The 60,948-nt window shown below is 51.0% G+C and overlaps 2 protein-coding genes across 5 annotated transcripts; both read right to left on the bottom strand.

The window, feature by feature from the left end:
- Nucleotides 1–428: 428 nt before the first annotated feature.
- AXL (AXL receptor tyrosine kinase) lies at nucleotides 429–30,901 on the bottom strand. Of its 3 annotated transcripts, XM_081215665.1 has the most exons (20): nucleotides 30,607–30,901; nucleotides 29,266–29,488; nucleotides 28,835–28,935; nucleotides 28,089–28,265; nucleotides 22,806–22,886; nucleotides 22,560–22,675; nucleotides 18,129–18,339; nucleotides 17,676–17,815; nucleotides 16,830–16,980; nucleotides 16,589–16,615; nucleotides 14,351–14,483; nucleotides 13,963–14,054; nucleotides 11,365–11,460; nucleotides 10,953–11,030; nucleotides 9,009–9,101; nucleotides 8,503–8,624; nucleotides 7,784–7,893; nucleotides 4,113–4,272; nucleotides 3,469–3,605; nucleotides 429–1,733 (listed from the first exon to the last, which is right to left on the bottom strand). In XM_081215665.1, the coding sequence occupies exons 1-20, from the start codon at nucleotides 30,668–30,670 to the stop codon at nucleotides 1,382–1,384; spliced, it is 2,664 nt and encodes an 887-aa protein (XP_081071791.1). In that variant the 5' UTR covers nucleotides 30,671–30,901; the 3' UTR covers nucleotides 429–1,381. The 3 variants fall into 3 exon arrangements, with proteins under 3 accessions (XP_081071791.1, XP_081071792.1, XP_081071793.1); XM_081215666.1 differs by lacking the exons at nucleotides 16,830–16,980; nucleotides 17,676–17,815; XM_081215667.1 differs by lacking the exons at nucleotides 28,835–28,935; nucleotides 29,266–29,488.
- A 7,306-nt stretch (nucleotides 30,902–38,207) lies between these two features.
- Nucleotides 38,208–51,476, bottom strand: CYP2S1 (cytochrome P450 family 2 subfamily S member 1). 2 transcript variants are annotated; one of them, XM_081216719.1, is made up of 9 exons: nucleotides 51,144–51,476; nucleotides 49,816–49,981; nucleotides 47,804–47,953; nucleotides 47,148–47,308; nucleotides 46,830–47,009; nucleotides 43,951–44,092; nucleotides 42,421–42,608; nucleotides 39,559–39,700; nucleotides 38,208–39,465 (listed from the first exon to the last, which is right to left on the bottom strand). In XM_081216719.1, the coding sequence occupies exons 1-9, from the start codon at nucleotides 51,315–51,317 to the stop codon at nucleotides 39,284–39,286; spliced, it is 1,485 nt and encodes a 494-aa protein (XP_081072845.1). In that variant the 5' UTR covers nucleotides 51,318–51,476; the 3' UTR covers nucleotides 38,208–39,283. The 2 variants fall into 2 exon arrangements, with proteins under 2 accessions (XP_081072845.1, XP_081072844.1); XM_081216718.1 differs by having other exon boundaries at nucleotides 38,208–39,394.
- Nucleotides 51,477–60,948: the final 9,472 nt, after the last annotated feature.

The raw sequence follows: 60,948 nt of genomic DNA, 5'->3' as shown, positions 1-60,948 counted from the left end.
AGGCATCCTTAATGCATTGCACAGGCTTGAGGGGGCACACCCCACATGAGGCGAAGAGGAAGCAGAGGTGGCTAAGAAGGGAAGGATAAAACTATCCCACAAAGGATAAAACTATAAGTTTAAAACCTTGGAATTGTATCCTAGGATGCTAGACCTGTAGACTCTTAGAATCTTACAACATTTGAATCTTAGAACTATAGTGCCTAGAATCTTAAGACTTAGAACTGTGAATTCTTGGCTCCTTAACTAAAATCCTAGAAAGACAGAATGCAGCATAGAACTTAAAGGTGTCCAACATTAAAAATGATTAAAACTTTGGCATTTGGTTAGTCACCACCAACTGTAGAGTCTTATACCATAGATGCTGAGGATCCAGAATCTTGGACCAATAGGATCTAGAGTGCCTTGGAACACAGAACAGAACAACATTAGAATCTTAGAGTTTAATAATCTAGAATCTTGAAGCATATGATCCAGAATCTTAGACACAGAGAATCTAGGTTCTTAGACTAGGTCTTGGAACATTGCATCTTAGAACATTAGACCTTAGAACCTCCATCTTTAGACTCTTAGAACTTTCTAATTGCAGATTCTAGCATTTTAGATCTTTAGGATCCAGAATCTCATAACAAAAGTTTCGAGGATCATAAAGCCTTAGAACCTATAACTGACCAGCATTAGAATCTTAGAACTTGAGAAGATCAAATCTTGAAGCTTTATGATCTAGAGTTTTACAGCCAGAGAAATTATACTCTATGAGGCTCAGAACATCAAATTTTAGAACATCAGACCTTAGAACCTCCATGTCTAGAATTGTAGAATTTTTACAATTGTAGAATCTTACACCCTAGGGATTCAGAACCCTAGAAAAATAAAATCTAGAATCATAGAGCCTTAGATCCTAGAATTAGAATCTTAGGGCTTAGAACCTAAAATCTTGTGGGTTTTATCAAGAATCTTAGAACCAGAAAAGTCTAGAGCCATAGAATCTCACAGCCTTAGAATATAGGCCTTAGAACTTCCATGTCTAGAACCTTAGCACTTTAGAATTAGAGACTTTGGAATTTCAGGTCCTTAGAATCAGACTCATCTTTGAAACTTAGGACCTCTGAATCTAGACTCTTTAAACTTTAGAATCTAGAATCTTGGAATGTTAGACCTGGGAGGATCCTTAGGGATTGCAGTGCAATCCCTTCCGTTTACACATGGGGACACTAAGGTGTGGAAAAGGGAAAGGATCTGTCTGGAATGGAAGTGGAATGGGTAGGAGGAGAGGGCTAAGGTTGGGGGTAAAGCCTGGAGTGGGAAAGTGAGGGGGGGGGTCCCCCAGTGGCAGTGCCTAGCTTGGGTCCTGAGAGGGAGTCCCAGGTGGAGGGTTGTCTCAGGCGCCATCCTCCTGCCCTGGGGGTGCTGGGGAGCTTCTGTCAGCAGGCAGGGTGGGGCCAGGAGCTGTAGAAGGGCAGAGGACATAGCGTCCAGCAGGATGGACCTCAGCGGCGGTGAGGCAGCTGCAGGAATCCTTAGGGTCAGGCTGAGTTGGGGGCTCAGCTCCTCCAGCAGCTCCAAGTGGTTCAGGATGACCCCCACCCTCATCCATGTTGACATAGAGGATTTCGTCTGGCTCCTGGGCAGGGGGCAGGGCCTTCAGCGTATTGTCCAGATCTTCCCGAAGCTCTGCAAAACTCGGCCGGTCTCGGGGGTTTAGCTCCCAGCACCGGGACATCAGGGCATACCTAGGGTAACAAAATGAGGAGTGGGACACTGAACAGGGGAGCATTCTGGGAGTTTGGGGGCATTTTAGGACACTCAGAGGACTGAGGGTATTACAAGGGAGTGGAGGGAACTGTAGCAGTTCGGAGGGCATCTATGGGGACTTGGGAATTCTCAAGAGTTTCTGAGGTGGGTCCTGGGACAGACACTCAGGAAATGGAAAAGGTCTTGGGAAATCTCTCTGGGTAGGGGGTGATGTTCTAGTGAGGGTTTGCTAGAGTAAAGCTTCCCAATGTGGTTCCCCAGAAGAGACTCTAGCATCAAAGCTTTGCAAGCTGTATTGGTTTAAAATATGTACTCAGGGACTTCCCTGGCGGTCCAGTGGTTAAGACTCTGTGCTCTCACTGCAGGGGGCACGGGTTCGGCCCCTGGTCTGGGAACTAAGATCCCACATGCCACATGTCATGGCCAAAAACAAACAAACAAACAAATAAATAAAATTAAATATGTGCTCAAATTCTTTGACATTCCTCCCTTCAAAAGATGGAGGCTACCTTCCCTCCCCTTGAGTGTGGACTGGATTTAGTCACTGCATTCTGACTCGGCAGCAATGATACTGTGTGATTCTGAGACTAGGTTGAAAAGGTACTGTGGATTCCTCCTTGTTCTTTCTCTTGGAATGCTCATCTGGGGAAGGCCAGCCACCATGTCATGAGGAAACTCAAGCAGCGCTATGGAGGGGTCCACGTGGCAAGGAACTGAGGCCTTCTGCCACAGCCATGTGAGTGAGCCACCTTGCAAGAGATCTTCCAGTCTCAAATTTCAGCTGGCTTCAGCCCCAGCTGACATCTTGACTGTAACCTCATGAGAAACCCTGATCCAGAATTACCCTGCTAAGCAGTTCCCAGACTCCTGACCTTCAGAAACCATGCGAGGTAATAAATGCTTGTTGTTTTAAGCTACTGGATTTTGGGGACATAGATAACAAATACACCAGCTATGCAGCCTTTGGCAAATGATTTTCCCTTGACGTGGGCCTCAGTTGCGCGTCATCTGGGAATAATAAGGGGGCCAACCCACTTCGTATGGCTGTAGTAGACCAAATGACTTAATACACGCAAAGCACTTAGAACCATACCTTCTAGTAAATTCTATAGAAATGTTAGCTATTCTTACTGCCCTCAGCTCTTGGAGCACCCAAGGAGGACCTGGAGAGTCTGAAGCCCAGGCTCTCCCCTCCTGACCCCAGCAACATCTTCTCTTTACCCCCAAAGTGCTCTTCTGTGTGTTCCATGGGATGGCAAAATTTGATAAGCACCACCCTAAAGGATTCTGAGAACATCTCAGAGGAGCCTGGAGAGTTTGGAGAAGCTCATTATAAGGGTTTAGCAGAGGGCTCTGGGTGCTGAAGAGCACGTGGGGGGAGTTGGGTGCTCAGGAGTCTGGGAGGAATTAGAATTCTTTGCGAGTGGGGACGTGTCATTATTCATTGCCCGCGGATACCTGGCCAGGGTAGGAGTGCTGCTCCAGCCTGTATTCCACACACAAAGCAAAGGAGGAAAGGGCACCTTTTGCTAATTCATACCTCATGGGCTAATAGTGGTTCTGTGGAGCATGGGTGAGGGGGCAGGTGGGTTCCTCAACAGTCTGAGGGATTCTGTGGTTTTAGAGGGTCCTAGATATGTCAGGGCCATGTGGGGTGCTCAGGGTTTTGGGGTAAAATCTGAGATGGGGGGAGGGGATCCTACGGGTCCTCACAATCCATCCAGACAGTCCACAGGCTGCTTCAGGCGGTTTCCCTGGCGCAGGTAGTCATAAATCTCGCTGTTCTCCACTCCTGGATATGGGGTTTGGCCTCGAGTGGCAATCTCCCACATTGTCACCCCAAAGGACCACTGTCGTGGGGCAGAAGGGAGAGAATTTAGGGGGTCTCTCCTGCACAGACGCCCTCACCCAACATCCCCACACTTACGTGTACACAGCTATCTTTGTGGGTGCATCACAGCTATTCACAGAAACACTTTGGTACAGGTACACACTTATGGAGGCAACTTGTGTGCACACATAGACCTGCCCACCCGTGCAAACAATTATACGCTCCACGGAAACGTGGTCTCGGGTCCCCCTCCACACCCTGGCTATACACATGTATACACTTACCACTGCCTCTCCCAACCTAAACTGTCTACATATCCCATGTAGCAACCTGTCACCATACACCCATGGGACTATGCAAACCCCCAGCGTGTCCACACCACCGTTCACAGATGCCCGCCACACATGGTCCATGCGGTGGACCCCTGTGCAGGGAAGCCCTCACGTCCCTGTGAGCCCAGGTCTGGTGTGAATTGACCAGGCCACGCCCTCCCCCTGCTCCCCACTCCTGCCAGGGGTGCACGTACCACATCGCTCTTGCTGGTGTAGACGCGGTCAGCCAGGCTCTCGATGGCGATCCACTTGACTGGCATCTTGGCGATGCGTCCCTGGCGGTAGTAGTCCCCGTTGTAGATCTTCTTGGAGAGCCCAAAGTCCGCCACACACACCGACATGTTCTCGTTCAGCCTACCAGATTGGGGAGAGGAATGGGGTCACGGCATCAGCCCCCTCCACCAGGAAGCCTGCCCTTACTCTCAGACACGTCTCCATCTCTTGCCCTGGCTGTCCTGCTTGGGGCTGGGGATCAGTCTCCCCGCCTTGTCCCAGACTGGGAGGGAACCGTGTTACTTCTTATACCCTCTGTAAAAGGTGGGTGGGAAAAGGGCTGCTATGGGCCTTCCCAGCTCTGGCTTTCTGCCAGATTCTAAGGTCCTTCCTAGGCTCCTTGGGTTGGAGTCTCTGATTTTTTTTTAAACTGCGTTTTTGAAGTATACTATATACACAGAAACATGCACAAATCTTAAATGAAGAGCTCACTGAATATTTTTTAATAAATTTATTTATTTATTTTTGGCTGAGTTGGACCTTCGTTGCTGCACGCAGCCTTTCTCTAGCTGCAGTGAGCGGGGGCTACTCTTTGTTGTGGTACACGGGCTTCGCACTGCAGTGGCTTCTCTTGTTGCGGAGCGCGGGCTTCAGCAGTTTGGCTTGTGGGCTCCAGAGTGCAGGCTCAGTAGTTGTGGCACACGGCCTCAGTAGTTGCGGCACACAGGCTCAGTAGTTGTGGCGCGCGGGCTGTAGAGCACAGGCTCAGTAGTTGTGGCGCACGGGCTTAGTTGCTCCGCGGCATGTGGGATCTTCCCGGACCAGGGCTTGAACCCGTGTCCCCTGCATTGGCAGGCGGATCCATAACCACTGCGTCACCAGGGAAGCCCAAGCTCACTGAATTTTCACAAACACACCCAGGTAACCAGAAACTAGATTAAGAAGCAGAACATCGTGGGGTATCTGTGCAATGGAATACCACACAGCAAAGAAAAAGAACTACTGATACGTACAATGACATGGACTAATCTCAAAACTTCGCGCTGAGCAAAATAAGCCAGACGCAAAGGAGTCAAAATTGCGATTCCACTTACATGACATTCAAGAAGAGGTGACAGAAGTTGATGGGGACAAAAGTACAGAATAGTGGTTACCCCTTGGGGGCAGCGACTGGGAAGGGCAGGAGAGAGCCTGCCAAGGGCCTAGAAATGCTCTTTATCTTGATCTAGTGACGGTTGTTTCCATGGGTCTATAGACACGTAAACATTCGTTGAACTGCATGCATAAAATGTGCATATTTTAGTGTATGTTGAATAGACATTGATTTTTTTAAATGAGAAAGAAAGATTACCGGTCCCTCCTTCCTAGTATATAATTACCCCTCCTAGGGTGATCAAGATCTTCACTTCTAGCAGCATGGATTACTTGTGCTTGTTTTTGTGCTTTATATAAATAGAAGATTCCCTGATTCTTGCATCTGAGTTCTGGGATTCTGTTTTTTTAAGAATTGATGATTTCGGGGACTTCCCTCGTGGCTCAGTGGTTAAGAATCCACCTGCCAATGCAGGAGACACGGGTTCGAGCCCTAGTCTGGGAAGATCCCACATGCCGCGGAGCAACTAAGCCCACGAGCCACAACTACGGAGCCTGTGCTCTAGAGCCCGCAAGCCACAACTACCGAGCCCAAGTGCCACAATTACTGAAGCCCGCGTGCCTAGAGCCCATGCTCCACAACGAGAGAGGCCACCGCAATGAGAGGCTCACGTGCAGCAACGAAGACCCAACGCAGCCAAAAATAAATATTAATTAATTAATTAATTAAAAAAAAAGAATTGATGATTTCTACCCAGGGTGATGGACTTGGGTAATGACCAACCAGAACAGACCCTGGAGACCCCTAATATGCTAGGAGCTAACCTTTAACTGCTGTGTCTGGGGGGAGGGGGGTGGAGATGGGTGATACTCAGGCATCCAAGCTGGTGGCTGTGGAGCACATGGGAAGCTTGGGGAAGTGGCCAGTTGCCAACTGGTAAGGAAGTATTTTAATATTTTAACAACTTAACAGAAAATGTGACAGGTGCATAACAATTGATTGTCCGCCCTGATTTTTGATGTCACTGTTACATTGTGGGCTTGACTAGGATCAGCCCACGTTACAGAAATAAAAGAACTTCCATTTTGACTGAGTCTATTCATGCCTTTAGACCTCCTTTCCAGTCTATAGGAAATAAAGGGGACACAGGAACAAGGCAAATGCCACCACAAGGAAACAGACACATCTTATACATGGGACATCCTACAAGAAAACTGGCCTGATCTCTTCCAAAAGAATATGCCACAAAACTATACACAGGTAGTGGTGGTGGAGGGTAATTCTAGATTAAAAGGGACCAAAGGGGTACAACAACCAAACGCAATCTGGGAAGTTTGTGTAGATCCTGGTTTTGGGGGAAAAAATATCCCGAAAAGACATTTTGGAGGACAATCGGAGGAAATGGAACATGGATTGGATAGTAGGTTGTGTTACAGAATTATTGTTAATCTTCTTAGGTGTGATAACAGAATTGTGATTGTTTAGGCATAAGTACTGATTTTAGGAGATACCTACTGAAGATTTAGGGGTGGAATGTCACCATCTTGGCAACTTACTTTCAAATGGTTGAGGGGAGAGAGAGAAAGAGAAGAGAGGACAAATGTGGCAACATCTCAACAAGGAGGAGATATGGGTGTTCATTGCACGATTCTTTCAACTTTTCTGCAGATTTGGAAGTTTTCAAAGTAAAAAGTTGGGGGGGGATGGAAATCCCTGGCGGTCCAGTGGTTAGGACTCCGCACTTCCACTGCGGGGGGCACGGGTTCGATCCCTGGTCCGGGAACTAAGATCCCGCATGCCCTCGCAGTACGGCCAAAAAAAATAAAAATAAAAACTGTGTGTGTGTGGGAATAAAGACATTTGTGAACATTTGCACGTTTTACAGAAGATTCTCTGATTCTCTTTTTTTTTTTTGGCCATGCTGCGTGGTTTGTGGGATCTTAGCTCCCCGACCAGGGATCGAACCTGGGTCCTCAGCAGTGATAGTGCAGAGTCCTAACTACTGGACCACCAGGGAATTCCCCAAGATTCTTTGATTCTCCAGCTCCTATTTCTGAGTCCAAGAGTGTAATGAGACTAATATTCTAAGCCTGTGTGTACACACACATATACACACACACACCTCGCCCTCACTTTAGCCCTGGTTCTGGCCTATTTTTCTGCTTGTCCCTTGGCAGGGGGTGTAGTCTCTTTATCCAGTGTGGCCCCTCCCCAAGGGTAGCCCCAGGTAAGACACTCAGCACGGAGGGGGACAAAGATGAAGCTTAAATGTCACCACCCTCATCGGTCACCTCTGCCCTTTTGCTCACCACATGCTACCCACCGAGCCCTCCCTCTTGTCACTTTTCACATCCCAGTACTCCTTCAGGATCTTGGTTCAGGGCCCACCTCCTCCAGAAAGCCGGCCCCAGCCTCCTTGCTCACCTCTCTATTCCACTCCTGAGAGCTCTGACCTGCCTGAAGGCTGTGTGTTTCTAGCGCCCTCTTCCATCCTGGGAAGGAGGGCGGGGCAAGGGTGTCCCGGAAGGAGGGGGGATTCCTGGAAGGGTGGAAACTCACATGCAGTTCCTGGCGGCCAAGTCCCGGTGTATGAATCTCTTGGTACTCAGATACTCCATGCCACTGGCAATGTCTGCCATGAACTTCACCAGCATCTGAGTGGGCAGGAACTGGGGGGGCCGGGGCAGGAGGGAGTAGAGGTCAGCAGAGTCCCCGAGATCTATCCCTCCTCCCTTCCTCCCTCCTAGCTCTGGCCTGCGATGCTTTCCCAGGGCTCCAAGAATTAAATCCCACCCCTTTCTAACACGGCCCTATGTCATCCCCTCCTGCCTTCCTCTCTGTCTTGATCTCCTATTGTTCTTGCCCTTGACATATGCTCCAGCAGGGAGCCCCCTTTCTGGTCTTTAAACAAGCCATGCTTGCTCCCACCTCTGAGCCTTTGCACAAGCTGTGCCCTCTGCTGGGGCTGCTTTCTCCCAGATCTCCCCACCTCCCACCAGCTGGCTCCTGCTTCAAGTTCCCCTCCTCAGTGAGACCTTCCCTGTTCACCCAAATTAACTGCCTGGCCTCCCTGTCACTCATCCTGCTCTATTTCCTTCCTAGCACTTAAATTATCTTGCTTATTTGTTGAACTTATTTATTGTCTGGTCCCCCCACTGGCAGACAGCTCCATGCAAGCAGGCTCCTGGTCACCTTGGCCTTCCCAGTGTATGAGCGGCGCTGGGTACCTGGTAGGTGCTCAGTTAACACTTGTGGGCCAGACAATAAAATGCTCTCACCACTGGCTGGTCCCCAAGCCGGGAATAGAGAAGGAAACTGTGTAGGTCTCCATGTTTCATGAAAGGTAAGATGACCACGGGTGCCGGGAAGCCCTCTCGTTCAGAACCCTGGAAACAGACGCCTGAGTGCCCCCAGGCAGCCCTGTCACTGGAGTTGGGTAGAAGGGGAAGCCACCCCCTCTCTCAGCTCTGTCCCTCCCTCCGCCTCAAGTCTGGCCTCCAAATTGTTGAGGAGGGGGGTGATGGACCAAGCTTCAGAGAAGCCATTTCCAGCACTGTTCCCAGGGTTGTTTCTCCAGCCCTCCTGGGGACCTCAGCTATTTCTGGGAAAGGTCAGATGTCACATTCCAAGCTGAGGGAGAGAGGAAGGGGGGAACTTTCTGACTCTCAGGGAGCGGGGAGGAGGAAGCCTGGAGGTTTGATTTTCTCAGTGCCCAAGGGAGGGGTCTTCCCTCTGCTGCGGCCTCCACGGGGCCTGTCGACCCCCTAAATCTTCCCTCCCTCACCGATGAGCCTCATGACGTTGGGGTGGTCGAATTCTTTCATGCAGACGGCTTCACTCAGGAAATCCTCCAGCTCTGACCTTGTGCAGATGGCAACTTGGGGGAGAGAGGAAGGTGTATGAGGAGGAGGGGTGGGGAGGGAGGACTCTTTCCCTCCTCCTTCTCGGCCTCATCACCATCATCATCCTCTTCTTCTTTATCAAACGTGATTTGTAAGTACCAGGTTCTGTATTCAGCACTTTTCATCTATTAACTCATTTAATCCTCTGAGGACGTTCTATTACTTTCCCCATTTTAAAGATGGGGAGGGGCTTCCCTGGTGGCGCAGCGGATCTGCCTGCCAGTGCAGGCGACATGGGTTCAAGCCCTGGTCCGGGAAGATCTCACTTGCTGTGGAGCAACTAGGGCCGTGCACCACAACTACTGAGCCTGCGCTCTAGAGCCCAAGAGCCACAACTACTGAGTCAGCGTGCCGCAACTACTGAAGCCCGCGTGCCTAGAGCCTGTGCTCCACCACAAGAGAAGCCACCACAATGAGAAGCCCGCGCACCGCTACGAAGAGTAGCCCCCTCTCGCCACAACTAGAGAAAGCCCGCGCACAGCAACGAAGACCCAATGCAGCCAAAAATAAATAAAATAAAAATAAATAAATTAAAAAAAAAAAAAGATGGGGGAGACCAAGGCACGGAATGGTTAAGAAACCTGCCTAAGGGCACACACAGCTAGCAAGAGGACTAGACAGAGCTCAAACGCAGGCAGTCTGGCTCCGGGGTCCATGTGCAGCTCTGTGCTAGGCTGCTTCCCAGCACAGTCGCAGCAGCCCTGGGACCCCTACCATCGTCCCTGTTTTGCAACTCAGGACACTGGCTCATAGAGGCAAAGTGACTTGTTCAGCGTCACACAGCTGGGATTCAAACCCAGGTCAGGAACATAACCTGGTATGCAAGAGGCACTCAGTAATGAATGAGGGAATGAGTTATAACTCCATGACCCAAGCTTTTAGCCACTGTGGCTTTGAAAGGATCATTTCTCCCTTACCTCCAGCCTGACCCTCTAAGCTTCATCCCTATGTGGAAAGGACTTGGCCCTGGACTTCCTGTGCTGTGTGAACCTGGACTGGCTCCCACCCTCTCTGATGATGTAAATAATATGGTTTTAGTCCACATTAATTGTGAGTTCAATGTGCCAACCCCAGCATTAAGTGCTTTGCCACACAACACCCTAGGAGGTAGGGACGTTATGATCCTTTTCTCCAGATGAGGAATGGGAGGCTCGGAGAGGGATAGTCACTGACCTGAGATCACACGGCGAGTAAATGATGAAGCCAGGTGTGCCTCATTCTCGACTTTCCCCTGCTCTGCTATGCATCACAGGGGGCTGGGCCCTTTGAAAACTACATTTCCCAGGCTCCCTTTCCTGCTTTTTCCTGTTGGAGTCTGCCAATGGGAAGCACTGATGGGAGATTGACAGGTGGGTGAGCGGAGGGGAGAAGTCAGGGCATTTCATCCTCTTTCTTTCTGCTTCCAGTATTGCCTTGGTGGTGGCTGTGTCTCCTTTGTGTTTCGAGCTCCCACAAGGTAGCCCCTAACTCTGTGATTCCTAAATCCCGTCAGGGAGCTCTGGCTGTGGGCTCTGGTAACACCACTTCCTGCCTCTGCCCTTCGGGCCTGGGGGTGGAAGTGACATAGTGCTGCTGCTAATTGTCTCACTGCTCCCAGCTGTTCCTTCAGTTTTCCCTACACCTTTGTAGTAATCTCCCTGTATTAAGTTCCCTCTGTTGAAGGACCTGGCAGGGACTCCATTTCCTGTCCGGAAACACTGAGGTTCTGTGGTTGGGCTAAATTGCTGTTACCTTTCCTCTTCTTCTGCTTCCTTGGGGGCCAGGGAAGGGACCTGCGATTAAGGGATGGGGATCCGACATGTGTGCACATGCATGTACAGACTCACTCTTCATCGTCTTCACAGCCACCTTGAGGATGGAGTCATCCTGGTTGAGCTGGCCTTCCATCACAGCTCCAAACTCTCCTGTGGGGGACCAGAGAGAGATGCTGACCTCAGGGGGGCGCCATAGGGACTGCATTTCTGGTGGTTGGGCGGGGAGGACTTCATGGTTCAGGGTGTGTGTGTGTGTGTGTGTGTGTGTGTGTGTGTGTGTGTGTGTGTGTGTGTGTGTGTGTGTGTGTGTGTGTGTGTGTGTGTGTGTGTGTGTGTGTGTGTGTGTGTGTGTGTGTGTGTGTGTGTGTGTGTGTGTGTGTGTGAGAGATGGGGGGGACTCACCTTCTCCCAGGGTCTTCCCCAGTGTGTGTGTGTGTGTGTGTGTGTGTGTGTGTGTGTGTGTGTGTGTGATGGGGGGACTCACCTTCTCCCAGGGTCTTCCCCAGGGCCACCTTATGCCGGTCCACCATCACATCCCGCAGCTTCTCCTTCAGCTCTTCACTGATGCCCAGGCTGTTCACTGCATGGGAGGTAGGGGTAGACAGAGCCATGGAGCAGGGCTGACATCCAGACGACACTTGCCAATAGGGATACAGGCGTGCTCATTTTATTGCGCTTTGCTTTATTGCACTTTGCAGATATTGTGTTTTTTACACACTGAAGACCCATGGCAACCTTGTGTCGAGCAAGTCTATCGGCGCCATTTTCCCAATAGCATTTGCTTGCTTCGTGTCTCCGTGTCACATTTTGGTAAGTCTCGCAATATTTCAAAGCTTTTCATTATTTTTATATTTATTATGATGACCTGTGATCAGTGATCTTTGATGTTACTACTACAATTCACTGAAGGCATTTTTCAGGAATAAAGCAACTGAAAATTAAGGTATGTACATTGTTTTTAAAGATATAATGCAATTGCACACTTAGTAGACTGCAGTATAGTGTAAACATAATTTTTATATGCACTGGGAAACCCCAAAATGCGTGTGACTCGCGTTATTGCGTTATTTGCTTTATCGTGGTGGTCTGGAATCAAACCCACCATATCTCTGAGGTATGCCTATATACCCATTGTTAAAATGCTGAAATACTTTTGCATTCATTCAAAATTAACTAATGCCCAGAGCACCCCCAGCCCCACCCTAGCTTCTCCTCTAAACCCCCTGAATCTTCCCCCAGAGCAGCAACTAAAGGGTTAGAGCCTGGCACATAATCTTGCACTAGTGGGCACCCTGATTGGTTAGCGTCCTGCCGTACCAGTTGTTAAAAATATTTCTTAACTGTTTATTGAAGTATAAACTGCAAAAATCATAAGTGAGCAGCTCAGGGGATTTTCACAAACCAAACACAACAGTGTAACTAGCACCCAGGTCAAGACCATGACCTGTCCTCTCAGGGGAGTCCACTTCCCTGACTTTTCCTACCCCAGATTAGTCTTTTCTGTTTTGGGATGTTGTAAACATGGAATCACATATGTTCTCTTCTTTCACTCAACACAATGTCTATGAGATCATTGTAATGTAGTTGTGTGTAGTTGGATTTATTATTTTCACTGCTGTGTAGCAATCGTTTTCCAACTTATTGGCCTCAGGACCCCTTCACACTCTTAAAATTACTGAGGCCTGAAAAGAGCTTTCTTTTATGTGGGTCATCTATACACCAGTATTTATTGTGTTCAAAATGAAAATGGAAAGATTTTCTTTTTCTTTTTCTTTTTTTTTTTTTTTTTTGGCCTCGTGGCACAGCATACAGGATCTTAGTTCCCCGACCAGGAATCAAACCCACGCCCCCTGCGGTGGAAGCACGGAGTCTTAACCACTGGACTGCCACTGCCAGGGAAGTCCCATGGGTAGATTTCCAAAACACAAAGATACACAAGCACATGTTCAATCAATCAACAGAACGATGACATCATCACATATTAGGAAACCTCTGAAAAACTCCATGGAGTGCTTGTGAGAGAATGAGAGTGTGAAAGGGCAAAAGATGTCTTGGTGTTAATATGAAAATAATTTTGACCTCGTGGACCTCCTGCGAAGGTCTTGGGTACTCCCGGGGACTCAGGTCACACTTCGAGAACTGCTGCTGCACGTTATTCCATTAGATTGCTGTGACCTCCTCACTTCCTCTTCCTTCTCCTTTTCAATAAATGTCTTTCCCAGCCCCTTCTGGTGTCTCCCTGGGGCCCTGGCAGTCTTCTCACTGTGTGCTAGGAAGATACCTAACTCTGCCCCTTTTCTTTCTGGATCTGTTTCCCCAACTGGAGAGATTAAGAGATTGGACTGGGTGGCCTCTGAGGTACCTCCTTAGCTGGGACCCTCCATAACGCTACAATCCTCTGAGTGTCTATAGTTCTAAGATTCTACGATTTTTAAGATCCTAAGGGTCTATAGCCCTGGATTATAATTTTTTAGGCCAAGAGCTATTCTACCTCTCTCACATTCTTTAATTCCAAGAGGCAGTTAAGAGGATGGACTTGAGAGCGAAACTGCCTGGGTTTGAATCCCAACTCTCCAGCTTACAAGCTGTGTGACCTCCAGCAAGTTACTTAACCTCTCTATGCTGCAGCCTCCTCATCTGTGAAGTGGGGCGGGGGGATAACGTCCCTAACTCATTGGGTTGTTGTGAGGATTAAATTAAGTGACGTGTAGGGCACTTAGAACAGCACCTGTCACAGAGGAAGGGCTAGGGCTGGCCGTTATCATCAGCATCATAATCGTCTCATCAGCAGCATCTTCTTCATTGTCATCATCATCTTTATCATTGCCATCATTATTACGTTGTTCTAAGATCCTATGGCTCTAAGCTTGGTCTTTCTAAGATTTACTATGTCTAAGATTCAATTATTCTAAGGTTGTGTGTGGTCCCACAATTCTGTTGCTCTTAGGGTCTGTGGTTCCAACATCCTAGTATTCCAAGGCCTTCAGAAACTTTTGGTTCATGCATCTGCAGAAGCCCAGCAGGCCCAAAGCTCTATACTTCTTATCCCAAACCCAGGCAGGGAGGCATGGGGTTCACTCACAGGTGGCTTCAGTGGTCCGACGGCTGTAGGACTTGCGAACACGGTACCTGACCACCAGCTCACCCCTCTCCATTGTTGGTTCGAACACCTCTCTGCGGGGAATAGAGAGGAGATGAGGGCAGGGCAGAACAATGTGGAACCCCCTCCTTCCACCAACAGTGAAAGCGAGAGCCGTCCCCACCCCCAGGCCTGCCCGCCCTCTCCTCCAGTGTTTGCTGAGCAAGCCTTGGACGGCTACCTTCTGCCTTCCATTCACTCCCCAGAGCCTTGCCCTCATTCTGATTCTTGGTAACCTCTCCTCCTGCACCAGCCTCCTCATGGTCTCCCCACCTCTGGCCTCTCCATCCCGGTCCATGTTGGCCTTCCGACCCACGTGGCTCCAACTCACCCATAGCGGGTCTCTTTCTTCCGCCGGTGGACGAGGAACAGGGCCAGGATGAGGACACAGGCAGCAGCCACCACTGCTCCCAGAAGTACATACCACCAGGGCCATGAGAAGGCAGGGACTGGGGGTTCACTCACTGTCAGGGGGTACGCAGGACAGGTCATGGTTGAGGTCTTGGTTCCAGCTCCCTGAGCCCCAAGGGGGTATTGTTGAAAGGAGGCAGGTGTGGATATATTTGATGAGGTATGTGACAGGTGCATTCCCCTATCTGGGGAGACTGGGCTGGGCTGGACAGGGCATGCAGTGGATACGATAGGAGTGGATGTTAAAGGAAGAGTGTGAAACTTGTAGGATGAGTACGGTAAGTTAAGAGTGGGATGGACAGGGACTTCCCTGGTGGCGCAGTGTTTAAGACTCCACGCTCCCAATGCAGGGCGCCCGGGTTCAATCCCTGGTCAGGGAACTAGATCCCACATGCATGCCACAACTAAAAAGCCCACACGTCTCAACTAAAGATCCCGCATGCCGCAACTAAGACCTGGCGCAGCCAAGATAAAAAAATAAATAATAATAAATAAATAAATGTTAACAAAAAGAATGGGATGGACTCTGGGGGATTGTGTGATGCACGTGGAAGGAGTGTGGGATGGGAGTGAGAGACCTGTGCAAGGTGGGCTGTGCAATGTCATGTGAGCATGGGATGGTTGTGAGTAAATCTCAAGTGTATGGGTGTGTGATACGTGTGATGATCGTGCAAGGAGGGGGGACTTGGGTGTGGAAAACAGATGAGTAGGGAGGGGACGCATACAGTGTAGGACAGGTGCACGAGGCATGTGCAATGAATATGCAAGGAGTTGGAGCCTCCAGGGACCAGTGGCCAAGGAATATTTTTGAGGAGGAGTGTGCGATGGCTATGGACGGGTTTTATTTTTATTTTTATTTTTGGCCATCGCGCGCCTTCTGGGATCTTAGTTTCCCGACCAAGGATCGAACCCCAGGCCCTTGGGAGTGAAAGCGCCGAGTCTTAACCATTGGACCGCCAGGGAATTCCCTGGAAGGGTTTTTGTAAAGCAAGGGATGAGAGTAAAATAAATGTGTAAAGGGGCATAGTGTGCAAAGGAGTGTGTAAAGAGTGTCAGATAAGTACTGGAGGAACTGGGATATGTGAGGATTCAAGGAATTTTAGATACAAGGAGCAGTATTCGTAAGGATGTAACTTTGGTGTGAGGGGAGTGTGCAACCAGTGCGCAAAGGACATGCAAAGGGAAGATGAGAAGCACGGGATGAATGGAAAGGGTGTGCAAAAAGGTGTGAGTGAGTGTGTAAGGAATGGAGGATGGGTATTGCTGAGCGTACCAGGAGTTTGGTGTGGGTGTGTGCAGAAAGCGCGCATGGGTTAGGATCGGCTTGGGGTGAGGGAATAATGTGTAAGGAGTGTCGAGTGAGTGTGTAAGGAGAGTTGCAGAATGTGGGATCGTGTGGACTGAAAGTTTTACAGCGCTTGCCATGTTGGAGGTACGGTGAGTGTGTAAAAAGTATGTAGAGTGTGTGAATGAGAAGTGTGGGTGTGCATTGGGTTTGGGAGGTACGTGTGAGGAATGAAGGGTTATAATGGGATGGACGTGAAAGGAGGGTGGGATTAGTGAGGAAAGGTATGCAAGGAAATGCAGGAACCGCATGTAAGGAATGTGGGTTGAGTTACAAGAGGGGCTGTAATAGTGCTAGGAGGGTATAATGGGTGTAGGAGGAATGTTTGAGAATTGTTGGAGAAATATTTGAGAAGGATGGCTATGAGGGGGATAACTCACCTGTCTGTTCATTTATCCATCCATCCACCCACCCACCTACTAATTGAATCATCCACCCAGCTACCCATCCATTCATCCATCTATCCATTCATCCACCACCCATCCACTCATTCATTCATTTGCCATCCACCCATCAATTCATCCATCCACCACCCACCCACCAATTCATTCATTCATCCATCTACACATTCATTGATCCACCATTCCATCCATCCATCCATCCATCCATCCATCCACCATTCACTGAGTACCTACAATGCACTGGGTCATTCCAGCCACCTCCATCACGGACCACACAAACCCAAGACGTAGAGGATTAGAGTGATGAGTTTGAGAAATACGAAAGGGATGTGCAAAGAGTATGTGTGGTGATGGGGTCCTCACTGGGCAATGAGGCAAGGGAGGGAGAAGAGGCGGATGCGAAAGTCCTTACCCAGCTGGTGGACTGGCTGTCCTTGTCCTGTGAGGAGAAAGGACAGAGGGAGGACATGCTCAGAGAGGGCAAGACTGGTGAGACACGGGTGAGGGAGTGAGGCTCTCAGTAAGGTTCCAGGTAGGAACAGAGCCTAGACTGGGGTAATGCTCAAAGGTACAGGGAGCAAGTCACGGGCATCTGGGAGAGACAAGGTCCCTGCGGGTAGGTTGAAGGGGGCTGAGCACGGCTTTGGAGTTACCTGGGCGCCAGAGTGCCAGGGGCACGGGGAGGCTCCAGGGTCCATCCCCAGCGGCGGTGTAGGCTGCCACGCACACCGTCAGGTTGGGCACAGACCTGTCCCCCCGCAGCTCCAAGGTCACTTCTCGCCTTAGCCCTACGTCCATTAGCACCTAGGACGTCCGGACGTGGCATCAGAGTAGAGCTCCAGCCCCTAACGCTTAAGCCTTCACCCTCAGCCTCAACTCCCCGTCTTTCTCTAAGCCCTCTCCTCTCTCATCTCCAGTCCCTCATCCCCTACCTCTTCCTACCCTTCATTTCTCATCCCCCATCCCGTCCTCTCCCTTCCATTCTCCATCCCTACACCCACTAAAATAACAGCTCCACCAGGACTGGGACTTTGTCTTATTCAGTCCCACGTCTTCAAGTCCTAGCATGATGCGTGGAACACGGTACTTTTGCTGAAGAACTGAATTCTCATTTTTTCACCCTCATCGCTCCATCCCCTTCTAACTCCGCACTCTCTCTCTGCCACCCCATCTCTCCACCCCAGGGTGCTGCTTGCCCAGATTAGTACCTCTGTGCCAATTAGGAAGAGGCACCCCTTCCTCAAGATGTTATGCCACTATCTGCTGTAAAACTGTCCTGGTAAATAAAGGTCTACTGAAACGCTTTGTACGTGATTCATAAACAGCCATCCCTAACTCTCCCCCGCACCCCTTTAACGGTCCCACATGTGCTCTCCTAGTGCAGTGTGATGGCGTCCTACCCAACCTGCTCAACTGTCCATGTCTGCCCTGTCATCTTCTCCCCACCACTCCTCCCTCCTCCACAGCCACTCCGCCCCAACCTAGCCAGCAGCACCCACCTCAGGGGTATCCAGACCTCGATAGGCCAGTCGGTACCCTAATAGGGTGCCCTGCAGGGGCGCCCTTGGCTCCTGCCAATGCACGAAGGCTTGGCTTCCATTCCGCATGGCGCTAACGTTCTCAGGAGGGCCCAGGGGCACTGGAGGACAGGGAAGGGGGGAAGCTGGCATCCCCACCTCTTCCTGACCCCCACCCCCGTTCCCAGGGAGTAGGGGTAGGGTACAGAACACATGCACGTGGGCAACTCGTGCAGGCCTCCCATGAGCAGAAGCACGGGGAAGAGGTCCAGGAGAGACGCCAGTGTGCCACGCTGAGGAGTCGGGGACCAGGCAGGAGGGAGATTGAAGCCACATGGGTTAAATGGGCGAGAGGAGATGCCGGGGATCATACTGATGTACGCGAGGGTCAGTGGGGCAGTGAGCGATGTCTCCTGGCCACCAGCCCCTTCTTACCTCCCTCCGGTGTCTCCACAGGAAGCCAGTGGGTCCAGGGTGAGGGGCCCTGGCTACTGACACACGCCACCCGGATGTGGTAAGGGGTGTGAGGATGGAGGTTGCCCAGCCGCAGTTGGTGAGGCGGAACAGATGCTTGTAAGGTGAGGGGTTCCTCTGGGGGGTCTGGCTCTCCCAGCCAGGTGCCCACCCCATCGTCTGACAGCACAGCCTGGGGAGAGAGGGGCGCGTGAGGACAGGGTGGCCACGCGATCACTGGAGGTGCCCACACAACTCTCAGTGGTGGTGATCCTGCTGTGACGACACAACTTTGCAAGGATGTGTGAGTGTGTCACAAGTCCGTGTTAGTGCAACATGGGCACCTGCATTTGCGACGCGAGGAGACCACCCAGCTGCACAATGTGGCTCTGCCATCACTTGCAAATGCCACTTCTGACGTGACTTTCCCTCTCTGAGCCTCAGTTTCCTCATCTGGAAAATGGGGGCTTAGAGGAGCAAATGCCTTCCAGGGTTGCTTAAAGATTCAATGTAGGACAGTTGCACAGTGCATGGCAGGTGGTCAGCATCAACAATAATGACAATGACATTCAACCACAGGCAAAAGCAATGTTCCCCAACAGAAGTCAGAAGAGGGAATTCCCTGGTGGTCCAGTGGTTAGGACTCTGTGCTTTCACTGCCGTGGGCCCGGGTTCAATTCCTGGTGAGGGAACTAAGATCCCGCAAGCCGAGCAGCTCAGCCAAAAAAAAAAAAAGTCAGAAGAGTGGGCATCTCTGGGGGCTGAGGGAGCCTTCAAGGGAGCTGAGAAGTGTCTGCATCTTGATTCAGAGGGAGGTCACATAGGTTAAACAATCTAGGTGTACACCAAAGATTATGCACATTATGTATGTTATACCTTAATTTTAAAAAAGAAAAGCCTTGGGATTTCCCTGGTGGCACAGTGGTTAAGACTCCACGCTCCCAATGCAGGGGGTCTGGATTTGATCCCTGGTCAGGGAACTAGATCCCACATGCATGCTGCAACTAAGAGTTCGCATGCCACAATTAAGGAGCCGGCGAGCTGCAACTAACAACCAGTGTAACCAAAAAATAAATAAATAAATAAGAAAAGCCTTTTACAAATCTGAACTCATTTGATCCTCACCTCAGCTTTGCGTTGTAAGTATGTGCTGTGTTTTTGCCCATTATACGGATGAGGACACTGAGGCTCAGAGAGATGGAATCACTGGCCCAAGGACACCAGCTTGTCACTGATGAAGTTGGGACCTGAACCCCATCCTGTCTTCAAAACCTTTGCCCTACTGACAACAAGCATGTCCATTTGGGCTTCCCTGGTGGCGCAGTGGTTGAGAGTCCACCTGCCAATGCAGGGGACGTGGATTCATGCCCCGGTTCGGGAAGATCCCACATGCCGTGGAGCAGGTTGGCCCGTGAGCCATGGCCGCTGAGCCTGCGCGTCCGGAGCCTGTGCTCCGCAACGGGAGAGGCCACAACAGTGAGAGGCCCGCGTACCGCAAAAAAAAAAAAAAGAAAAGAATGTCCATTTAAGAGCATCAGTAATAGTAATAATACTTCTCTTCTGTTCAGAGAGGCAATGCAGCTTAGTGCTGAAGAGCACGGATACTGCATCTGGTATTCAAATCCAGCCTCTACCACTCCCTAGCCCTGCACCTCAGTTTCCTCATCTGTAAAATGGGATAACAACAGTGTTTCCCTACTTTGCAGGGTTAACTGAATTGACTCTCGTAAGTGTGTAGAAGAATGTCTGTGCATGTCGAGAGTTTGTCATTATTATTTTGTGTGTGTGAGGTTGTCTGGCCATGAGCGTCAAACTCTGCACACCCTGCACAGCGGCACAGGCTGCTACACCCACCTGGTCACCAGGAGTGGCACAATCAGGATGGCAGGGGCCACGGCTGGGGAAGACATCTGTACAGCCCTTCCCCACAGAACCACAACCTGCCACAGCCACACAACCCACAGCCACACAGCTCAAAGGTGCTGCCTTCACCCTGGGGAGCAATCAGGCGATGTAACCATGCCACACAGTGTGTTGGGAAGTTTACTGCTTAAGGCTCTAAAGCCAGATTCCTTTGGGTCCAAATCTTGGCTTGGATATTATTTGCTGTGTGATTTAGAGTGAGTGTCTTAACCTCCCTGGGTCTCAGTTCCTGTCTCTGGAAAATGGGCTTCCAAGAGTCCCTCCCTGTCAAGGTGTGAGGTTTAATGAAATGATGCATGTGAACTGGCTTGCACATCCTGTCAACAGCTAACATTTTTTGAGTGCCAACTGTGTCCCAAGCACCTTGCCAAGCATTCCTGGATGAGCAAATTGCCTTCTTACCACCACCCTATGGGGTCAATTTCTTTTTTCATTCCCATTTTACAGATGAGGAAACAGAGGCCCGGACTCAGCAGCTTGCCCAAAGTCACACAGCCCCCATGTGGGGAGACAACAGCATTGCAAGGCCTGGGGAGGAGATGAGCAGATGGTGGGCAGCAGGATGGGCAGAGTAGGTCTCCATGCCTGATCTCTGACCCACAGTGACTGACCAGAAGGGGAACCTCTTCTGGGACAAAGGGGACGTGGGTGCAGACAGTCAGGCTCCCTCTGCCCACTCCTACTTCTCTTTTCCCTGGGACGGCTGTGACCTCCCACTTGAACCCTTAGCCCATGCACAGCAGGAAGTGAGACCTGGAGAGGGAAGAGGGCACACTTCTGCTTTCTTGGGGACACTGGATGGATGTGGGTTGCGGGTACAGTTGGTGCCTGACCTGGCATTTGAGGTCTTACCAAATCAGCCTGGCCTCTGGGATTGAAATGGTTTTATCCTTTTTAGCCATTGGGGAAGGCAGGTCACTTCCCCTCTCTGGGCCTCAGTTTCTTATCTTGAAAATGGGAAGATGGGGGCTTCCCTGGTGGCGCAGTGGTTGAGAGTCCGCCTGCCAATGCAGGGGACATGGGTTTGTGCCCCAGTCAGGGAAGATCCCACATGCCGCAGAGTGGCTGGGCCTGTGAGCCATGGCCGCTGGGCCTGCGCGTCCGGAGCCTGTGCTCCACAGCGGGAGAGGCCACGACAGTGAGAGGCCCGCATATCGGAAAAAAAAAAAAAAAAAGGGAAGATGAACAGCCATTACTTTCTGGGGTTAAAATGTCAAGTGAATGTGAGGTTGTCTCCAGGGCCAGGGTCTTTCTTATAAGAAAGGCAGCTCCCGTTTAATCAAGCACTGGCTCTAAATGGTCTTTAGGAGGTCAGGAGTGCCCTTTGGGTTTGGCGAGACAAGGGTTCGAATCCCACGTCTGCCACTTCCTGTCTGTGACCTTGGGCAAGTTGCTTAACTACCCTGAGCCTTAGTTACTTCATCTGGAAAATGGGTGTATCCATAGACCCTACTTCACAAACACTCAAGGGGCTGTGTGAAAAGCTGTAATGCAAGGCGCAGCACATAGGTGACATTCAATAAAAGTTGGTCATTTTCCATTATTGTCATCTCCCATCACAGACACTGTCCCATCCTCACTTAAACTCTCAAATCTCAGAGAACTTCAGGCCAGAACTGGATCTCATATTCAGAGATGTGTGTTGGTTTGTTTTTCTTATTCTAGAGTAGGAGCAACTTCAGTGCAGAAGGCTGGGTCTAGCTCATCTCAATTGTTAGGTATTCTTCCAGCAAACATTCCCTAGTCGATGTCTGGCCCTGCGCTGGGCAATAATAGGGACCCAGTGGTGGCTAAACCAGGCCAGCCCTGCCCTCCCAGAGCTCACAGTCCAGGGGGAGACAGACTCACCCCCAGACAGTGACAAGCCAGGGTGGTCAGGGCTGGGACAGGAGAAGTACAGGGCTGTGGGTACCCAGTGATGACTCTGGGCCCTGCTGTCTAGGGGTTCCCATTCCAGCTAGAGTCAATATCACTAACACTAAAAAAATGAAAACAGCCAATAGTGTTTGTTTGGGTTTTTTTGGCAGTGCCACATGGCTTGCAGGATCTTAGTTCCCCAACCAGGGGCTAAACCCACACCCTCGGCAGTGAAAGCGCAGAATCCTAACCACTGGACGACCAGGGAATTCCCAAAAGCAACCAATAGTTTATTACATATTTCCAAAGTTCCAGATACTATTTTAAGTTTGTTAATTGCATTCACTCATTGAATCCCCACAGTCAGCCTATCAGGTAGGTACCACCATTATGCCCATTTTATAGATGAGAGAACTGAGACCCAGGGAGGTTGTGTCACCTGCCCAAGCTCATGTGGCCAGCAGCTGGTGGAGTCAGGATTTGAACCCAGGACATCTGGCTTAACCAAAGGCTCTAGTCCTTCTCAACACATTAATCTGTGGGAAGGGCTGGTTTCCCAGGGAGAGGATGAGGGTCTGTGGCTGTGGATGGAAGGAGGGCTGAGACGGAGGTGAGGAAAGCCTGAGGTCTCACCTGCAGGGTGCAGTGGGTGAGGGGATAAATGCCGCTCAGGCCTGGGGTCCAAGCCACCTCCAGCTCCGTCGGCTGGCTGGAAACCAAGTGGAGGTCGCGGGGCCGCTGGGGGAGCACTGTGGACAGAAGAGGGGAGGAGCTGACCCCTTGCCCAAAGCTCCTCACCCTGCCCTCAACCCCAGCTCTGACCTTTGACCCCACCCCCCACCCTCTGACACCCAGCTCTCCAGCTCCCTTTCCTGTCACCTGTGATGGTGGCCGTGCGGGATGTGGTGACCCCCTTGGCGTTATGGGCTTCACAGGAGAAAGAAGTAGTCTTGTTCAGGCCTGGGGAGTCATATGAGGGAGAGGTCCAGTCAGAAAGGGGAAGGAGGGGCTCCCGGGCCACACTGAGCATCCCTTCCACCACGCCCTACCCGACAGGGTCAGTCTAGCACCCAGGGGCACCTGCTTGAAGGGAGATTGTGGGAAAGGGAGATAATGCATTGGGAACACAGGCCTCCATCCCCAAACACAAGGCCAGCTAACACCCCACCCCACAGACACCCACAGAGATAGACACATGCACACGTACACACACAGACACATACACTCAGAACCACATACATAGACACACACAGGCACACACACTCACACACACACTTATGCACAGAGATACACATACATACACAGACATACAGACGCACAGAAACACTCATACTCACACATAGACACACCAGACGCACGCACCAGCACACACAGTTATACACACAGGCGCACACAGAAACACACACTCACATACAGAAACGCACATACTCGGGGACTTCCCTGGTGGCGCAGTGGTTAAGAATCCTCCTGCCAATGCAGGGGACACGGGTTCCATCCCTGTTGTGGGAAGATCCCACATGCCGCAGAGCAACTAAGCTCGGGCGCCACATTTACTGAGCCTGTGCTCTAGAGCCCGCGAGCCACAACTACTAAAGCCTGCACGCCATAACTACTGAAGCCTGCGCACCTAGAGCCCATGCTCCGCAACAAGAGAAGCCACCGCAGTGAGAAGCCCGCTCACCGCGTCGAAGAGTAGCCCCCACTCGCTGCAACTAGAGAAAGCCTGCGCGCAATGATGAAGACCCAACGCAGCCAAAAATAAATAAATAAACAATAAATTAATTTTTAAAAAAGAAAAAAGTAATCAAAAAAACCCAGAAATGCACATACTCATACCTACACACACACAAACACACAGACGTACACACACTCACATATACACACAAGAATAGACACAATCACACTGAGCCACACAGACACCTGTCTCGAGGCATACACATCTAATAGACACACACTTAAGAAACAGGCCCTCATGGGGGTGTGAAAATGTAGAGGTGTTTGCTCATTGACAAGTCTGGCTGCTACCAATCCCTCTCCCCCGCACTCACTCACTCTAGCTCCACTGGCCTCCTGATGTTTCTAGAAGGTACTATGCATGCTCCCACCTCAGGAAATCTGCACGTCTGTTCCCTCTGCTTGGAACAGCATTCCCACAGACATCCGCATGGCTCCCTCCCGCCCTCCTTCACATTTGTTACTCAGATTCCACCTTCCAGTTGCCTCTGTCCCCAACCACCTTGTTGAAAATTGGAACCTCCCCTCCACAACTAGCCTCTTCCCTGCTTTGCTTTCTCTTTGATTCTTCTCATCACAGCATCCTTTACACAGTCCTATGTATCCTGTTCACTGTGTGTTGACCCCACTAGCATGTCAGCCCAGGAGGGTAGGAGTTTCTGTCTGTTTTGCCCCCTGCTGTATCCCCCCTGGGGCCTAAGATGGCCTGGCACACAGTAGGTTCTCCATAAATGTTTGTTGAATGAGTGGATGAATTTATGTGGATACATTTATGTACTTATGAGCACTTCTGGGTGTGTACGTAGCAATGTGAGTATGTGTAATTCCGTGGGTGAGTTCGTGTGTTTTTGAGAGTCTGGGGGTGGACTGCCTCCCCTTTCCCAGTGTGGTGGTGGTGGGAACACAGGCAGATACACACACATGCATGCACACAAAGGCACGTACAAGTACACAGACAAACACAAGAGACGCAGACACAAACACAGAGAGATACACAACACACAGAGTTATACAACATACACAGATTCACACACGGCAACAGAGACATGCACACCCACAATGTCTGGGTGACAGGATGTAAGGAGGACCAAGTCTTCAATCTATGTGTGACTGCAGATCTGTATCTGCCTGTGTTTCTCTGCGTGTCTGTGGATGCCTGCGTTTGTTCTGTGCTGTGCTGTGTTCCCACCGCCACCAGCTACCCGAAGACACAAAGTTTCCTTTTCTCAGTTAGCAGAGGGAGTGGAAGGAGGGGAAAGGCGGCGAGGCCGGAAGGGGGTGGGCAGGGAAGCTCCCCAGCTCCGCTGCCCAGGCCGCACTTCCCAGCCAAGGTCAGGTGCCCGGCCCGCAGCCTCCGCTGCCCCGGGGAGGCACAGGACAGCCCCGGGCGAGCTGCCCGAGGGGGCGGGGAGCCTGGGTCCCGTCCAGCCACCTGGCACGTGGGTGTCCGCCAGGGTCACCGCGCGGGAGCCCGCGCTGCCCGCCGCCGTTGGAGCCCTGGGGCGGGAGGGGGGTCTGGAGCCCGGTCCAGTTCCGACCGCAGCATTCCTGCCCCCGCGTGAGTCACCGGGGCGCCCCCCCCGCACTTCCGGCCGGACTGGGATCCCCCTTCCCGGGCCCCAGCGGCCCGCACCTTGAGGGAGGGGGAGACAGGGGCGAAAGGGCCTGGGACCCCCTCCCCTCCTGCGGGCTCTCCCTCTACGACCAGCTCCAGATGTGCTTTCCAGATGTACCGTCCCTCTCCCCCTCGGCGCCCCGCGCCACCCTCCCCCACCCCAGAGCGCAGTTTGCTTTTTCCGAGGGAATTGGAGGGATGGAAGGAGAGAGGGGGCACGCCCTGAGTCAGATCCAGGGACAGACACACACAAACGGACGAAATTCCTTGATACAGCACACACCACGAATTCCTACACACACACAATGAATCACACTTAACATACAGGGGCCTACAGGGCACGTTACTGGCCCTAAAACAGAAAACAGCAGCACTGGTTAACTACACAGGAGGATGCTGTTGCAAACACGGAGTGACACAAAAACATACTCTACAACTGACATGTATACACAAGGGGCTGACACTGACGCACATACACAAAGAGAGACACACACATACACGAACACAAACACGCAATCGAACGAGCACACACTGACTACAAACACCTAGCAACACAATACACACCTAGGCTGAAGCTGACAGACACACAAACCTCCCCGCAGTTCGAGATACACCCACCAAGCAACAAACATACGTTGAGGTTGAAGTGGACAAACGGATACACAACAGGACACAAATCAGGTTGATGTTGACTGGCTCACACAGAAACACAGCCAAGCCTTCAAAACACAGCTGGACACACTCAGGTTGCTTCAGACACATTCCTCAAGATGCAGGCTGATACGGAAACACACACTTGCATCGATACACAGGGTTGCTGCAGACACACAAACGTGGAGATGCTGCCTTGTGCATATGGGTGGCACAGACACATATATACACACTGGCTGGTGAGTACCTCAAGTTCATCCACCAAGAGGCAGTCAGGGCTGGGACTGACATACCAGGAGAGCAGACAGAAGCAGAAGGGTGTTGTTACTACCTGCTGTGAATCACACACACACACACACACACACACACACACATCTATAGGGGTCCATGGGACAGAGTCACATACCAACATGCTCACCCTGTGATATATACACAGATATCACAGAGCCATCCATACACAGCCACAGGCAGTGGAACCACACCAAGAAACACACCAAGTTGTCCAATGACACATGCTGAGTCCACAAAGAAACAGAAGCTCCCACTAAGACACACTGACACCTAGAGGCACACGCCTGTGAGCTGGCATTGTCACCTCTATACAGGGAGGTATGGAAAACAGCCACAAGGCACACTGCCACTCATCACTCTGCCATCTTCTCACACACGCATAGGCACTCCACCCTCTCACAGAGAGACACAGCTGTGAACACACAAACACAAAGAAGGACAGATAGCAGGCCGACACTGGGATACTTAGTCACACACACACACACACACACACACACACACACACTGACAGCCCCTGAGAAACTTACAGAAACATGCCATAAAGACCCAAACACAGTGGAACAGACACCTAAGGCGACAGAAACATACCTAGTCTCACACACACATGCGCGCGCGCACACCCACACTCACACTCTGAGACATCCACAGAAGCCAGCCCTCACTAAGGCACACCCTCATACAAACAGGTAGATGCACTGAGACACAGGTTCAGAGGGACAGGGACACACCCAGACCTCCCACCCCGCCCCACACACAGAGACACACACAGAAATCCCCACCTGGCAGCTCCCTCACACGCTGATACACACACAGATCCTCTCACACCTGCGCCCCTCATTTCTCCCTCTTCCTGGGATGGGGTGGGGGAACCATCCCCCTCTCCCTCCCCTTTGCCCGGGTCCTGCCAGGCTGACTCAGGCCCCAGAGCTGTGGGCCTGAGTCACCCCTCTGGAGGCCGGCATGCTCACCCCTGCTTCCTCCATACACTCAGGGCCCCCGGAATGCTGGGAATGTGGGCACCTCCTTCCACGCTAAGAGACCCCCCCCATCAGGAGTCCCCTCCCCACGCCAGCAGATGGAAGCAGCAGGTTGGGGATGCTGGAAGCCGATGCCCTCCAAGGTCCAGAGACCCCCCCCATCAGGAGTCCCCTCCCCACGCCAGCAGATGGAAGCAGCAGGTTGGGGATGCTGGAAGCCGATGCCCTCCAAGGTCCAGCCGCCTCCCTCTGACTGACCCAGCCTCCCCCATCTGTGTTCCTCCGCCCCTCTTTCCTCAGTGTCCCCCAACTCTGGCTGACCGCTGTGTGACCCCAAGCTAGGTCCTGCCCCATCTGTGAGGTGTGGAAGGGGATGGTCACCCTGAGGCTGGGAGGGTTTCTCCTGTCACTCAGACCTGTCGTGTCTCTCTCCATCTTGGGTTACTTCTGTAAGGAGCTAGGGGAGAGGAAGGCCCAGTTGATTCCAGTGCCCTGCTTGGGGTCAAGGGCTGACACAAGGGGCATCAGACCCCCACACGCTTGGCCATGGAGCAGCTCAGAGGAAACCCAGGACAAAGAATTCTCTGCAGAGAGCCTGGCATGAATGGAGGGGAAAGAGCAGAGAGACGGGGAGACAGACACACAGAGCAACAGAGAGAGATGGAGAACAGAGACAGAAAGAAAACATACAGAGGGAAACGAGATAGATGGGGACAGAAAGGCAGAGACAGAGGTACTCAGAGACAAAGAGAAAAAACTAGAGGGAGACTCAGAGACAGAGACAGACAGAGAAGGACAGAGGCACGAGCAGACCCTCACACAGAGGTGTGAAGGGCTCCCCACTTCCATCCTGCCTGGCCCTCTGCACCGAGCTGACCACATCCCTGGACTCACCTGGAACACGGAGTGTGTGCTGGGCACTGTGGTCCCCGGTTGCCGCTAGGTAGACAGCATCCTGGAGCCAGAGTAGGTCCACGGGCTCTGGGGGTCCCTGGGCCCGGCAGCTCAGGTTGAAGGGAGTGTTGGCAGCCACAGTCCTGTCCTCAGGCTCCTCCAGGAAGTAAGGCAGGCCTGGGCGGGGGGCAGTGGTGAAGGCTGTGGTCCCTCTGAGCCCCCTAGGTGTCTGCCTCACCACTAGGATGTTGTAGGGTGCAGGGTCTTTGGCCCCTACGTCTGAGCCCTCAGGACACCTCTACCCCCCAGGAAACATGATCCCAATATCTGACTCTCCCCACCAATGTCTGAGCCCCAGGGCATCTGAGCCTCTCATGTCTCTTTTCCAGAATGTCTTACTCCTACTCTTCATGCCACTTTACCTATGAGGAAAGTGAGGCCCCTGGCAGTTGAGGGAGAGGGTTAACTTGTGCCTCAGATCCTTGATCTGACCCCCAAATGTCCTGCCCCAACCATGTCTGACCTCAGGACAGCTGACAGCCCCAAAGATATCTCCCCCGCTGCCCAAAACATATAATCTTGTGCAGGCCTGCCCCCAATAATTTATAGACCCCTCCAGCGGCCTGACCCTCCAAGATCTCTGACATTCCTAGGTTGTACGTCCCCAATGCACGCCGTGAATCCTCCAGCACCCTCTGACCCCTCAGGATTCTTGGTCTCCCACGACCTCTGAGCCCAGGGCTCACCCTCCAGCCCGACGTAGCCAGGCTGGGACACGAAGGTCTTTCTGCCCAGGACCACGGCACACTGGTACCATCCAGCGTCTGAGAGCTGCAGGGACGAGATTCTGACAGGGCAAGAGGAGGGACAGAGAGGTTCAGGGTCAAAGCTGCACCCGGGGAGGGGGTCCTCAGAACTGAAAGAGGAGAGCCTGGGCTGGAAACTCGTAAGACCGAATAAGTGGGTACTATTATTAACACATTTTACAGAAGAGGAAAGTGAAAGCCAGGGTTAGTTATGTCACATGCTCAAAGCCACGCAGCTAGCGAGTGGCCACACTGGGGTCCAACCCAGGTGGGGCTCCTGCGAGTGACTTTGCACCCTGCCATGTGATGGAGGTGGGGACACAGGGGTCAGGAGGGATGCGGGTCGTGTCTGGTTAGGGGAGGCCGGGCACCTGAGTTGGCTGACCACTTTCCAGTCATCCTGCCCGTCTTCGCCCAGGGGCACCTGGGTCTGGGTGCTGTCTGCCAGCTCTAGGACCTGTCCATCCCGAAGCCAGGTCACCTCAGGGGGCTCCCCCTGAACCTGGAGCTCACACCGAAGGGCCCCCATGAGTCCTCGGGCACCAGTGATGTTCCCTGGACTCCCCACGAAGGGGTGCCCCTCAGCCTGTGGGCCTGCAGGGAGACGGGGAAGAATTCGCTCAGGAAACCCTGCTCCCCTCCGACTCCTCGGTTCCACCCGTGCAGGCCTGCCTACTGCCAGGACCCCGCCAGGCCCTTAGGCCCACATAGTTGCAGAGTGACCTCAGCAGGGGGGGTGGAGGGTGGAGGCTTTGAGGGGAAGATGGGAGCCTTCCCAGGGGACTGGGGTCCGGCCTCCATCCTCCGTCCGTTGGGAGTAGGCCCGGGATCTGGCAGCCTCCCACGCCCTGACTGCCTGGCTGGCCTGCCCTCCCTTAGGGTCTCTAGAGACTTGACAGATTAGGCTGGTGGATGGTGGGGAAGAAAAGGGGATGGGAGGGAGAGGAGAAAGAGAGAAACAGGGAAGGAGAGTCAGAGAGAGGAACCAGAGAAAGTTAGGCAGACAGAGAGGGACAGACACCCGGAGCGACAGAGGATAAGAGACGGAGAGAGACACCCGCAGAGGGGAAAAAGTGGTAGGAGAGACACACAGAGGGAAACGCACAGAAAGAGACAAAAACAGACTGACAGAGACAGTGATAGAGACACCTAGGGAACAGGGAGAGATAAAGACAGAGACTGGAGAGAAAGAGAGAAATGGAGACCCCCAGAGATGGTAGGACTGGAGGCAGAGCCCCTGGCCCCAGAGGTGGAACGCGCAGACAAACAGCCATGGGGTAAGGAGAAGTGGGGGTGACAGTGACGAGGGATTTCCCCTAGGGCTCTGGAGGCTCCTCATCCCGCTGCCTGACTTAGGGGTCCTTTCTGGAAGATTCCTTTCCGGGCAGCCCCCAGCTCAGCCCCTCTCCCCAAGGCCCCCAACTCAAGTCCAGCCCCTACCCTTGCCCTCAGCTTCTCCTGTCTGTCTGTCTGTCTGTGTCCATCTCTTCCCATCTCTGACCCTCTTAGTTTCTGTTTCTTGTCCTTCTGCTCCTCTCTCAAGAGTCCCTTTTTCTTTCCCTCTCTTGGTTTGTCTCTGTGTACACCCTCCCCCTCTGTTGTCCCAAGGAAACTCCCTGAGCCAGACCAGGACTCCCGACTCACCCCCCTCAAACACCTGCCATCCATCCCTCTCCTCTCTCTCCTTCCCCAGCTGCCCCCCCATCACTCACCCTTGGGAGCCACGCACCCCCAGCAGCACAGCGCCCAGCACCAGGCCAGCAGGACCCTGCCCATCCTCGGGGCACCACGCAATCAATGCCAAACTTTCCTTAGAAGTTGCTGGGCACCCCGCGGGGGAGGGGGCAGGGCCGGGTTGTGCCCGGCCCTCCCCCCAGCTCCGGGCTCCCCGGATTTGGCACTGCCCGCCTGGCACAGCGGAGCGGGGGGTGCCCTCACCCGGCTCTGCTCAGCGGCGCCTTCCCAGCTCCCCTGCCTCCTTCTCTCCCTCCCAGATTTCGGGCAACGCTTTCCCCGCCCCTGGCTCCCCCCACCCCTGCCTCCGCCCACCGGCCGGAGCCCAAGGGGCCACCTGGACTTCGAGGGGTTAACGCGGAGAGAAGAGGTCCAGCTCTGTCTTAAAGGGGCCCTGGAGGGAGGCTGAGGAGGGGGAAGGGGGCCCCAGGTGGCTACGCCCCTAATCGTGGGCCAGCGAGGCAGGGAAGCTGTGCGTCTCCCTATCCCGGCTCTGGGCGCTGTCCCTCTGGGCTCTATCCGTGTCTGGTAAACATTCCTCCAGAACTCCGCTCCCCTCTGCGACGCCCCCCTCCCCTGCCTCCACCCCCAGCCCAGCCCAGCCAGGCACTCCCCCTCTCACTCACAGCTCCTCAGACAAGGACACACACACACACACACACACTCACAGATGTCATCCACACACAGAGGCTGGGACAGAAGGAGACACGCAGGGGCATGCCACGGGCTCACACTCAGACAAGCCAGGTCAGGAGCTCCTCCATTCCTGGAGAAACCTCAGAAACCAGAAACGGGAGGACACTGCCGCGTGGGCATCCGTGGGGGAAGACTTGGGGACACGTGGATCCTCATACACAAGAGATCCACATGGGCACGGAAACAGGACACCAGTGGATGGGCACTCACAGGGGTGCCCAAAGACCTGGGTGGGAATCCCGCCTCTACCACTAACCCTGTGACCTTACAAGTGACTGGCCTCCCTGAGCTTTGGTTTGTCCATCTGTAAAGTGGGAATAGCAATAGAACCCACTTAGCAGGCTACGGGGAAGCTGTCCTGGGGCAGTGCACGTGCAGTTTTTTGCACGTGGTGACGACAGCTGACAAGGTGCCCTTGATTTTTTGCATCTCATCTGTATGTCTCTCTGTGCACTTGCATTGCTGTCTCCCTCTGCTGGATTGTGTATCCTGATCCTTGTAGATCCAGGGCCTGTGTGTTGGTTCTCCTGCTTGTCCATTTACTTCCCACCATGTGTTTTGCACATGGTGGAGGTGGGGGGGGGGTCTCTGCAAGCCTGAGTGTCTGTGTAGGAGGGGGCTGGGCACCCATCTCTCTGCTCTTGGCTGTTCTGTTTCTGTATTGGTATCTCTACAGCTCCTTATAAACTCCTCTCCTTTCAGGCTCCCGATGTCTCTCCCACCTGCCTCTTCTCACTCCGAGGAGTCCAGCCCCATCCTTTCCCACCAGGACCCTGCCTTGGCCTCCTCCCTGGCCTCCCCCCCAGGCCTCCTTGCCTCCACTCTTACTCCCTCCAACCCATCTCCCATTCATAAGCAGAGGGATGTTTCTGAAACTCAAATCTGACCCTGTCCCCTCCCTGCTTAACCTTGGCTCCCCACTGCCCTCAGGGCGAGCTCCCGGCTCCACAACCTGGCACTCAGGGCTCTTCCTCATCAGCTTTCCTGAGCTGTGTCATTTGTGTCCCATTTCAGTGACAGCCTCAGCAACTATTCTGCCACCCAAGCCCGACCCTCAGGGTCCTTTGGACAGCCCCCACCCTCAATAAGTTTCCAGGTACCAAGGAGGATTCGATTTAGCTCCACAAACCTTTCTCCTGCCTGGCCTTGCTGTCCTCCCCGTGGTCTCACCCTGGTCCAGCCCCATCTTCTCCCACCTGGACCCCTGCTCTGGCCTCCTCCCTGGTCTCCTGGCCTCCATTCTCCCTCCCTCTAACCTGTCAACAGCAAGAAGAATGTCTCTCAATCCCATATCAAACCCTTTTCCACTTTTGCCCCCAAACCTTCCAAGATAAACCCCCAAACTGCTTACCTTGTTACCCCTCATGTCCACCTGGCTCCTTTCTCTTGTTCACAAGCTTTAGGGCCTCCTCCTGCAGCTCTATGCCCCCAACTCCTACACACCCCTCAGCCCCATCTCAATTGTCCCTTCTCCTTGGCATCACTGCCTGGTCCTTCCCAGTCAACTCTAGGTCCCCGTGTTGTTCACTCCTAACACTTTGTCCTTTTCTTTGGTTTGGGTTGTCACAATATATTTATTGGTGTGACTGTGTGTCTCATGGTCTGTGGACTCTGGAAGTGTAGGCACTGGGTATATCTTTGGTACCACTGTGTCCCCACCACCATGTAAAAGACTTTTCATAAAGGGGCCAATTAATTATTGTGGTATTTTGGGGGGATGCAAATATGTGCAAAGATCTGCCCACTTGTTTGAATATGCTGGGTGGCCCTACACACCTAGGACACGGTGGACCCAGCTGTGTGCGTGGCCAACTTGAATCTGTGTTTGTTCTTTCAAGAACTATTTGCTGAGTAACAAATATGTGTTTGCAATTGGCTTTCAAATGCATTTTATTTATTTATTTTTTATACATAGTATTTTTATTTTGTTTTTTATTTTATTATGGTCCCGCTGTGCGGCATGTGGGATCTTATTTCCCCCACCAGGGATGGAACCCTAGCCCTACAGTGGAAGCGTGGAGTCTTTTAAACCACTGGACCACCAGGGAAGTCCCTCAAATGCCTTTTAAAAATGAGATGGGGGAATTCCCTGGCTGTCCAGTGGTTAGGACTCAGCTTTCATTGCTGAACTGCTGAAGGTGCAGGTTCCAATCCCTGGTCGGGGAACTAAGATCCTGAAAGTCGTGAGGCACGGCCAAAAAAAAAAAAAAAGGTGAGATGGACAGGTGGATAGAAATGTTCCCTGTGCCAGAGGCGGGGATTCCACAGTGAGCAAGACTGCCTTCACGGAGCTCATATTCCAAGTGGAAGAGGGAGAACAGCCAGAGAAATATTTATCAGATTGCAACACCGTCAGTGAAGAAAAATAAAGCTGGAGAAGGGATATCAAGGGGAGGGGGGGAGTGCCATTTTAGAGAAAGTAGTCAGGGAAGTCCTCTCTGAGGTTATGATCAAGATCTGAAGTAAATTAGCAAGTGAGTCATATAGGAAAGGGCATTCCAGGCAGAGGGAACAGCCAGTGCAAAGGCCTGGGGGCAGGCTTGCAGGGAACTTCAAGGAGAAGACCCATGTGGCTGGAATGGATGGGGGTCAGGGAGTGGGTGAGCTCAGGGAGGGCATTGGCCTGGGGAGGAGGACTTTGGCTTTTATTCTAAATATGACAGAATGCACTAAGGGGCTATTCCCCCCACCCAGCTTTACTGAGGGATAATTGGCCAAAATGTATAAATTTAATGGGGAATTCCCCGGCGGTCCAGTGGTTAGGACTTGGCCCTTTCACTGCTGAGGGCCCAGGTTCGATCCCTGGCTGGGGAACTGGGGAACTAAGATCCCACAAGCCATGCAGCGTGCCAAAATAAATAAATAAATACATACATGAATAAATAAATAAATAAATAAATTTAGGGTGTACAACATGATTTACTACATGTATATATTGCAAAGGGATTACCACAATAAAGTTAATTAACCCATCCATCACCTCACATAGTTACCATTTTTTGGTGTGTATGGTGAGAACATTTAAGATCTACTCTCTTAGTAAATTTCAAGTATACAATACAGTATTAGCTATAGTCACCATGCTGTACATTAGGTCCCCAGAACTTATTCATCTTGTAACTGAAAATCTGTACCCTTTGATCAACATCTCCCCATTTCTCCCCCACCCCCAGCCTCTGGCAACAACAATTCTTTTACTTAATTAATTTTTATTGAGAGACAATTGACATATAACACTATATTAGTTTCAGATGTACACAGTGATTCAATATTTGTATATGTTGTGAAATGGTCACCACAGTAAGTCTAGTTAGCGTCCATCACTACACAGTTACAATTTTTTTCGTTATGAAACTTTTAAGATCTACTCTCTTAGCAACTTTCAAATGTATAATACAGTTTTATTAACTATAGTCACCATGCTACATGACATCTGTTTCTATGAATTCAGCTTTTTTAGATTCCACATATAAGTGAGATCATACAGTATTTGTCTTTCTCTGTCTGACTTATTTCACTTAGCATAATGACTTCAAGGTCCATCCATGTTTGTCACAAATGGCAGGATTTCCTTCTTTTTTATGGCTGAATATATTGTTATATATCTATATCACATTTTCTTTTTTTTAATATATATTTTTAAAATTTTGGCTGCGTTGGGTCTTCGTCGCTGCGCGTGGGCTTTCCCTAGTTGCGGCGAGCGGGGGCCACTCTTCGTTGTGGTGTGCGGGCTTCTCATTGCAGTGGCTTCTCTTGTTGGGCGGAGCATGAGCTCTAGGCACGTGGGCTTCAGTAGCTGAGGCTCATGGGCTCTAGAGTGCAGGCTCAGTCGTTGTGGCTTAGCTGCTCTGCGGCATGTGGTATCCTCCCGGACCAGGGCTTGAACCCCCGTCACCTGCATTGGCAAGCGGATTCCTAACCACTGTACCACCAGGGAAGCCTGTCACATTTTCTTTATCCACTCATCTGCTGACACTTAGATTGCTTCTGTATCTTGGCTATCGTGAATAATGCTGCCATGGACACAGGGGTGCAGATGTCTCTTTTGGGATACTGATTTTGTTTCCTTTGGATATATACCAAGAAGTGGGATTGCTGGCTCCTATGACAATTCTATTTTTAATTTTTTGAGGAACCTCCATATTGTTTTCCGTAGTGGCCGCACCAATTTACATTCCCACCAACGGTGCCCCCCCCACTGGGGGCCAGAGTAGGGGAGAGACCTGATTTGATTTGGTTTTAAAGGCCAGTAAGTGAAAAGTTGATGGGAAACTTTCTAACAGAGGGATCAGGACCTGGACACACTATATGGGAACATTTATTATTGAGATGTGATGCGCCTGGAAGGGGCCCAGCCCACCCAGTAAGGAGCTCTTGGGCCAGAATGAGCCCAAATCTGATCTAACTTCCAGTTTACAGAGAATTCCTGGCAATGGAAAGACATCTTGAGTAACACCCCAAAGATGCCAGCAGCCAAATCTGGGATGTGAAAAATGACACAGGGCAAATGACCCGTGTGACTAGTTTCTTGAAGAAATTAGTGACATTACCAAAGGGGAAAGGCGGGGAGGGATAAATTAGCAGTTTGGACTTAAGATATACACCCTACTATATATAAAATAGATAACCAGCAAGGACCTACTGTATAGCACAGGGAATTACTCAATATCTTGTAATAACCTATAATGGAAGAGAATATAAAAAAAAGAATTATATATATTTATGTATATGTATAATTGAATCCCTGTGCTGTACATCTGAAAGTAACACAACATTGTAAATCAACTATATTTCAATAAAAATTCAAAAAATAAGTGACATACAAAAGGTTGGGGAATGGTTACAGCTTTGGAAGACCTAAGCATCCAAATGAAGGCACTGCAGGATGAGCCTTTGGATGTTGATTTGAACAAACACACCTATGAAGTACATTTCTGCAACCATCAGGGAAACATGAACACTAACACAGCAAAATTGCTAACTGTGATAGGGGTGAAAATGGGTATCTTGGTTGTGACTCTTAAAAAGTGGATTTTAGGGAATTCCCTGGTGGTCCAGTGGTTAGGACTCCACGCTTTCACTGCTGTGGGCCTGGGTTCAGTCAGGGAACTAAGATCCTGCAAGCCGTGTGACCAAAAAAAAAAAAAAAAAGAGTGGATTTTAAAGGGGAGTTATTTTCTTAATAAGTTAGGAGTCTTTGTTGGGCATAATGAAAGTTTTGGGTATAGATAGTGTGATGGTTATACATTGTGAATATATTTAATGCCACTGAATCATACACTTACAAGTGGTGAAAATGATAAATATTATGTTATGTATATTTTACATCCCCCCCCCAAAAAAACCAAACTGAACACCACACTGATTGTAAATACTTTTACTTTGGGGTCCAATAATTATTGTTTAAGACATTTTGAGTTTTTGTTTTTCTTTTGCCTGCTACTGGAATCATCCTAATTCATGTCAACTTTCATATTGATGCAGTGCAAGGTCCATCCTTCCTCAAATAAATGAATTTGCTGGTGTTTCTGATCCCAAAGTTCCCTGAATGTGAATTTTGAGTGCAAAGGAAAGCAAGTCATTGCCTTAATTTAAAAGGAGGAAACCTCAAACCTCATTCATTCCTTTTCATATCACACTGACATAAAAAGTAGTAATAATAAATCCAAGAACTTAGCATGTATTTTGCTCCTATTAAGTTCCAGAATTTTTCACATCTCTTCTTTTAGGTTTGGTAAGTCTTTTAGATGCTAAATCCTCAGTGAAGGTGTCATCAACTAGAAAGTGGCAAAGTTAGGATCTGATCCCCATCGCATCTTTCTATTTTCCATCATATCACTGTTTTGTGCTACCTCTGTAGAATTTAAGCCAAAAAATAAAGCGATAACATCATGGAAAATTTAAAAAAAAAAAAAAGGGAAACTTTAGCTAACGATCTATGCATTGCTGAAGCATTCAGAGGTCGATGTCTGCAATTTATCTTTTTGTTTGTTTTTGGCCATGCGGCATGGCACGCGGGATCTTAGTTCCCTGATCAGAGATTCGAACCTGCGCCTCCACAGTGGAAGTGCAGAGTCCTAACCACTGGACCACCAGGGAATTCCCTGCAATTTATTCTGAAAAGCCTAAAACAATGAGCTGGCTGGGCAGGTGGAAAGAAATGTGCTAATGCAGCATGGCAACCAAAGTGGGGGAGCCTAGGCGGTAGCCCATGGGTATTCCCGTATAATCCCCTCAACTTTGCTGCATGTTTGAAAATTGTCATAATAAAATGTCGGGGGGGGGAATGTCCTTTACTATTAGAAATGTGTATTCAATCATTTTCTGAGATTTGCTTTAAAATCACTGTAAGAGAGTGATAGATGAAATAAAATTAGCCGAAAGTTGATGATTATCGAATGAGGTCCGGTCATGGGCCCACGGGTTCATTGTACTATATTCTCTCTACTGTTGTGTGTTTGAAAACTTCCTTATTAGATAATTGACAAAGAAAAAGATACTTCTGGCTCTCTAGTGAAGAGAAGGGAGGACGGAAAGGGTGGCAGGAGAGGCCAGAGTGAGGGTAGGGTTTGTGTTTCGGCGTCTGCTTTCAGTTTGGGAGGGTGCCCAGGGTGGGAAGCGGTCACCTTCAGTTTTTCCCTGAGGCCCCCCAACTCCCCTACCCGCACGCCTCCCACCCCCTGCCCTAGGCCTGCAGCTCTGCCCACCCCCCAACATCAGCCTCACCGGAAGTGAGGCCCAGGACAGCTCCCCTCCCCCCGCCCTCCGCCCCCTCCACATCTGCTACTGATGTCAACAGCCAGGGTAGGCGGGGGCCATGTTTTTTGGTTCCCGCCTAGCCTCCAGGGAGGGGTGGACCCCCCCATCCCCACTCCTTATGCACAATGATGGACACTGTCACACACATACTAGGCCCTGCCCTGGGCCAGATACAAACTTTTATTGCCAAACGGGGACCTTCGAGTCACAAGGACGTCAGACCTGGCCTCTTCCCTGAAACGGGGAGTTGGGATCTGGCTCCATCCACTGGATCTAACTGGAGGCGGGTGGGGGGAGCAGGGGAGGTTTTCAACATGGTTATATAAGCTGGAGTGTGTGTGTGTGCGTGTGTGTGTGTGTTCCCCTGATCTGAGTTTCCACATATGTCCAAGTTTACTTTGTCCCCAGGCTTGTGCACAGTTGCACACTGGGGTGTGTCTGTATTTGGGAGCATTTGGGGGATCAGGCTGCCTGGAAAGGGGTGCCCTCGAGGGCTGAAGGTGCGGAGGGGGCCAGGGCTGGGCCTCCGCGGGAGTCGTATATCTTAGCGGGAAGATACCCCGGAGGCGGGCAGGTGTCCCACATGGGCTGGCTGTGTGGTTCAGTGGTTGGGGGCATGTGGATGGCGACAGTCTTATGCCTGTATAGCGGTACGGTCACTTGAGGGCTGAGGACAGAGATGGTCTCTGTGGTGACATGAGCTGGCATGGGGCATGTTCTCTGCTCTAGGCTCCCAGAGACGGTGGCCCTGGTAAGTTTGATGAGTTAAGAGGGCATGTGGGCTGCAAACACTGTGGCTGTTTCCGTGGCTTGTGAAGGCGGCAGCTGAATCCCCATGCGTGGGTTGTGGGTCCAGGGGAGCTGTGCTGTGTATGAGTTGGTGGGTTATCCGGGCATGTGGTTGTGATTCCAGATGGACTAAATTTATGTCAGTAGAAATCTGCGTGGCTGAGTTGCCTTGTGGCCCTCGTGGGTGTGTCTGGGTGTGTGGTTGCGTGGGCTGATGACCCTGTGGATGTGTAGGCTGAATATGTGTGACCGACTCTAGAGAACAGCTACAGATGTGCAAATGTGGCTGCCTGTGGCGTAGATGTGTGGCTCAGGAGACACAGCTATGTCCATGGCAACCGCCAAGGCTACTACCTCCCAAGTTTCCCTTCTTCATCTGGTCCACACGGCGGGGGGTGGTGGTGGTGGAGGTCAGCGGGGCCGGAATTGCAGCTGGAAGGCTTGGGGGATGTTGAAAAAGCCACTGACGGCTGGCTGGAGGCTCAGGGCACCCGGTGGGCATGGGTTCCCCAGCGAGAAGGCCTGCAGGATGGTGGTGAACAGGAGGAAGAGCTCGGTCCGAGCCAGGCCCTCCCCGAGGCAGACACGCTTACCTGGAGGAGAGACAGATGGCGCTGTGCCAGCCGTCCTCACACCCAGGCCTGTGGGAGGACCAGTGGGTGGACAGGGGCGGACCCAGCAGATACCTAAGGAGAAGGGCAGGAAGGCCTTGTGCTTTTTGAACTTTCCGTCTGCATCCAGGAATCGTCCTGGGTTGAACTCCTCCGGCTGTGTGAAGACCTCAGGGTCATGCAGGATGGAGCCAAGGAGGGGGAAGACCTCTGTGCCCTGAGGGGAGATCATAACAAAACTACAAACATCCCTCACCCACCAGGCCTTCAGCCCTCGAGGGCAGAGCACAAGAGTCTGGTGTGTTGGGGAAACCGGTTCACAAAACATAGCGGCATCAATATTTATTGAGTGCTTATTATGTGTCAGGCACTTTATTAAGCATTATATATGTATTGCCTCATATGTAATAGGTACCTGTATTATACCCACACACACACACTCACAAACATACACACAAACTCACTAAATCTTTTTAACAAGTCTAGGGAACAGTTAGTAATATGATCCCATTTTAAAGATGGGGGAGGGACGTCCCTGGTGGCCCAGTGGCTAAGACTCCACGCTCCCAATGCAGGGGACTCAGGTTCGATCCCTGGCCAGGGAACTAGATCCCACATGCATGCCACAACTAAGAGTTCGCATGCCACAACTAAGGAGCCCTCTTGCCACAACTAAGACCCGGCACAACCAAATAAATAAATAAATAAATATTATAAAAAACCCAAACCAACGAAAGATAATGTCATAGAGGCTGCTTATAGGGTGGGGAAGATAACTGTCCACTGGTTAAACAGGGTGCCAGGAACAGTCAGGTCTGTAACTCGGTAGTAAAAATGGATTAAAGGATAGGGCTAACACTGATGCAACAGTGTGGAATATTAAAAAAAAAAAAAAAGATGGAGGACTTCCCTGGTGGTCCAGTGGTTAAGACTCCGTGCTCACTACAGGGGGCACGGGTTCGATCCCTGGTCAGGGAACTAAGATCCTGCAAGTCGTGTGGTGCAGCCAAAACAAACAAACAAACAAAAAGTGGGAAAACAGAGGCCCAGAGAATTTAAGCAACTTGCCCAAAGCAACATTTGGACATGGCAGAGCTTGTTATTCTTACATTTGTTTTTAAACTTTGGGGCTATGTTGTGATTCAGCTGTGGCTGTCCTAAGGCACTTGGCTAAGAGCCCAGCTTTCTGCCACTATGATCTTCTGGAGGTGAAGGGTGGGTGGATGGGGGCTGCCCATGAAGGCTTCCCCCGCCCAGGTTTGGGGAGAGGGGCAGCCCCTTCCGCTGAGATCAGAGTCTCCATGTTCCCAGGACTGTGGTGGGGGGTGAAGGAAGGTAGGGAGTACAAGGAGAGGGTGAGGGATCTTCTCCCTTTGTTAGGGATTCTGGCTAATGGGGCTCTGAGTTGGGAAGGTGAGTGAGGCTTCAGGAAAAGGTCACGCTAATGTTGTTAAAAGAAGAGAAAGGCAGAGAGCAGTGGTTAAAGCATAGGCTCTGGGTTCAAATCCTGCCCCTACCGCTTGTAGGCTGGGAGAGCTTGCCAAGTCTTCTAACCTTTCAAGGCCTCAGTTTCCTCATTTGTAAAATGGGTGTGATAATGATGCTCTGAAGATTAAATAAGGTAATACATGTAAAGCATTTAGAATAATACCTAGCACAGAGCAGATCCTCGATCACAGATGTCTGTTACTGCTATTATCATTATCAGTAGTTGCAAGAGTCATTGCTTTAGCAATAGTCGCTGCTGTGGTGTACATAGGAGCCCCACCCCCTGCATAAAGAGTTCATTCGGTGTTTTACAAGCATCATTTCACAGATTCCTTACAATCCCAAGATGATACTATTATTACTCCCAATTAGAAGAGGAGGGACTTCCCTGGTGGCGCAGTGGTTAAGAATCCACCTGCCAAGGCAGGGGACATTGGTTCGAGCCCTGGTCCGGGAGGATCCCACATGCCACGGAGCAACTAAGCCCGTGCGCCACAACTACTGAGCCTGCGCTCTAGAGCCCGTGAGCCACAACTACTGAAGCCCGCGCGCCTAGAGCCTGTGCTCTGCAACAAGAGAAGCCACCGCAATGAGAAGCCCGCGCACCGCAACAAAGAGTAGCCCCCGCTCGCCACAACTAGAGAAGGCCCGCGCTAAACGGAGACCCAACGCAGCCAAAAATATATAAATAAATTACTTAATTTAAAAGAAAAAAAAAGAAAAGAAGAGGAGTAGATGGAAGTTCAGAGGGTGAAGTGATTTGCCCAAGGTCTCAGCTAGAAAACAGCAGGACTGGATTCTAACCGCTATGAACTGGATTCTAACCGCTATGAACTGGATTCTACCCGCTATGAACTGGATTCTACCCACTATGAACTGGATTCTACAATGAAGCTCAAGGAGGGAGCTGCTTGCCCGGAAGGCATCTTCTGTTTCCAGGGAGAGGTCGCCCCCTGGTGGTGCTGGTTCTGAGTTGCTCTGGAATGAAGGGGCAGGAACTGAGTGAGAGAGAGAGAGAGAGTGAGAGAGAGAGAGAGAGAGAGTGTGTGTGTGTGTGTGTGTGTGTGGAAGAAGGAAGAGCCTGATCGCGTTTGCAGCCGGGTGGAGGGTGAGGGCCTCCGTTGGCCCTCAGTCCTCAAATTGCTTCCCTGCCTGCCACCATTGGAAGTAGGTAGAATTAGGATCCATTGGACACATGGGGGAAACCGAGGCTCAGAGACAGAGTCAAAAGGCAAGAAAAATGTACACAGAAAGAAACAAAGAGAGGTGCAGAGACAGGGACACAGAAAAAGAGAGGAAGATGTCAGCCAGAGAGGAGAGAGAAAGAGGAAGAAGATGCAGAGAGACAAACTGACCAAGACCCAGAAAAAGAGACAAAGATAGCAATGGACTCAGGCCCTCAGGCCCAAAACAGAGATACCGCTGGGCCTGGCTGACCCGCACACCCACCTGGGGCAGGGTGTACCCCCGGAAGTGGGTGGTCTTGACGAGGGCTCGGGGCAGTCCCATGGGTACAAGCGCCAGCAGCCGCTGCGCCTCATGCAGAACCGCGTCCGTGTAGGGGAGGCGGGCTCGGTCCTTCAGGCTTGGCGCCTGGCCGGGCCCCAGCTCCCGTGTCAGCTCCGCCTGCACACGCTCTGCACCCAAGAAGAGGAGGGTTGGAGGTCAAAGGTGGGGCGGGGCCCTGCGACCCTCCCCTCGGACGCTCCATCTTCTTTATTTTTTAAGGTTTATTTATTTATTTATTTGGCCGTGCCACACGGATCTTAATTCCCCAAGCAGGGATTGAACCCGGGCCCTCGGCAGTGAAAGTGTGGAGTCCCAGCCACTGGACCGCCAGGGAGTTCCCGGACACTCCATCTTCCTGAGCAGCTGTGGTTAGGGGTGAGGCTGGCGGGCAGGGAGGAAGAGTCCTCCAGCCCTCTGCAGCCCGGGTCCCACACATCCCATGTGGTGGGCATCACATCTCTCCTCTTTCAATTCCCATAGCAATCCTGTGAGGTGGGGGACCATAATCTAGCCCCATTTCCCAGATAAGGACACTGAGGCCTAGTGAGCTGAAATAGCAGCTGACTCCTCGATTCCACCAAGGCACCCAGGTCCCATGTTCCAGGTCAGCCCACCCCACTGGCTCAACAGCACTGGACGCAGCCGCGTGATCCTGAAATGCTGGAGTTCCTGGGGGCACGTTCCCAGCCCTCCCTCACCCACTTACCCTCCCTCACCCACTTACCCTCCCTCACCAACACAGCTTCAGGTCTTGCCTGTGCCCTGATAACCCCAATTTGTTTCTTATCTCCAGTCCTGATCCAGGTGTCTCGTGGCCTTCTGGATGCCTCCCCCTGGTGGTTCCAGGTCCCTCACACTCAAATTGTCCCCAAATGGCTTCAGCATCTCCCCTGAAATAGCTCCTTATCCCTTCTGTCCCCATCTCAGGGTGGCCTCATGGTCCCCCGGTCCCCTGGCCAGAGCCCTGGGCCTGTCCTTGGATGCCTCCCTCCCTTGTCATTCTCCACCACCTGCCTACTTGGACCCCTCTCTCCTCCCCATAGCTTGGCCCAACCCTGTTTGTTCTCTCCGGCCTAGGTCCCTACCTGGTCTTCTGCCCTGGGCTCCTGGCATACTCTTTCAGACCCTACAACTTACCTCTTCATGACAGACCAAAGGATTTTTCTAAAATGCTCATTTGTCCCTGCCCTCCCCTGCTCAACGACCTTCCATGGCTCCCCATGGCTCAGGATTAGGTGCACAATGTACCACCAAGGCAGCAAGGCCGGAGACGCCTCCTGCCTCATTTCTCATTTTGCTAGACCTCTCACTGCAGCTGGCAGTCCACAGACTTCTTGCTCTTCAGACGCCCTGGATGCCAGCTCATTCTCGCCTCCAGGCTCTGGCTCAGGCTGTCCACTCCCCTAAACATTCTTCCTCTCGAGCCCTCCCTCCTGTTCCCAGGGCCTGGCTGGTGGAGAAGCTTCCTACCTTGGACCTGAGGATATTTCAGCAGGAGCAGGAGAGTGTAGCGAATCGTGGTGCTAACTGTCACCGTCCCGGCGAACAACAGATAAGTGACCGTCATCAGCAAGTTCTTGTCAGTGAATTCTGTGTTTGGGTCTTGCTTCTCCTGGGGGAAACCAGGCAGAGGGGCTCAGAGAACACAGGCTGAGGGGAGTAGAGACCCAGCACAGCCAGGTTTGGGGTGCAGCACAGCAAGTTATAACTTTGTCAGGGAGTTTAAATAAATGTGTGAGAAAGTTGGGAAGTGGGCTCTTGATATTATTCTCTTGGGGTGAAATGTTTTAAAAATGAAACAGAGGGGCTTCCTGGTGGCACAGTGGTTGAGAGTCCGCCTGCCGATGCAGGGGACACGGGTTCGTGCCCCGGTCTGGGAAGATCCCACATGCCGCGGAACGGCTGGGCCCGTGAGCCATGGCCACTGAGCCTGCGCGTCGGGAGTTTGTGCTCCGCAGCGGGAGAGGCCACAACAGTGAGAGGCCTGCGTACCGCAAAAAAAACAAAAACAAAAACAAAACAAAACAAATGAAAGAGAGTGGCCACTATAAAATGAACAAACAAACAAACAGAAAATGACAAGTGTTGGTGGAGACATGGAAAAACTGGAACCTCTGTCGCCAAGGGGGTAGGTATATAAAAGGGTGCAGCTGTTACGGCAAATGGTACAGCGGTTCCTCAAAAAAGTAAAATAGATTTACCATGTGATCCAGCGGTTCCAATTCTGGGGATTTATCCAGAAGGGTAGAAAGCAGGATCTTGTAGAACATTTGTATACCTATGTTCATAGCAGCATTATTCATAATAGCCAAAAGGTGAAAGCAACCAAGTGTCCACTGACAGATGAATGGATAAAGAAAATGTGCTATATCCACACAGTGGAATATGATTCAGCCTTAAGAAGGAAGGAAATCTTGTCACATGCTACAATGTGAATGAAACTTGACATTATGCTAAGTGAGATAAGCCACAAAAGGACAAATACTGTGTGATCCCACTTATATGAGGTCCCTAGAGTAGGCAAATTCATAGAGTAAGGAAGTAGGAGGGTGGGGGCTGAGGGCTGGGGGAGGGAAGGATGGGGATCTGTTGTTTAATGGGTATAGAATTTCAGTTTTGCAAGTTGAAAGTGTTCTGGAGATGGATGGTGGTCGTGTGAGTATCTAACACCACTGAACTGTACACTTGAAAATGGCTAAGTTGGTAAGTTTTTTTTTTTTTTTTTTTTTTTTTTTTTTTTTTTTTTTGCTGTACGCGGGCCTCTCACTGCTGTGGCCTCTCCCGTTGCGGAGCACAGGCTCCGGACACACAGGCTCCGCGGCCATGGCTCGCGGGCCCAGCCGCTGCGCGGCATGTGGGATCTTCCGGGATAGGGGCACGAACCCGTGTCCCCTGCATCGGCAGGCGGACTCTCAACCACTGCGCCACCAGGGAAGCCCTAAGTTGGTAAGTTTTATGTTATGTGTATTTTACTATAATTAAATTAAAAAAAAATTTTTTTTGGCCATGCCACACGGCTTGTGGGATCCTAGTTTCCTGACCAGGGATCAAACCCGGGCCTCCTGCAGCGGAAGCACGGAGTCCTAACCACTGGACCGCCAGGGAATTCCCATTCCCTTTCATTTCTTAAATTAAAAAGATTTCATTATATTTGAGATTAACAGATACACACTACTATATATAAAATAGATAAACAACAAGGACCTACTGTATAGCACAGGGAACTATATTTAATGTCTTACAATAACCTACAATGGAAAAGAATCTGAAAAAGAATATATATATGATTCAGTTTCATATATATTTTTATATATAAAACCGAATCACTCTGCTGTATACCTGAAACATTATAAATCAACTATACTTCAGTAAAAAAATAAAAATTATAAAAATTCGGGGGACTTCCCTGGTGGCACAGTGGTTAAGAATCCGCCTGACAACGCCGGGGATATGGGTTCGAGCCCTGGTCCGAGAAGATCCCACGTGCCGCGGAGCAACTAAGCCCATGTGCCACAACTACTGAGCCTGTGCTCTAGAGCCCGCGAGCCACAACTACTGAGCCCGTGTGCTACAACTACTCTAGAGCCCGTGCTCCACAACAAGAGAAGCCACTGCAGTGAGAAGCCCAAGCACCACAACGAAGAGTAGCCTCCACTCGCCGCAACTAGAGAAAGGCTGCGCACAGCAACGAAGACCCAACGCAGCCAAAAATAAATAAATAAATTTATTAAAAAAAAAATTCGGGAATTCTCTGGCTGTCCAGTGGTAGGTCTCCGTGCTTTCACTGCCGAGGGCCCAGGTTCAATCTCTGGTTGGGAGCTAAGATCCCACAAGCCACATGGTAGCCCCCCCCCCAAAAAAAAGGGCCACAGAGTTAAGAAAAAAAATCTCTCTCTCCATGAACAGGGCTGCTGCGTTTATTCAAAGGATGTGGCCCTGAATATCTCCCATAATTACAAAGTATGTACAGTTCAAAACTAGTTATTTCCACAGGGGTCATCTTAATTCTAATTTTCTCATATGATAATTGTTCTCACATAATTAATAAAGAGGACTTTATTAGTCTAATTAGACATTGCAAGGTTTCGTAAGTAAACGACTAATTCATAGGAACTTTCCTGTGTGGGTTGGGGGAAGTCATGGTGGGGATTGCTGGTGGCAGGTCACTGGGCGTGAGGCCTGGGCAGGGGGCTGAGGTTGGAGGGAGGAGAAAAAGGAGAGATGCAAGTGACACAGACACACATTCACAGAGCGACATGCAGAGAGAAAGAAGGAGGGTGACAGAGTGTCCCTGCTATACCCGGGTGTAGGGCCTGGCCAGGAGGCCCCCAACCCTAAGCTTCCCCCACCTTTGCCATCTTCAGCAAGAAGGCATCCACAACATCACGTGCGGGGCCTGAGTCATCCAGGCTCCTCTGGTGCCGCTGTATCTGCTGGACGGCGAAGGCAGCCAGAGTGCACACTTGGCCAAGGAGCTGCGTGTAGGGGCCCGGGAGGCGCTGCAGGAGCCGGGAGAACATCTCGTAGGTCTGTGGGGGGACGGGCAGCCGTTTTCACAGGGGCCTGGCCCTGCACCAGGGCAGAGGGGTGGGTGGACAGGGCGCTCTGGGGTTACCTGAAAGAGGTGGGCAGGAGCCTTTGGAGAGAGAGGGGTCCCACCCCCTTACCTGGGCCCACGGGGAGCTGACCCCCACGACGATGCCACTAGCCGCCCGGACCATGGCCTGGAACTCCTTGTCGTCATAGGGGAAGCGGAGGCGGAAGACGAGGGAGCAGATGACGTTGGAGGTGGCCTGGGCCAGCAGCAGTGAGGGGTCAAAAGGCCTTCCTGGGGAGGAGGGGACAGGGAGGGGAGTTGTGATGGAGACGGGCAGAGGGGCGCTGTCGTAGGGCGGAGCTGGTCCACGGAGATGGAGTGGGGGCCAGACCCGACCAGAAAGAGACAGACAGAGAGAGGGAGACACAGACAGGGAAAGAGAGAGTGAGACACGGAGAGAGACAGAGGAAGACAGAGGCAGACTTACAGGAGAGAAAGACAGAAAAATAGGGACTTCCCTGGTGGTGCAGTGGTTAAGACTCCGCACTTCCAATGCAGGGGGCACGGGTCCGATCCCTGGTGGGGGAACTAAGATCCCACATGCTGCACAGCCAAAACAAAAAAGAGAAGAGGCAGAAAGAGCGACGTGACACTACGAGGGACACAGAGACCCTCAGGAAGACAGCAGGACATTGGCAGAAGGTGGAGGAGGAGAGAGGAGGAGTGACTAGAGTCCCCAGCCCAGTCCGCGGGGAAGGCCCTGCCACACTCGGGCGCCCTGCTGACCTTTGGTCCTCCGGAGCGCCTCCACCAGACACTGGGCCTCCGCCTGGATCAGCTCCTCACCTTCTCGTTTCCCCATGCCCAGGTCCCGCAGGGCCAGCGTGGTGAACTTCCTCAGCTGCCTCCATCGCTCCCCATTAGAGGAGAAAACCCCTGCGCAGAAGGCTAGACTCAAGGAGGGACCAGCCCTCCCCCGTTCCCCAGGATTCCTCCCTTCCTCCCAGTGGGGTGCCCTGTCCTGAGTCCATATGAGCCTAGCCCAAGGAGGAGGACTCACGAGGTGCTCAGTAATTGCCTAACCTGAGGGTGACCTTCTCCTGAGGACTTGGTATCTGGGATTATCCAGGCTCCCCGTGTTCTGTGATTCACCAGCGTGAGTGAAGATTTCTTCCTTCCTTCTGGCTATCCATCTTTTTATTCCTCTATTCACCCACTCATCCATTTATCATGCCTTCCTCTTTCCTCTTTCTCCCTCCCTCCCACCCTTCTACCCATCCATCCATCCATCCATACCAACATTTATGGAGTATTATTGGGTCCCATGCCCCATGCCAACTGGAGGTTGAGAAGGGAGGGAGGAGGATGGAAGTGCACTGTTTTCCTCCTTATCCAAGAGGCCTGGACAGTCCCTTCCCTGGTCTGAGCTGTTTCCACTTGTAGAATGCCAGTCTACAGCGGCCTTCTGGACGCCTCCTCCTGGATGTCCCCTGCCCACCCATCCCTCCACTGTGTCCCAAACTGGCCTCAGCATCTCTCTTCCTCATCTCAGCCGCCGAACATCCCATCCCCTGGCTAGAGCCCTGCATTCCTCTCCCAACCACCTCCCCTCCCCAACTCAACGGCCCCAGACCTGGTCCAGCCCAGTCCCCTTGCTGGGCTCCCACACAGCAACCAGAGGATCTTTCTAACTCTGACTCTACCCTTTCCCAGAAAAACCCAAAGTCCAAACTCTGGCTTGACTCAGGCCCTGTATGATCAGGCTCTGAAGACTTCTCCAGCTTTGCTACTAATTCAATTGCACTGGCTTTTCTCACTTCCTCAAAAGTGCCAGGATGCCCCCTCTAGGCCTTTGCCCCGGCTGTTCCCTCTGCCTGGATCACTCACCTCTTCGTTCTCTCTGAACTAACTCCACTCAGCCTTCAGGTCTCAGTTCAAATGTCAACTCCGCTAGGAAGCCTTCTCTGATTCCTCCCATTCTCCTCTCCAAATCCCTCTGCTCCCCTGGCCAGTAAAGGTCCCCTGTGTCCTGCTCTTAAGGCTGTACCTCTCATTTTAGAAATCTAGTCTCTCCCTCCATTGTCTTATTGCAAAGCCCACATGTCCCACAGTAAGACATGTCACCACATCTGTCACCTCTGTGTCCCCAGTACCAAGCCAGGTGTAATGAAAATTTGTCAGCTGATGAGTGAATGCTTTTTCCCTCACCTCCATGCTTTTGTACGTGCTGGTCTCTCTGCCTGGAACACCCTTCCCACTCATCCTATGAGTCTCAGCTCAGACACCCCGTCTTTTAGGAAGACGTCCTGGACAATCTCCACCCGACAGGCTGGGCCAGGCGCCTCCTCCAATTCCTCTCTGGACTGTCACTGTCTAGTGACAGGTCTGTTTCTTCCTAACCCATGCGCTCTGGGAGCAGGACTGAGGCTGTTTATTCAAGGCTGTGTTCCCTGGAGTGCCCAGCACCAGCTTCCAGCTTTCGGTCTTAACAGAGAAGAGTTTGTACATTCTGAGCGTTTGCCCACGAATCCCCAGTGCCTCAACTGCCCTGCCTCTTCCTCCCAGCCCTGGGGCTTCGCCTGGAACATTAATAACACGACGACAACCAGGTAACTAATGAGTGCTTACTGCGTGCCATCCTCAGTACAATCCTATGCACTAGGCACTGTCATCATCCCATTTAAGATGAGAAAACAGAGGCCCAGAGACACTGAACCGCATGGAAGGTCACATACCAGAAAGTGGTGGCAGGCTCTGAGTGAAGGACCCAGCAGCCTCCAGCTCCCCTTTGGACTCACCATGGCCATCAAAGGTCCCGTTCAGTGTTGCCACCAAACCCCGTCCGCTGAAAGCCTCGGCCTGACCTCCCAGGGCCTCCTGCACAGCCTCGCGCCCAACCAGGACCACCACGCGCCGCCAGGGTCCCAGGTACACGGTGAACACTGGTCCATACTTCTTACTCAGCTGGGAGCAGGGACCGAGAAGGGGTGAGTGACGTGGGGAAGGCTGCTGCCTTTTAAAGTCTTATGTCCATCGTGGCCCCTGTCGCTGGATGAGCCACCTAAGAGGAGCCCCTCCTGCCTCGCCCCAAACTGAAGCAGTCCCTTTGGAAGATTCAGTTCTTGTTTTGCACCAAGCTCCCAGCATTTCACCCCCCTCCCCCACAAGAGTCCTCCTTCCTCAAACTCCCTCACCCAACACACTCTCTGGTCCCCATTCCCTTACCCCCTGCAGAGCCCTAACTTCTGACACTGGGACAGCCCAGAACCCACCCCTGCTCCCACAGCACAGACCTACAGCAGCAAAAATGGGCAGCTGCAGCTGTGGCCTCCCATAATCTCTCCCATCTCCCATCCCCGGAAAAAAAAAAAAAAAACCCAAAAGACTAACTACCCCTTTCAATCACTGCTAAATCCTCAAATTCTGGGGCAGCTTCCACGGAGGACTGGTAGCATGATCGCTACCCGCTCCTTGCCATGCCTGGAATACATCAAATTCTGTCTCTCTCTCCTTCCTTTCTCTGTCCCAGGAACTTCCAGCTCCCTCCCTCCTAGCTGAGCTCCGCCTATCCCCCCCTCCCCCAGCCCCCCAGCCCCATCGCTCTCCGCAGACAGATTCCTGGAATCCTCCAGCCTCTGCCTCCAGCTCCCCCGGGGACACCCTCTCTTTTTTATTCTCTGCCCCCTCCTCAGGATACTCACGTGTATCTCCCCACTACCTCTCCCTCTGGGTCAAGCCACCACCATCACACCATCAGTTTCTCTTCTGCTTGAGGACTCGTCTCTCTCACCTTTGGTTCCCTGCCCCCCTCCCCCCTCCCAACCTCCCCAGGATTCCGCCAGTCTCTCTAACCCGGGACTCCTGGCCCTCTGGAGCCTGCTTTCCAGCTCTCACGCCGTCTCCAGGATTCGGGGGGCAGGATTCTGCTCCTCCTAGCCTGGGTGCCCCACCCCCTCTCCCTGCGACTCCCCCAACTCTCTCAGCTCTGCCCTGGGACCCTTCATCCGCATCCCCTAGGATACCTAAGGGCCTCTCTGCGTGGTTTGTCTTCCTGGGGTCCCCTCCCTCTCCTGGCCCTGGTACCCTCCCACCCCCTCCTAGCCAGGGCGTCGGCGCGGCCCCTCACCCGTAAGAGCCCCAAGTACAGCGCCCCAGGCCGGAGCTGCAGGAGGTTCCCCAGCAGCGGCAGCGGCGTGGGCCCAGGGGGCAGGTGGCCTCGCCTCCGGGTCCCAGGCAGCGCCAGCGCCAGCAGCAGCAGCGCCAGCAGCAGCAGCAGAGCCCAGGTGCCCGCCGCCTCCATCTCGGCAGGTCGGCTGCGGGCTCCCAGACGCTCCACGCGGCTGAGCCAGCTGGGGGCAGGTGCCGGGCGGCTCCTTCCCCGAAGAAATCTGGCGGAGGGAGGCGGGGCAGCTAGCCTTTCCCCCTGCCTCCGGGCAGGATTCTCTCCCCGCCGCCGGATTTTTTTCTCCCAGACCACCGCCGCCGCCTGGTGTCCGGGACACACTCTCGAACACTAGACTCCCTGGTCACCCAGGTTCGAGGGGGCGGAGACAGCTCTTTGCGCCACAGGTAGGGCGTGGGCAGGCGGGGAGAGGCTGGAAACCAGAGACTTTGGCCGCCACCAGGAGGCCACACCCCGTGCCTGGCGGTGACCCCGCACCGCCCTCCCCGACTCCTACCTCCCTCCTCACTGTTATCCGGGTGTGCATTCGCGTGTGCGTGCGTGTGTGGGGTCTTTAAGCCAATTTCCTCCAGCATCTTACATCTTCACCACGAACTAGGGGGGACGTGACCTTGAACCATACATAAAATAGCTAACCCACAAGGACTTACTGTACAGCCCAGGGAACTATACTCAGTAGCTTGTAATAACCTGTAATGGAAAAGAATCTGAAAAGGAATATATATCTGGGACTTCCCTGCTGGCCCAGTGGTTAAGAATCCGCCTGCCAATGCAGGGGACACGGTTGGAGCCCTGGTGTGGGAAGATCCCACATGCCACGGAGCAACAAATCCTGTGGGCCAGCTTGTGCTCTGGGGCCCACGAGCCGCAACTACTGAGCCCGCGTGCCACGACTGCTGAAGCCCGCCCTCCCAGAGCCCGTGCTCCACGACAAGAGAAGCCACCGCAATGAGAAGCCCGCTCACTGCAACGAAGAGTAGCTCCCGCTCGCCACAGCTAGGAAAGCCCCGGCACAGCAACGAAGACCCAACGCAGCCAAAAATAAATTAATTAATTTTAAAAAAGAATATATATATGTATGTATAGCTGACGCGCTGTGCTGTACCTGAAACTAACACGACATTGTAAATCAACCATACGTCAATAACAATTAATTAATTAACAAACAGAAAACCAATAAAGGATCTGAGGTTCAGAGAGTCTTAGGCCACACAGCTAACAAAGCGGCACAGTTGGGGTTTGAATTCAGACAGGTCTGAATGATTGACTAAATCATTCATTCACTTACCAGTATAGTATAGTGGTTAGAAACATGATGTCTGAAGCCCAGAGCACTTGAGTTCACAGCCTAGCTTCTCTGTTAATTCTTCTGTAAGAATGGGGATCTGTTTCAGAATTAAATAGTTATGTGTGGGAATTTATAGGCTGTCCAGTTGTTAGGACTCCGGGCTCTAACTGCTGAGGACCCGGGTTCAGTCCCTGGTCCAGGAATTAAAATCCCACAAGCCGTGCGGCCAAAAAAAAAAAAAAAAAGATAGGTACGTGTGTACATAACTTAAAACAGGGCCAGGTGCATATATAACAAGCATTAAATAAATGCAAAGCTAATATTCTTCCAATTAATCGTTATTGAGGTCTAGTTGTAATAGAGAGAAGGACCTTGCCCTCTCAGAGCACTTGTCCCCATGCAAATGAACTTGTAAATTAAGATAATTTCAGGAAGTGCAAAGGCCTGCCAGAGGAATGGGCTTGTTGAGGCAGAAGATGGTTCAATGTCAGATCCATGCTGTAGCCTCAGCATCTAGAGCAGTGCCTGGCACACAGTAGGTGCTCAATAAGTATCTGTTGCATCAAAGATTGAATGCGGACGATGATGCTATCGAGGTCAGCAGGGACGTTGTGGAAAAGATTTGGCATTTTATTTCTAGTGCAAGGGGAAGCAGTTGAAGGGTTTCTAGCGGGAAGTTACTTGATTTGCTTTGCATTTTCATTTAACATTTTATTAGGAAACCTTTAAAACATACCAAAGACACCTATATATTCACCATCTAGCTTCCACCAATAACATTTTAACTATCCTTGCTTTGTTATGTATCTATTCATCTTGTCTCAATTCTTTTCTTTTCTTTTTTTTTTTTTGATGCGTTTCAAAGACAGTTGCAGGGCTCTCCTGGTGGGGCAGTGGTTAAGAATCTGCCTGCCAATGCAGGGGACACGGGTTCGAGCCCTGATCCAGGAAGATCCCACATACTGCGGAGTGCTTGGGCCCACGCGCCACAACTACTGAGACTGCCAGCATAGAGCCCGTGCTCTGCAACAAGAGAAGCCACCACAATGAGAAGCCCGCGCACTGCAACAAAGAGTAGCTCACCGCAACTAGAGAGAGCCCATGCGCAAAAACGAAGACCCAGAGCAGCCAAAAAAAACCTAAAAATAAACAAAGACAGTTGCAGACACCAGTACCCTTCACTCCTAAAAACATCAGCATGCATATCATTTGCTAGAGTTAACATTGGTGTACAGGTCATTCCTTGCCACCTCCCGGTACACATGATGAAATGCACAAATTTCGACACATAGGTACATCCTCTGTGTGACCCAAACTCCTGTAAGGATACAGAGAGTTACCATCATCCCAGAAACCTCCCTTCTGACCTCTCCCATCAATTCCCCCACTCCCACCACTGTACTGATCAATGCCGCCCCACCCCCCACCAAAGATTCGTTTTCTCTTTGCATTTTTTTTTTTTTCAGCCGCGCGGCTTGTGGGATCTTCGTTCCCCTGAGCAGGCATCAAACCTGGGCCCTTGGCAGTAAAAAGCGCAGAGTCGTAACCAGTACAACTCCAGGGAACTCCCCTCTCTTTGCATTTAAAAAGATCCTTCTGGCTGCCTTCTGAAGAAGGAACTGTGGGGAATGGGGAGCAGGGGGAGAAAAAGCTGGGAACCTAGTGCAAGCAAGGTCCAGGCAAGTGATGACAATGGCTAGGAGCAGAGTGGGTAGCAGTGGGGAGAGAAAGGAATGGATATATTTGGGATTTATTTGGCGGTAGAGCCAGTAGGATTTGCTGACAAATTGAGTTTGAAGGCAAAGGAAGGAACCCGGGTTTTTTTCTGTCGAATACAAGTAATTCTGGTATGAGGTAAGGAGAGACTGTATTACAAAAGACTATTGCAGGGGCTTCCCTGGTGGGGCAGTAGTTAAGAATCTGCCTGCCAGTGAAGGGGTCATGGTTCGATCCCTGGTCCGGGAATATCCCACATGCCGTGGAGCAACTAAGCCCGTGGGCCACAACTACTGAGCCTGTGCTCTAGAGCCTGCGCGAGCCACACTGCTGAAGCCCGCGGGCCTAGAGCCCTTGCTCTGTAATGAGAGAAGCCACCACAATGAGAAGCCCGCGCACCACAATGAAGAGTAGCCCCTGCTCACTCGCCACAACTAGAGAAAGCCTGTGCACAGCAAAGAAGACCCAACACAGCCAAAAATAAAATAAATAAATAAATTTATGAAAAAAAAAAAAAAAAAGACAGTAGAGGGGCAGAGACTATTGCAAAGACAATGAACAACACCAGAATGTGATAACCCAGAAAGATGTATTTTCTAGTGAAACAAATGTTTTCCCTAATCCTAGATTGCTTTTGTCCTCAGCAAGTGGAAAGGAGATGGGGACCAACAGAGGTGAAAAACTGGTGAAGCAGGTTTTACAGGAGGGAGCGGAATCAGGAATTCTCTTTTGGCCCGAAGAAGTTTGAGATGCCTGTTGGCTATCCCAGGAGAAGTGCTGAGTGGACAGAGAGGTTAAAGGTTGGACTTGGGACCTCCCAAGACCCTCCAGAACAAGGCAAAGGAGAAACTAAGAACTGGCACCCACTTCATGGCAACAAACTGTAGGCCAGCCTCCCCTCATCTCTCTCCGGTTTCAGAAGACACCCTTGGGATGTCAGAGGCTAGAATCAAGGCCCGAGGAGACTGCAGAGAACATTCTGGCCATGTTTTGACAGAAAGGGTTTTGGCTTAGAATAGAAATTTCAAGATTGCAAAGGTCTAAGAGTCTACTGTTTTAAGATGAACTTGATTGCAAAATCCTACAGAAAAGAAAATGTAAAAGTTCCCAAGATTCTAAAGATTCCAAGACAAGACTACCCACTACCATGGTAATAAAATTCAAGTCCCTCATGGTGGCCTACAGGGCCCTTTTTGGGGATCTGTCCACTGGCTGCTGAGTTTGACATCATCTTGGCCCACTCTATTCTCTGCTCATGCTAGCCCTCTCAGTTTTTTGAACACCAAGCTGGCCTCAGGGCCTTTTCACCAGCTCTCTGCCTGAAATGCTTGGCCTGGAGATTGAGATTGGCTCATTTTCTGTGCTCAGCTTAAAGGCTGGTCCCCTCCAGAAGAGACTTTTCCAGATGAAACAAGCTGAATTAGCTCCCTCCCCAATCCCAGACCCTGCTTTAATTTATTAAATAAGGTATTTAATAAATATTAAATGAATTAATATTTTCTAAGCACTTACAATAATAGTGCCTGGCATGTAGTCAGCTTTGAATGTGTTTGTTAAATACATACAGATTTTCTTCATAGTCTCTTATCACTACCTTGAACGCATCTTATATATTGATTTACATTTTCATTCTGCCTTCCCCCACCAAAATATTCTCTCCATGATGGCAAGGACTTCTGTCTAGTTTACTGATGTGTCCCCAGTGCCTGGCATACAGTAGGTACTCAATAAATATTTTGTTGAATGAGTGATTTGAATACAGTTTGCTAGTCTCTCAAATTCATCTAAAGAGCAATAAAGGTTCCCAAATTCTCAGTCTAAAGAGCAAAGATTCAGAGATTCCTATTATAGATTTTGCAGTAACTGAGTTATCTGTGGTGGATCCTGGCCTCTCCTCCCCTGGACTGGGAGATGCCCATACATCTTGTTCTGTGGCTGACAGCTGACCCCTAACCAGCTACTTCCCATCAGACCCCCTCTGATCTGGACTGGGTGAGGGCCTGGCTGACTTTTAATTAATTTATTTTATTAATATTTTGGCCATGCTGTGTGGCTTGCAGGATCTTAGTTCCTAGACCAGGGATCAAACCTGGGCCCTGGCAGTGAAAGTGCGGAGTCCTAACCACTGGACAGCCAGGGAATTCCCCCCTGGGTGACTTTAAATTTAGCCTCCTATGATGGATTTTTTTTTTTTACGATTAAAAAATTTATTTATTTATTTATTTATTTATTTGGCTGCGTTGGGTCTTTGTTGCTGCACTTGGGCTTTCTCTAGTTGTGGCGAGCAGGGGCTTCTTTTCATTGCGGTGCATGGGCTTCTCCTTGCGGTGGCTTATCTTGTTGCAGAGCATGGGCTCTAGGTACGTGGGCTTCAGTAGTCGCAGCATGCAGGCTCAGTAGTTGTGGCACATGGTCTCTGGAGCGCAGGCTCAATGGTTGTGGCTGACGGGCTTAGTTGCTCCACAGCATGTGGGATCTTCCCGGACCAGGGCTTGAACCCATGTGCCCTGCATTGGCAGCCGGATTCTTATCCACCTATTTTCCCCGGGTGCCACCAGGGAAGTCCTATGATGGATTTTTTAAGACCACTCTGGGGGCTGCCAACCCCAGGGTTCCAGCAGGCTGAGTGGTGGGTGTGTTCTGGAAATTGCTGGGGGTTTATTTTGCTTGAGATCCTCCAAACCTTACAGTTCTAGAACCTGACTTGCTATCTGGGGAGCCATGGCCATCTGCTCTCTGACCTATGCCTTCCTGCTAATGTTCTTTTCCCAGCTCTGCTTATCTTAGTTTCTTTGCCTTCCCTCCTGCAAAGCTACCCCACCCAGCACCCAGAACTGGGCAAAGGGGAAGTTTCAGATGACTCTTGCTTCCTTCTTGCTACCCTGGGCTTAGGGCTTCCCCAGATTCCGAGAGCATCCTTGGCTGTGAGTAACATGAGGGACTTGACTATGTCACAGGCCACAGGCAGCAATGTTGCTTGGTCTTCTACTGCTGTCCCCCATCCCATCCCTTATCCCATCTCTCATCCATCCCCTCATCCACCCCCTCATATAACCTCTCACTCACCACTTCATCCCATGCTCTTGAAATCAAATCCCCCTAAAACCGCATTCCCCTGCTGAGATTATGATTAACCTCTCTATCCAAAACTGTATTCCCTTTCTTGTCCCAGCCCTGTTCCCCTCAGCAGGAGGGAGCAGGATCCTGTGGGGCCTTCCTGGGTACAAAAACCCTTTTGTGTCCCTGTTTTCTTGTTTGTAGAAAAAGGCTTTTGTCTCCCAGGCCTTCTCTGAGTTCCAAAGAACAGACTTAAACAGTTACTATTAGGGAAGTGAGGGAAAGCAGAAGCAAAGGAGGAGCAGTTGAGCAAGAAAAGTAATGATAGCTTGAACAGTGGTTCATTGGTTCCACTGATAAAACAGAGCCCTAGTTCTCCTCCAACTGATATACACAGCATTCTGATACATATCTTTGAGCTGTTCTGCAGAAACTAAGACCCTCCACCCCACCCAGGTGGAGGATGGTGACTACATGGACCACAGGCAAGTAGACCCCAGACTGGTTGGAACCACAAGGTTGATGATTAACATTCCTGAAACATCATCCTGTTACCTCCCCATCAACCAATCAGAAGAAAGTCCACAAACTGCAACCTCACTCCAGATGTTACCTTTAAAAAGCCTTCCCTGAAAGTCACTGGGGAGTTTGGGTCTTTTGAGCATGAGCTGCCTGTTCTCCCTGCTTGGCGCCCTGCAATAAATGCTGTACTTTCCTTCACCACAACCTGGTATCAGTAGACTGGCTTTGCTACATGGTGGGCGAGTGAACCCACGTTGGGTTCAGTAACACTCTCACCCCATCCTCTCTTTTCCTGATACCTTCTATGTATCATACTGTAGTGGGGGAGGGGAGTTTAAAAAAAGTAAGGCACTGCCCCCATAAATTCACATCAGGAAGGCAGCCATAGGCTGAGAAAAATAAAATTGCAGGTCTTTCCTGTGAAGATTCTTGCTCCCTCCCCTCCATCTACAACTGTATCTGATTATTATCTGGTTCCACCTACCCTCCCTTTCTGTTTTAGAAATAATTATTTCAAATACAGAGACAGGACAGGTTTTGAGGAATTGTCATGATTAGTTGTGTCTGCACACTTATCTTTATTATATCTTAGCATTTTTACCATTTATTTATTTAGAGAAAGAAAATATTCCGGACTGAGTTGGGGTCTCCTGTGTCCCCTCCCAGATGTCATATTCCTCCCCCCACCCTGCCCCGCTCCCTCCCTTCCCCAGGGAAGCCACTCTCTTACTGTTAATATTCTGACATATCTTTTTATTCTTTTACTACATATGTGTGCATCCAACACAATATTTGGGAAAGTATTCTTTTGCAGGTTTAAGAACTTGATACACAGGGCAGCACATAGCATACACATATCTTTTTGCAAATGACCTTTTTTCTTGGTTTTTGGGATCATTCATATCCAGTACATGCAGCTCTGGTTCATTTGTTTCAACTTCTGGGAGGTATTTCATGGACTGGCTCTGACACAATGTCTCCATTTCTCTTACAGAAAGCACTGTATCTTTCTCTTGGTTAAGAATTTCCTCATTTCAAATGCCTGAGTCATGGGGGTCTGGTTCCTTCTGCCTGCAACATTTGGTTTCAATCTGCCCCCTCCTACCTTCCCTTTGGGTCCAACCTAGTCTCCTCCTAGAGCTCCTGGCATCCAGGCCTGCAGACTCCCATCCACCTTCCACTTGAAGCCAGAGGGTCTTTAAATTGCCCATCTTTGATAATTTCTGATGCTGGTTGTGCCCCAAGCCCAGAGCTGTACAGCATCCAGGACAGGGACAGGGTCCATCTTCCTCACCCTGCAACACCTGGCCAGTAAGACACAGATGTTAAGTGGGATGGAAGTGTGCAGTCTCAGCAGCTGACTTTGGAATTCTCTTAGGGGAAGAACTGCCTTGGTTGATGAAAGTATGTGGTTCAGCCAGTTGGTGGAGGTGAGGTGGGGATGGGGGTGGTGGGGTTGGGTGGGGGGTTGTTGGGTGGGAGATTGTGGGGTGGGAGGGTGTGGAGTGGAATGTTGAATGGTTTAGCATTCAAAAGGAACAGGAAAAGTTTGGGGAGATGGGCTGGAGGCCCAAGTGTGAGATTTGAAGGGCTGGAGCCTCCAGTTTGGAAACTTTTGAGAAGAGGAATTATCTGAATTCAAGTCTCTGCCTTGCCACTGCCGCAGCTCTCTGTGTAACTCTAGCAAGTTATTTCAATCTCTCAGTTTTCTCTATCTGTAAATCGGGCTCATAACTGTGCCTACCTCCCAGGGACATAGTCACCATCGAATGTGATAACGGGGCTAGTCTGCTCCTTGGCCTGCACAGAACAGTTTGGTGAGTCCTAAGAGCAGGGGCTGGGTTTTTGGTTCACCTCTGAATCCTTGGGCTTTAAAGCCTCAGTAAATAGTTAGCTCAGACCCCTCACCTCCCACCCCAGGCTGGGTTAAAGAATCTCCCTGGGGTCCTCCTAGAAAAGGCATGAATCCTTTTTTTTTTTTTTTTTTTTTTGCGGTACACGGGCCTCTCACTGTTGTGGCCTCTGCCGTTGCGGAGCACAGGCTCCGGACGCGCAGGCTCAGCGGCCATGGCTCACTGGCCCAGCCGCTCCGTGGCATGTGGGATCCTCCCGGACCGGGGCACGAACCCGTGTCCCCTGCATCAGCAGGCAGACTCCCAACCTCTGCCCCACCAGGGAAGCCCTGGGTTAACATTTTATTTCATTTCCAATATCATTTGTCTCCCGTGCCCAATATCTTATCTGATACTTTTCCTGAATCATTTAGGGTACATTATTACACACAACATGGCCTTTACCCCTAAATATTTCAGTGTGTATTTCCTAAGAACAGAGATATTCTCTGGCAGAGCTGCAGTCTGGTTATCAACTTTAGTAATGTTAACACTGATAACAATACTTTCATCTCCTACTGTTTATATTCCAACTTTGTCAATTTGAGGAGCAAATTGACAATTTTGAAAAGGAGTGGCCGAGCAGCACTGTTGTCTGAGTGATGCCACACTCCAGAGGTATCACAACAGCCAATGGCAAAAGCCCTGGAACCAGACCACTGGGGTCAATCCAGCCTCTGCACCACATCAGCAAAGTGACCTTGATCAGGTATGTGACTTCTTCATGCCTCAGTTTCCCCAAGAGCAAAATGGGGATACTTGTAGGGATATATAAGTGAAAGTATTTACAGGCGAAAATTGATACACCTGGGCTTTGTTTCAAAAGAGTCCTGATTTTTGGGGGGTGTGGAGAGAGGGGATGTTGAGAGTATGGATGAAACAAGATTGGCCATGAGTTGATCATTGTTGAAAGATGAGGGATACATCGTTATATTTACTTTTGTATATGCCTGAAATCTTCCATAATAAAAATATTTTTTTTCAAAGAAAAAAGAGTAAAATATCAGTGGAGAGGGGTGGAGATGATTAATTATTAATTAACTGCCTTAAAGCGTTGTTAGGAGGAGGTATTAAAGAAGTTAATTTAAGTTAAATCTAAGTAAAGCATTTAAATCAGTGCCCGGCACATTGTAAATGCTCTGTGTTAGCTATTACCTTTTTATCTTGTTTTCTCTCCTCCTCCAGAAGCAGCTCAGACAAGATACCACCAGGTGACGCTGTACCCGCAGCTCCATAGGGAGTCAGGCGCAGGAGATGATTAGCCCTGAGTATG

The sequence above is a fragment of the Mesoplodon bidens genome (genome assembly GCF_964165515.1).
Source record: "Mesoplodon bidens genome assembly, chromosome: 18".
Lineage (NCBI taxonomy): Eukaryota > Metazoa > Chordata > Mammalia > Artiodactyla > Ziphiidae > Mesoplodon > Mesoplodon bidens.
Note: the sequence above shows the minus strand (reverse complement) of the source record. Positions and strands in the feature narration are given on the sequence as shown.

Bases quoted from the DNA above. Each gene is read 5' to 3' on its own strand.
- AXL (XM_081215665.1), bottom strand. From the start codon at position 30,670: ATGGGCAGGGTCCTGCTGGCCTGGTGCTGGGCGCTGTGCTGCTGGGGG. The intron at 16,981-17,675 runs GTGGGTGCTGCT...CGGACGTCCTAG, and splicing joins GAGGTCTGGATACCCCTGAG to GTGCTAATGGACGTAGGGCT. The intron at 7,894-8,502 runs GTGAGAGCATTT...CGGCCCCCCCAG, and splicing joins GGCTTGGGGACCAGCCAGTG to TTCCTGCCCACTCAGATGCT.
- CYP2S1 (XM_081216718.1), bottom strand. From the start codon at position 51,317: ATGGAGGCGGCGGGCACCTGGGCTCTGCTGCTGCTGCTGGCGCTGCTG. The intron at 47,309-47,803 runs GTCAGCAGGGCG...CCTCCTCCCCAG, and splicing joins GGCGCTCCGGAGGACCAAAG to GAAGGCCTTTTGACCCCTCA. The intron at 47,010-47,147 runs GTAAGGGGGTGG...GTCCCCCCACAG, and splicing joins TCAGCTCCCCGTGGGCCCAG to ACCTACGAGATGTTCTCCCG.